We start from the raw sequence: 70,202 nt of genomic DNA, 5'->3' as shown, positions 1-70,202 counted from the left end.
AGTATACATTGAATACATGGAGAAGCAAGAAGGAAGACAGTCTCACCTGTCCTTTTTACACCACTCCACTGATACACTGAAGTGTAGAAGTCTGGTACTATATTATAAGGGGAACATATCCTAACAGGCTCATTTTCAGGGCTTGGTCCTAAGCTATGGACAGCAGTTTTCATGCAGTGGCAGCTTAGGAGGTAAGGAACTGGAAAAAAGAGACCACTGGGGATACGTATAGCTTATGAAGTTATAACTGGTCCCTGGTCCCTACCAGCTCCTTCCTGCTTCCTGTCTGCCACTAAGTGAAGAACCTCCACACCACAGGATCCTTCCACCATAATATTCTGCCCAAGCACCTGGGACCAACCACCAGGATCCAAACACTCCAAAACTATGAGCCAAAATAAATCTTTGTTAAGTTGTGGCAAGTCCTTTCATCACCGTGGTCAAAAAGTAACTAAGTCACCTAGAAACCTACAAGGAAGCTGTGCTCTTGTTCCCTTTGCCGACATGGCCACCTGGCCCCTTAACAGGGACTATGGGTCCCAGAATGCATCTTTCCTGAGAGAATCCATGAACAAAGTGAGAAATGGGTCAAAACTCTTTTCTTTCACCACTCAAAAAAAGACTGTAAGGAATGTGGTGACCTGAGATGGTCCCAGCCTTGTCACCTGTGGTAAGTAGAGGATGTGCAGCTTCTGATAGGGCCATGAGAAGCACATTTTTCACAGATGCCCACAGATGTGCCTGCAGGGGGGGGGGGGGCTCTCTGGCCATTCCATCAGGCACTTGTGAACAGGGCAAAAAGACCCTCTAGGAAGGACTAGTCACATTATTTGGGTATGATAGTACAGAAGTCAGAGAAGAGGATATTTGGCTGAGAACCGTCAAGAAGACGATGGCCATCTTTGTTTTGCTCGACAGATGGTAGGCAGTTCACGCTCTGATATTTGAGAAGCTTATTGTCATTTGCTTTCAGATGTGGTTCTTCCATTCCCTGTCATTAACCCACCATCACTTAGCACCGGGACTTTAAACTGTAAGGGGCCACACTCTGAAATATTTGCATGGTCACTAAAGTCATCAAACACTTATTTCCAGTGTTAGTGAAACTAAGGCAGAGAACACAGGTCAGTGACAGAGAAGTGTTGAACAACAGGCCTAAAGAAGGCAAATGCTGCAGAAATCCTGCCCGAAGCCCTCCACCTTCCTCTCTCACCAGTTTTACTGCCTGAGAAAACAACTTCTGGAACTATCTGAGTCCAACAATTTTAACAGAACAAGATCAAGTCTATCCTTAAACACTTTGTGTGGGTCAGAAAGCTAGCTCACCCTCTGCCTGTCTCACTGAGTTAGAACTCAGTAGGTTTGCTGAGCCCAGTATACTGTACAAGATGGAGCTAGGGAAACTCAAACCCTGGTTTTTGTAAACCATTCTTGACTTAATCTTTAAGTCAACCCTTCCTCTGTAGAGAAAGAAGCCCATCAGATGGACAGGCAGGCAGGTAGGTGAGGCTGTCACCACCATAAGACAACATGGCTTCAGGGGCAGACGTTGATCTGCAACATTATGTCAGAAATGTAACTGTGGAGACATATTTCATTTCTAGAGAAGAAGTTTGCTTTAGAGAAACATCCTTAGCATGTCCTGGATGTGTGGCTGGCTTGTTGAGAGGGTTTGCACTGGTTCTGTCTGATCCCATCTTGCCCAGGAACAGTTCCATGAAAGCTGGGTAAAACCTTTCATCCTGCTGCCTTCGGGTGACCAGATTTGTGAGAAAGGGAGTCAGGGAGGAGAGCTTTCTGCACAGTGCAGAGGGGCGGAGGATGGGACAGAGGGTAAAGAGCAAGTCACTGTCTTTTGGTCTAGTTCATCATCACATCACAGTGTCTGCAGCCCACAAACAATGCTCACCCAGGCAGACTTTGTTATGTACCCAGCACTTGCCTCATCTGTCTGTCAAACTTACTTCTTTTAGACTCTTTAAGAGTCCCCTAAAACAGTAGACAAGTCATCTCTAGTTTTATGAACTAGGAGGAAGATCCACGGGATGAAGTAAAGACCATCAGAGACCATCAGTCTTCAAGGGCAGTGAGAGATGGGGAAGATGGGAGCTAGGAATTAGGTCTTTCAAATGTCCTGGCCCACAGAAAGTCCTGAAGCTGTGAAATGGCCGCTTCCTGCTCACATGGTATCTCGGTTCCTTTTTTACTGCTGTAATAAGACACCAGAGCAACTTATAGAAGGAAGGGTTTATAAGGACTTAAAGTTTCAGAGAGTGAGCAGTGGCCATCATGACAGAGAACATGGGAGCAGAGGCAGGCGTGGCACTGCATCAGAAAATGAGAGCTTATATATTGAAAGACAAGCACAAGGCAGAGAGAGCAAACTGGGAATGGTGTGAGCTTTTAAAGCCTCAAAGCCAGCACCCAGTAACACACCTCATCCAACAAGGCCACACCTTCTAATCCTTCCTGAACAGTTCCACCACCTATAGATCAAGTATTCAAGCACGTGAACCTATGGGGGCCATTCTCAATCAACCACCATGTGATTCCTTATAAGACTAGAAGACAGGTGTGGGCTGTTACATGTAAAAGGAGATGAGAAAAGTAGTTGAATTTGGCTTAGTCCTATGCAATTGAGCACAAACTATGACATTCCTCCTGCTGAGCTGACCAAGGGACCCCAATCTTGTGATATGAATTCCACTGGATAACTCTGAAGCATCTTCTATACCCCCACTGTTCAACGGATGTATAATGGGAGTCTTTTATGTCATTTCACTTTTAGCAGCCACACTTAAAATAATAAATGAACTAGCTGAAGTTGAATTCTCCAAGGTATTTAACATTACATATCTAAAATATAATGAGGTTTGTAGTCATTATAAAAGCTAACAGTGAGGTGTTTTGTTCAGTTTCTTTATGATACTGTGCTAGGAATCCAATATATATTTGACTTTTGGAATACAACTCAGTTCTGAATAACTACATTCCAAATATGTGCTAACCAGATGTGGTTAATGGTTAGTTACCACAGTAGACAAAGAAGTTCGATTCTATTCCTGAAATCTTCCCCATGAAGGCTCCATGCGTAAAGTATTTGTGAGGCTAGCATGAGAACCGGAATTCTATCCCAGAACTTATGTGAGAAGGCAGATTTGGTGATATGAGCGCATAAGACGGAAAGGGCAGGAGGGTCTCTAGGGCTCACTGAGCAGCCAGCTCGATCCAATGGATGAGCTCAAAGCCAGTGAGAGAGCCTATCTCAGAACAAACTGGATGATATATACAAAGAACTCAAGAAGTTAGACCCCAGGGAACCAAATAACCCTATTAAAAAATGGGCTACAGATCTAAACAAAGAATTTTCACCTGAAGAAATTAGGATGGCCAAGAGGCACCTTAAGAAGTGCTCAACATCATTAGTCATTAGGGAAATGCAGATCAAAACAACCCTGAGATTTCACCTTACACCAGTCAGAATGGCTAAGGTCAAAAACTCAGGAGACAGCAGGTGTTGGCAAGGATGTGGAGAAAGAGGAACACTCCTCCACTGCTGGTGGGGCTGTAAGATGGTACAACCACTTTGGAAATCAGTCTGGAGGTTCCTCAGAAAACTGGACATGACACTTCCAGAGGACCCTGCCATACCTCTCCTGGGCATATACCCAGAGGATTCCCCAGAATGCAATAAAGACACATGCTCCATTATGTTCATAGCAGCCTTATTTATAATAGCCAGAAGCTGGAAAGAACCCAGATGCCCCTCAAAGGAGGAATGGATACAGAAAATGTGGTATATTTACACAATGGAATACTACTCAGCAATTAGAAACAATGAATTCACAAAATTTTTAGGCAAATGGTTGGATCTGGAAAATATCATCCTAAGTGAGGTAACCCAATCACAAAAGAATACACATGGAATGCAATCTCTGATAAGTGGATATTAATTAACCCAGAAGCCCTGACTACCCAAGGCACAAATCGCATAACAAATGACTCCCATGAAGAAGTATGGAGAGGGTCCTGATCCTGGAAAGGATTGATCTAGCATTGGAGGGGAATATAAGGACAGAGAAAAAGGAGGGAGGTGATGGGAGAAGGGATGGAAAGAGGAAGGTTTATGGGACATATGGGGAGGGGGGATCCGGGAAAGGGGAAATCATTTGGAATGCAAACAAAGAATATAGAAAATAAAATAATAAAAAAAAAAAACTGGATGGTTACTGAGTAACAGCACCCAAGATTTTCCTCTGGCATCCACACAGACACACTTACACACACACTTACACACACACACACACACACACATGCACGCACGCACGCACACACACACATGCACACACACATGCACACACACACACTTACACACACACATGCATGCACGCACACACACACATGTACACACACATGTGTGCGCATATGCATAGGTACATGTGCACACACACATGCACACACACACTTACACACACACACACACACACATGCACACACATGCACACACACACATGCACATGCGCATGCACACATACACACATGTACACACACACACACATGCACACACACACACTCCATGAGACTGAGCCCTAATTGGCTATGGCGGTATTCTTCCCCTGGATGTCCTTTACCTAGCCTGTGCTTTCCACCATTCCTGGGACTGCGTGACCAATAAGCCACTTGCTCCCAGGTCGGTCTCCCTCAGTCTAACCCATGAAGACTCCAAGCCCATGAGCTGTAAAGAGTCCCACATCCTCTAATCGTTGCTGAATTATTCCCAGCTTCACTCTTCCTTCTTTTATTCTCACGTGGAATGGATTCTTGCTGAATGTTGCAGTAAGTTGAGCTCTGTGCCGTAGCAACCCAGGGAAGCACCTGGCTGGCTGCTGTGGAGCCCACACAGTGAAGGAGAGGGGCTCCTGCCCTGAAGCCGTGAGGGGCCAATGACAGCAGTGGAGTGTGGAAGAGGGCCAAGCGGAAAGTCAGCAGCTGAAGCTCCTCTCACTCACTAGACGACCCAGAAGTCACTTAGTCAGTCTGCTGACCCTTCCCATCACCAAACCTAGGGTGAGGGAGTGCCAGCTGTCACAACTTTATATTTAAATGCAAATATAAATATCTACATGTGTGGGTAGAAAGGTGAGGACACCTGAGTCATGTGGGACTTAAGGCCTCATCTTCCTGTCACACAGAATGACCTCAGGGAACACGCTCCCTCTGTCACCCTGAGAACAGTAAAAGCAATGACCAGTTGAGATGCAGTGTCACTAGCACTGTTCAAAAGATCTAGAATGATCTCACTAAAGAGCACAAGCACACAGGAGCTGGAGAGGTGGCTCAGTGGATAAGAACACTGACTGACCTTCCAAAGGTCCTGAGTTCAAATCCCAGCAACCACATGGTGGATCACAACCATGGGTAATGAGATTTGACGCCCTCTTCTGGGGTGTCTGAAGACAGCTACCCTGTACTTACATATAATAATAAATAAATCATATTTTAAAAAAAAAGAATACAAGCTTGGTTTACGTTGCTGGCAAACGCACAACAAACCAATTCTACGGACGTGTGTGGCAAAGCCAAGAGATTTCACTCCCGTCAGTGAGCACTAAAATGTCCCCCAGAAAAAGCCTGACCCAAAAGTGTCTGCACAGGTGGACAAATCTCACACCATGCATTCGCCTAATGAAGAGTTGGAGTCTCCTTTCTTCTGTACACTCTCCCATTCTGAGATAGTGCCAGACACATTTCCCCTGAAGCCTTTATTTCACCCAGTAAAGGTTAATATATGTCATGGACCAGACAAGAGAACAAAATACCCTAAGACAAGGCTACCATTAACTCCCCAAGCCCATGCTGTGCCAACAACGAATCTCAACTATCAGCAGTAACATTTCATGTTGGTTTCCACCGTGCAAGCTACTGAAGTTACTTTGTCTGAGGTCAAGACTGTTTTGAAAGCAGAGGTTTGGGTCTCTTCCTAGTGGAGTTTTTTACACATCAAACAAATTTTATTTTGTTAGGTCTACTTCAATAAGTATGTGTGTAAAAGGTATTTGCAAGCTAAGCCCTGTTACTAACATCTTAAATATGTCCCAAAAAAAATGAAGCAAAGGCCTCTTCCCCTCATGGTGCTTACACTCTGAAGTGGACCACATTGTTAGTTGTAAACCCAGGTAAGTGGTGGTGTCTTGTATAAGATGGAGACCAAATTGCCCTTTGCAGGGCTGACAGGAAGGACTTGACCATTGGAGGCAGAAGAGCATGAGTAAGAAGCCAGAAGATGGTGACACAAGATTCCATCTTAAGTATCACGCGTGCACGCACACGCACACACGCGCACGCACACACGCGCATGCACACACACACACACACACACACACACGCGCACATGCACATGCGTGCACGCACAAGCGTGCACACACACATGCACAAGCACTCTGCACAACAAAATGGTAAGTGTGAATAGATCTTCTGGTTTTTTCAACATAACGGAGTTGAAATTATGCTTCACAGAAAATTCTGGAACTTTTCTTCCCTCAGTCCTCACCTTCTTCTCTCAGCTGTACCCATGCACAATTCACAGTTCCACTGCTCTGACTGACTGATCCCCCCAGCCTTCAGGCTCCATCTCACAAGAAGTGGGAGGAGCAAGGCGGGTGAGAGGGTGTGACTCTATTTCATTGTGCTCATGTATGAAATTTTCAAAGAATAAATTTCAAAAGCTAAAATGTCTTCTAAAATAAGAACCCCAAATCAGCACTGTGCTTTCTTAATTCTTTTTTATGATTTATTTATTTTTATATGTAAGTACACTGTAGCTGTCTTCAGACACCCCAGAAGAAGGCATCAGATCTCATTATGGATGGTTGTGAGCCATCATGTGGTTGCTGGAATTTGAACTTACAACCTTTGAAAGAGCAGTTGGCTGTCTTAACCACTGAGCCATCTCTCCAGCCTGCTTTCTTAATTCTTAAAATCATTTTTGTTGGGGGCTGAGGAGAAGGTTCAGTGGTTAAGAGAACTTGTGGCTCTTCCAGAGGGCTGGAGTTTGATTCCACATGACTGCTCATTACCTCTATAACCGCAGTCCCAGGAGATCCATTGCCCACTTCTGGCTTATGCGGGTGTGGTATACATGTGTTACACCAGCCCACATGCAGGCAGGATACTTAAAATATAAATAAATATTAAATTTCAGAAAACTTAGTTTTCTGTATAGTGTGTGTGTGTGTGTGTGTGTGTGTGTGTGTGCACTCTCAAGTGTCTGCTTATCTGCATGTGTACCCCACACATCTACTGCTAACAGTGACCAGAAGAAGGTAGAAAATCCTGGGACTGGAATTATAGGTGGTTGGTGGCCCACCTGATCTGGGCACTAGGAATTGAACCAGGGTCCTCTATAAAGCAGTAACTGCTCTTAACCACTGAGCTATCTCTCCCATGTCCAGCAGTATGCTTTCTAGAGGTACCTTGATAATGTACACATTGAGAAACGCTGGCCCATCTGTTGGTAGGCTCCTACTTAGAAAGAACACGTGCAATCATTATTTCTTATGAAACAAAATCAAAATGCTAGCCCTATTAAAAAGCAAGTTGATCTGGGCAGTGGTTAGTTTCAGCATCTGGGCGTCAGAAGCAGGAAGATCTCTGTGTTTGGGGCCAGCCTGGTTTACAGGATTAGTTCCAGGACAGCCAGAGAAGTTACACAGGGAAGCCCTAACTCAAAAAACAAACAAACAAAAATGAACCAAAAAGCAAGTTGATGCACTTCTTCTAGGAACTTAAAACAAACAGCAGATTCTTTGAGGCTGGCAGTGGTTGATAGAGTGAAACTAATATTGATAGCAATAAGATTGACTTGGGACCTTTAGAGTTAGTACCCAGCAGTTTAAGTCATGTAAAGCCAATTCTCTGCAAATACACCCTCACATTCATCAGCTTGACATGGCCAAAAGCAAACCAGGGACCCAACCGCTTGATCAGAAGGGAAGGATGGGACACCAATGCCATAGCAACGGCGTGCCACAGACCACCCCAGTCGGGTATGGGGGTCCCTAGGATGAGGGGTTTGTTTCCTGCTCTGAAGGCCAGCCAGTGGTATGATTGCTGAGCAGAAGGAACCGGCGCAAACAGAGAGGGTAGGATGGAGGTATGGCTTGCTGGGGGCAGCATAGTAGAGAGTAAAAATGACAGGAGGGCGAAACCAAGGTCATCACCAGAATGGGACTGAGAAACACAAGATCTGAAAGCTGTGTTAATAGAGATGTCAAGTCTCAAAAAGTAATGAGACAGCAGCAATGGCTGACATCTGCTTGCAGGGTTCATGCAAGAAACTAGCTCCCAAATGTCTTTAACCTCTATCAACCTCGGAGACAAGGTTACAATGTTTATTTCTGTTTAAAGGCTACTGTTTCCCAGTGTTCGGAGGCATTTAGAGTGTTGTTTGCTGGGAGGATGAGATACCTGGGCACAGGGTGGTTATGTAACTTGCCCGATCTTGATACAGTAAGTGGTAAAGGAATGAGTCAAGACAGAAGAAAGCAAAGGTGGAAACCAGAAAAATGAGGTTTGAGTCAGAAACCACAGAGAGGGAGGCAAGGGATGGGTTGGTACAAGTGTGTTAGAAGTAAGACCAGAAGGGCTTCAGAACGCTCTTCCTGGAGTCTCACAGAAGTGATAACGGCAGCCAAGAAGAGTCATGCGAGTGAACCAAAAGGCAGAACAGGAAAGCAGGCTGACATGAAGGGAGCCTTTCTCAGGTGAGCCTCCTAAAATAGCCCCGTATCCTGGCTGCCCAAGAAGCTGAAGTGAGTGGATCGATTCCAGACCAAGGCCAGTCTGGTTGCAGAGTGAGTTTTAGAGCAGCCTAGGTTACTATTTATAGAGACCTTGTATCAAAATAGAAAACCATGAAAAGGTCTGGAGATAAGGCTCAGAGGTATTGTGTTTAGCTATCATGCAAAAGGTCCTAAGTTCCATCCCCTGGACCATCCAAAATAAATCAATATAGACTCTTAAAATAAAAAAAAAAAAGAATGGTTTTCTACTTACTCACTCTGCATTTATTTATTTATTTATTGACATGACAGGCACTGTTTCAGGAGCACTGTTGAGAAGGTAGGTAAGGTGCTAGCCTTGCTGAAGGTAAACAAAATGTTAGGCAAATGGCTGGTTATCTCTTACAGCCTTCTCTCATGATGGTACCAGGCTAGGAAACTTCAAGGGAGGATAATGAGAAAAATGGCAGCTTTCAACCCTGGAGGTGAGGCCTGTGCTCCTGCCCAGGGTTCTCTGGGTGCGTGTGACTCTGACAGGAAGAGCAGAGAGGCATGGAGGTGGAGCATTGTCAAAACCACTAAACCAAACCCCTCACCTTCCAGCCCACTGCCTTTTGGCTTACTGCCTTTCAGTTCCACCCCTCTCTGTCTCTCTCTCTCTCTCTCTCTCTCTGTCTCTCTCTGTCTCTCTCTGTCTCTCTGTTTCTCTGTCTCTCTCTCTCTCTCAAACACACACACACACACACACATACACACACACACACACACACACACACACACTACAAGGGTAGAAGAGAGAGCACACAAATTTTCTAAGCTGTGTGTGAGGGCCTGCCATGAAGAAAACATTGTTTCTTAATGTAACCCACTGCAGACAACTACAGTTCTTAAACTGCATTTCATTTGCTTTTTTGCTGGTTCTATTACAACTCATCTCAGCCCTGAGTCTGTCATTTAAATTACTTTATATTCTCAGAGTTGCACTATCCACAAATTAGAGAAAATACCCTGTAGGCTTAACAATTTTCAAAGCCAATTTTAGTAAGGGTTATTAAATGTTTTAACTTTCCTTCCAGCCCACCACCCACCAGAGGTAGTAGAAAGGAAAGGGTAATAGGGCAAAGGGGAATGTGGACCTGTTTCAAAATAGTTCTTTGGGGGCAATTCCAATCTTCGTTTTCAGAGTATCAGCAGTTCAGTTCACATGAATCAACAGTAGTAGCTCAATCCACTTGCAAACACCTTCACGAATCAGCAATGGCAGTTCAATCCAGAAGGAATCACAAGGCTCTGCCAATAGGCCTGAGTCCACAGAAGCTGCAAAAAGCCACTGCCAAAACATCATGAGATGTTCTTTGGTGTGTTTCTTTCTATGAAGCCACAACAGACAATGGTCAGCAAGAAGAAGGCAAGGCAAACCAATGCCTCAGCACTGTCATCAAAAACCAGCATCAGCAAAGCCCAATGAAGAGTGGTAAAGAGTTACAAGGTGAACCAACGCCACACTGTCTTCCATGTTTGTGGGGTTATATTTATATCCTTTCCAAACATCACGTACACACTCTCTCAAACATCTGCTCTAACAAAACTTTGCCTGCTCTTTTTCCAGGCAACTTCCAGAAAAAAACACCACATGTCTGTTCTCCGCAAAACATTCTTTCATAAGGCAGTTTCCAGAAATGGATCACATGATACAACTGAGTCTCCAAAGAATCCAGAAATTTCCACTTCAATACCCTCTTGCATAAGTAGTTACAAGCAATGCTTTGTAAGGTTCTAGATGTTCTGAGGTTGCTCAGAGGCAGAGAGGAAGTCAAGAAAGAAAGCTTCTACAGGCCCAGGCCTGCTGAGCCCAGCCTCTCTCGGTGACATATGGATCATTTTCTCTTTTCTGTTTTATCTTTTTTTTTTTGGGGAGGGGGGGAGTTCAAGACAAGGTTTTGAGAGACCCCAACTTGAGATTTTCAGACCCCTAGCAACTAGCCTAGACATAGAGCAATTTGGTTTTTTTGTTTGTTTGTTTGGTTGGTTGGTTGGTTTTTTTTTGTTTTTGTTCTCAGCCTGGAAAAAAAAACTGTCAACCTTAAGATAGCGCTCCCTCCTGCTCCAAGGACTAGTGCTCCCTCCCTGCTCAAAGTAACTGTGTTTGCCCAAGATAACCTGTAACCTTCTGCTGAGCCATGAATTGCCGCTTGATCTCTCCATTCCTTATGACATAACTCACAGCCTAAGCCTCCCCTCCCCTTTTTCTTTATAATCTTCTTCTTTTAAAACCCCCAACTGCAGCTGCACGAGATCAAACTCCCCTGCCCCTGCGCGGAGCTCGGCCCCAGTGCACTGGAGAAAAAAACCTCACCTCGAGTGTTTGCATCAAAAAAACGGTCTCTCGTGAATTTTGGGGGGCGTCGTCCTATCCCAAGACTTGCGTGAGGATTTCCCGGGAATCAGGAGTCTTTCAGTTTCCCTGTGTAGCCCTGGCTGTCCTGGAACTCACTCTGTAGACCAGGATGGCCTCGAACTCAGAAATCCACCTGCCTCTGCCTCCCAAGTGCTGGGACCAAAGGCATGTGCCACCACTGCCCGGCTTTTTCTGTTTTTATCTTGAAGCTTCCATGAGAACTTTAATGGAAGAAGGGGTTCTACAATTAGGGGGAAAGACTGAAGATTTGGGGGGGGGTTAGTAGTTCAGTAATAAAGAACTTGCCAGAAAGCTTAAGGACCTGAGTTTAATTCCCAGTGCCAGTGTAAAAAGCCAGTGTGGCAATCCCAGGGCTGAGGATGTAAAGATAGGTAAATTCCTCGGGGGTCTGCTCACCAACTAGCCTGGCCTGATCTGTGAACACAAGACCCTTCTGTGTTTCTGTGCTACAAGGCCTCAACAAAAGCAAGTTAAATAAAGAGTTTGTTTAACTCATAGGTCCAGTATGGAGAAACCCTGCAATTAAGGTACAAGTCTACCACTGTCTGGATAGCCTTCTGAACTCAGTGCAAAATGGCAGACTCTCTTTATCAGCAGGGCTTCTTCTCTAAACTTGTCCAGGGAGCTCAAAACCCCCCCATGCAGAATGTCCTGGAGCCTTGGTTAGATGACAGGTTCAGCTTTCTAGCACCTGAGATTCCTAGAGTGCCTCTCCATGCTAATGAGGCATCTCAGTACCTTAGTCTCACCTCCTCCTGCACTACAGCCTGCCTGGATGCTGCCATGTTCCTGCCTTGATGATGATGGACTGAACCTCTGAACCTGTAAGTCACCCCCAATTAAATATTGTTCTTTATAAGGGTTGTCTTGGTCATGGTGTCTGTTCACAGCAATGAAAACTCTAAGACACCGCCTCCTGCATTCCTTAAAAAACAAACAAACAAACAAAAACCTCCCTTTCTTGATTGTTACTAATTGTTCCAAGATCATACAGTCAATGATATATTAAGTTGGACAGACAGCATCTTCCCAAAAATTGACAACACTATACTAGGTGACTAGAGAATATAAACCTTCCAGCTCTTTCTCTGATTCCTGCCCTTTCTTCTGCTCTCTGTTTTCTTCTTTTATGTTGTTGTTTTTGTTTTGTTTTGTTTTCCGAGACAGGGTTTCTCTGTTAGCCCTGGCTGTCCTGGAACTCACTCTGTAGACCAGGCTGGCCTCGAACTCAGAAATCCACCTGCCTCTACCTCCCAAATGCTGGGATTAAAGGCATGCACCACCAATGCCCAGCTCTCTGCTTGCTTGCTTGCTTGCTTGCTTAGCAAGCGCACCTGGGACCTTTCAAAATAAAGTCAAACCGCCCTGGCTCCTCTCATCCAGATGCTCCCCCCTCTCCCACTGCTCCCAGTCCAGCCCCGCCTCCACCTCCTGGGGTCTAGATTAGAGCGGTAGCTGGCCAGCTTGCAGAACAGTGAAAGCCAGCTTCAAAGCATGTATTGTATCTGTCCCTCTGCTGCTCTGAAGCCTCCGGTGGCTTTCCTTCTGACTCAGAGTAAACCTATATGACTCAGAGTGAAGTCAGATTCAACTCTGCCTGGTAGCACATAGAGTTCACCTCCCCAGTCACTCGGCCTCTTTATTGCAGGGCTCTCAGCACTGAGAGCGCTTTCTCCCTCTGTCCAAGGGCTCCTCCCTCACTTCCTGCAGGTGGGAAATGTATCCTTACTCTCAGTGTGTCTCCGTCTCCACCCTTTCCATATCCTGGCTTTATGTTTCCTCTTAGAATTCACGAGATTCTAGCTTATTAAATACCTTACACACAAAACTTCTCAAATGTCTACCTTTTCCACCCCAAAACAAACACGTTATAAATTTCATGAGGAAACATGTTATTTTCGTTTTTTTGTTTGTTGGAGACAGGGTCCTAGTATGCAGCACAGGTTGGCCCAGTAATTTACTAAATAGCCCAGAATAACCTTGAACTTGGACAAATCCTACCCTGGCCTCCCAAGTGTTTACAACTGTGTCCAGTGTTTTTATTTTGAGACAGAATATTCTTATCTACAAGATTCAAACACAAAACCTACATATCCAAGATGTGAAAAAAAACGCAAGAAGAAGAAGAAGAAGAAGAAGAAGAAGAAGAAGAAGAAGAAGAAGAAGAAGAAGAAGAAGAAAGAAAAGAAAAGAAAAGAAAAGAAAAGAAAAGAAAAGAAAAGAAAAGAAAAGAAAAGAAAAGAAAAGAAAAGAAAAGAAAAGAAACCCTCCTAATGTTTTAAGTAAATTACGATTTAGTCCTGCTTATAGCTGGGCCAGATGCAGGCAGTTGGTTGGAAGAGACATCTAGCTACTTTGTGCCACCACACCCTAGCTTGAGGAAAAGGGTGTTTGATTTGTGTTATTCACAAAAACCTAAAAGAAGATCTGGGTGCAGTTCAGTAGTTGGCATTCAACAGATGGTTGCTACAGGAAAGAGCAAATGATTAAGCAAATTGGGTTTTAACAAGACACTGGATGACTAAGGACACAGGAAAACACTAGTATACTAGACATCAGTGTAAAAAGGGACCTGTCATAATGTAAACACCAAGGTTCCAGGACTCTGATCAAAACTACGTACATGTAGCTCTAAGCCGCTGCTGGTTCTTTTGTTTTAGATAAAGATTCCGGTTGCCTTTGGTCCTCTTGTCATTTCTACACTAGCAGATCTACCATATTGACCACATAATCATTTTCTATCTAGGACTCTATGTGGGGCTTCCCATCTACTAGCTCTTCTTTTGCACATGCTACGAGTTAAAATATCGTTCCAAAAATAGCCATTTGGCCTCCAATAAAATAACTTCCCCATCACAACAAACCTAGAATTTACTTACTGAACAGTGATAAAGGATAACAATAAGAGAGTGTATCTATGCACGGAGAAGCTTCAGAACCTTACATATACTCGAGAGGCCCTGGAAGCTTTCTAAATTTATCTCTAATGCTTAGATCAAAAAGGAGAAATGTTCCTAATGAATAGAGATTTAAAAGTACCTAAACACAACCTTGCTGCTAAATTGATGGGATTTCAGGTAATTTTTAAATTTTAACACTTTTTTTCCGGGTTTTTTTTTTTTTTTTTCACCTTTGTGTTTTGTTTTGTTTTCTGCTCTCAAGATCTTGTTCCTGTCTCCCTAGTTCGAGGTGGGCCCCGGACCGGACCATGCCCTCAAACACTTCAATACTGAAGTTATGTGTGCGTGTATACATTTGTGTATGATCAAGCAACTGTAAAACCTGACCCAGCACAACAGGAAAAGAGAAGCAAACTAAAATGCCCAGGCCGACTCAACCCACACTCCACCCAAATGAGAAATCCGCGAGGGCGGGGAGATCCCGCTAAACTGAGAAGCCAATGCCCCGCCCACGGAAACAAATCCTTCTCAGGGGACCAATCCGCAACCCTATGTAAATAAAGGGGGCGTGGTTGGAGGGGGCCGCTGTGGGCGGAACCACTCCGGAAACAGGGACGAAACCGAGGGCTAGTATTGATTGGCTGGCACGATGGTGGGTGGGTCCTGCAGATAGACACGCCTCACCGAAGGGTGGTGCCTGAGTTAGGAAGGACAGTGAGTGCGGCACCGCAGGCCTCAGGGGCGGAGCCGGAAGTGGGGCATTGAGATCTCCATCTCCACCTCCGCGCCCGTGAGCCGGCTGTTCCCCCGCTTCTGTTCCTAGTCCCCCAATTCTGATCCCCGGAGGCCGGAGCCCTTAGCCTGGGCGGGGTGGCGCGGACCGGAAGGACGCCATCCCGGCCTCGGCCATGGAGGCTCCCGCGCCGTTCCTCACGGAGGAGGACTTGACTGAAGTGAAGAAGGACGTGAGTAGCTCCGCCGGGCTGGGCTCAGTGGGGCGGGCGGAGGCGGAGGAAAGCGGAAACCCGGAGCCGAGCGACTAGGAACTTGTGGTCGGAAGAGCGCGGGGTCCCGGCACTGCACCACCTGCCTGCTTCCCGGGAGCTGGCTGGAAGTGATCCACCAGCGACCCGCGAGCCCACGGTTAAACCCGCCGTCGGCGCCAGTTTGGATGCTTCTTGGCCATCCGCTTCTCGCTGGTGGCTTCCCATCCTGCTGATCCCCCACCCCAGCCACCAACCCCCGCGGGAGCTGCCAGGCCAGGGAGCGGTCGGAGTCTGTCTGCAGCGGGCTCTGGAACAGGTATCCCCAGGCATAGGGCACATAGGTGGAACTGGCCTGTGCAGGGGGCTGCGGAGAGCTCGCCAGCTGAAAGCACGCCCTGGAATTCCCCCAATAACCCGACGCCCACATATTTAAATGAAGGGGGTGTGCGTACTTCTCACTGAGACTTAACTTCCCAGGTAAACTTTGAAAATACTCAAGGCTAGATTGGACTCTTCTGCTTATACCGTGTAGAACGTCACATACACATTAATATTTGAGGAAATGGCTTTAAGCACCACGTGCTTCGTTCTTCATTCCTTCTAGTTACTTTTTTTTTGGGGGGGGGGGGAATCAAAGGAGCACCACTTATATAATATAAGGTCGTGAGTTCAAATCCCAGCAACCACATGATGGCCCACAACCATCCGTAATGAGATCCATAGTAGCTATGCTCAGTTGTTTCACCCAGTTTTGAATTTTCTCACAATCATTAAAGAAACCTGTAAGGAAGAGAATTGCTTTTCATTTTATAGCAAAACAAGACAAGACCTGTCTGTAGCAGAGAGGCGTGCTGCAGACCTTTGCTTCTGCTCTAGGGAGTTCATTGATGGTATCCATTCTGACAGTTTCAGGTTAGACCTGTATCAGATGTCCATAACCTTAGAGAAACTACAGATAAGTTTCGGGGTGTCTATAACAATAGTTTTTCTTGGATATTGCCCTATTACTTTTGAAACAGCTTATAACAGGCTTAAACATTCACTTGGATCACTTGGATTTCCGTTTTTCTCAACTCCAGGCCTTTCTTTCCAAGTGTCTCCCAGAAATCAAGCTATAATATCATCCTTTTGGTTGTTTATTGTTTCTCTGTGTAGCCCTGGCTGTCCTGGAACTCCCTCTGTAGACCAGGCTGGCCTGAGTTAGAGAGCTCCCTGCCTCTGCCTCCCACATGTGCAGATTAAGGCGTGAGCCCCCACTGCCTGCTAGGGTCGCACATTTTCAAAACTTGAACTTTTCATTATCCTTCTCCCAAAACTGCTTGCTGTTCCTTCTGTATCACCTGTCTTGATAGTGGAGGGAAGCTGTTTACATGAGGCTTATGGTGGAAGGCTTGGTTTGGGGTTGGTACAATGAGGTTTTGCACATCCATTGAGAGTCTTGGTCCATGTCCTCCTATTCCAGGTCCCCTGGGACGTTCATCTTCAGTGCTCCTCCCTGTCTCCTCTGTTTATTTAACATGCCCTTATTTTGGTACAATGTTTCATTTTAACAAATAGAGATAACTTCATACTCTGAAGTTGATAATGTAATACTAACAGTTAAATTAAGAATAAGGGACTAGCCAGGCAGTGGTGGCACGTGCCTGTAATCCCAGCACTTGGGAGGCAGAGGCAGGCAGATTTCTGAGTTCGAGACCAGCCTGGTCTACAGAGTGAGTTCCAGGACAACCAGAGCTATACAGAGAAACCCTGTCTCAAAACAAAAACAATAAAACAAAAAGGAAGAAGAAGGGAGGGAGGGAGGAGGAGGAGGACGATGAGGAGGAGAAGAAGAAGAACAACAACTACTAAGGGACTAAAGAGATGGCTCAGCAGTCAAGAGTACTGTCTGTTCTTCCAGAGGTCCTGAGTTCTATTCCCAGCAGCCATCTGTAATGGGATCCAATGCCCTCTTCTGGTATGTCTGAAGAGAGAGTAACAGTGTACTCATATACACAATATAAATAAATAAAAATCTTAAAATTAAGACAAATTTCTATTTTTTAAAATAGCTCAATTTTTTGATTGAAGGAAAATAACCATGAAATAGTAACTTTAAACATCATAATAAAACTGTCAAGGCCTTGTTCAGAATCTGGAGGACAGCAGATGGTGACAAGATGGTGACAAGGTGAACTGGGAAGGCGGGCTAAGCAAACTCTTGAAGGACTTAACTCTTTTTCTCTTAGAAGAGTCATGCTAACAAATTAATGGGGTTTTGTTTGTTTGACTTTTAAAGATCCTTCTGCCTTTTCTGTAGACCAGGGAGCTGAGGGGAAGTAGAAAAGGCCATGACAGGACTTGAGTGTACTGAAAGGCACTGGTGATGTGGGTCACAGTGAAGGCTGTGGACATGGATGAAACACAAGTTCCGGGTGCATGCTAAGAACGTGGAAAGGATGGGATTTAGAGGAAGAGGACGAGTGAAGATCAGAGAGAGCTCTGAACTAGAGCTACAAGCATTCTGTTGAAAAGATGAGACCCATCTCCAAGTTCTCAAGCTGCAGTCCCCATCATTTGAGAGGGAGTGAGAGGGGCAGAGAGATGTTTCATAGAAATTAAAAAAAAAAATCAGGACAGTGTCATATTTGTTCAGCAAGGAAAATGTGTGTAGAGAAAGTGATCAACTATGTCCCTGCTGTGAGAAGCCAGATATGATGGAGGTGGGAAGGGCCCATCAGTAGGCAGGTCATTGGTGACTTGGCGGAGATCGTTGGGACACAGTGGAAACGTCTGGGGATGGATTGGGAAATGAGATGAACAATGGAGGAAGACGTGGAGGCGTGTCCAGCTCATCCTGGGTGTTACAGTGAGGCTTTCCAGAGAGGACCAGGAGCCTCAAGCTTAGAAGAAGAAGGGGAGCTCAGGGTACGAGAAGAAAAAATCCACACATAGAAGCATGGAACAGTGCTAGTCCTCAATTGTACGTGGAGCAAGAGCCTGGGGTAGGGTGCTGCTGAGTCAGGCTGAGAGGGGGCCAGAGCCCTGTGAAGAGTCACCAGCCAGTGACCCTCTACTGTGTGGAAGGGACTGGGTGAGCGGCACACACGCCACCCCAGTTAGTCTAGATGGGCTTAAGTCTTTATCCTTATTTTGTAAGGAAGATCCTGAAGTAGTTAAGTAATTTGTACCAATTCTCATAGTTTGTTACAGATTCAGGATTAGCAAAAGTCCATCTCATTGCAGAGCCATGTTCTTAATTATTTTTTAGATTTAAAAAAAAAAAAATACTGGTATTTTGACTGCATAAATACACACACACACACACGCGCGCGCACATACATACATACATACATACATACACACACAGACATATACCATGTGTGTTCCTGGTGTCTACAAAGGTCAGAAGACGTTGTCAGATCCTCTGGAACTAGAGTTGTGAAGTACTGTGTGCCAACATGTGGGTACTTGGAAGCAAACTCATATCCTCTGCAAAAACAAGTGCTTATAGGCACTGAGCTGTCTCTCTAGCCCACTGCTCTCAACCATTGTTGAGCCTATTGTCAGGACTATCCAATAAATCATGAGCAGAACATGGTGTTGGTATAATTTATATAATGGTTCAAATTTCTATTGTCTCTTGAAAATTATAAAATCTAATAGATATATGAAAGAGAGATTTGAGAAAGGAGGGAATTAGAAAATGTTATTTTTCTGTTAGCAGGCCATGCAGGATTTAAGGACCTGAGTACAGACCGTGCTCAGAGTGGTGCTGGAGTCGTGGTGATTGGTCTTACAGTGACTGGTGGTGTGTGCTGTCTGTTGCCCAGCTAAACTAGGAGCCTTCTGTATGCAGTATTAAAATATTGTTCATCTTTTCATATTCACACTAGAAACTTATACATACGAAGTTTACTGTGTAGATAAGTAAATGTGTGTGAACAAAACCAGGAGACAAAACCCTGTCAGACGCCCTTACTGGGACAACTTTCCAGCCTTTTGTTTGGTTTTGGTTTTTGTTTTTGTTTTTCAAGACAGGGTTTCTCTGTGTAGCCCTGGCTGTCCTGGAACTCACTCTGTGGACCAGGCTGGCCTCGAACTCAGAAATCCGCCTGCTTCTGCCTCCCGAGTGCTGGGATTACAGGCGTGCGCCACCACTACCTGGCTTCCAGCCATTATTTACTAACTTGGCTCTACTGAAATCTTCCACTGCCTTTAACTCGTCATTATAAATGTGAGTCAATTAATCACCATCATCATTGCCCCAACAAGACTGATTACCGTGTATCATGCAATTTCTAAACACTCTGCATATATTAATTTACTCCTCTGAACTGCCACATGAGGAAACAGATACAGGAGTTAATTTGCCCAAAATCCCAGGTCTGATAAATAGAGGCACGAATATGAAATGACTGGCATCAGATCACCGCCATTTATTAAGATAATCGTGGACCTGATTTAAACATTACACAATGCATGCCTGAGAATTAGTTACATGGTATTCACTAATGTGTACACCTTTCTTTTATGTTTCAATTAAAACTAATGAGGTTAAATACATAAAGACTAACCTAAGCTAGCCTGAGCTAGCTTTCTTTACTCCAGCCTTTCCTCTGGCCTCACCTTAGTTTGTTTTTTTTTTTTTTTAAGAACTCTCTGGTTCTCTGTGTTCCTCTCTGTACCTCCCTTCCTTCCCAGAGGGACTGTCTCAGTGAGGACCTCCCTCCTTCCCTTCCTCCCTCTCTCCTTCCCTCCCTCCCTCCTTCCCTCCCTCCCTCCCTTCTTCCTTCCCTCCCTCCTTCCCTTCCTTCCCTCCCTCCCTCCTTCCCTTCCTTCCCTCCCTCCCTCCCTCCTCAAGGACTGTCTCAGTGAGTTGTATCATTTTTCTAACTGGCCTCAAAGCAAAGACATATAGCCCTTGGGAGGATTTGGGTTTTGTGTGTGTTTAATGGTTTCACTCTGAGGTGATTTACTGATCATAATAACCATGAAACAGTTGTAAATTGTGAGACTCCACACAAAGTTGTCGTGTTCCTAATTCTGAAATTCTTTACTTGATAGTTACTATGTATAGAAATTTGCTTCCCCTCTGTACTTGAGCTAGGTGACCCTCTGCAGACTTGTCTCTGCAGACTCCTCCCCACAGCAGCTGGGCGTCAGTGTTCAGGTGTGAAGGGGAGGCCGGGCCAGGGCACTGTGAGGACGGCACTGCGAGGGCACTGCGAGGGCGGCACTGCAGGCCGCCGGGACTCCTGGACCTCATCCCACTTAGCACATGCCTTAAAGGATCCAGGCCCCAGACCTCAGAGACCTGCCTCATAGCAGTTAAGATTTGTAACTAATAATGAGTCACTGCAATTTTCCTGCATGTTACAGAGTAACATTGAAACCTATCTGTCTTTTGTCTCTTAGGCTTTAGAGAATTTACGTGTTTACCTGTGTGAGAAAATCATAGCTGAAAGACATTTTGATCATCTACGTGCAAAAAAAATACTAAGTAGAGAAGACACGGAAGAAATTTCTTGCCGAACTTCAAGTAGAAAACGGGCTGGGAAGTTGTTAGACTACTTACAGGAAAACCCCAAGGGCCTGGACACCCTTGTGGAGTCCATCCGCAGGGAGAAAACGCAGAACTTCCTCATTCAGAAGATAACGGACGAGGTGCTGAAGCTTCGGAATATAAAACTGGAGCACCTCAAAGGTAAGCATGGCTGGTGAGCAGAGAGGAGGAGAGTGGAGAGGAGGAGAGTGGAGAGGAGGAGAGAAGAGAGGAGGAGAGCGGAGAGGAGGAGAGCGGAGAGGAGGAGAGAAGAGAGGAGGAGAGCGGAGAGGAGGAGAGTGGAGAGGAGGAGAGCGGAGAGGAGGAGAGAAGAGAGGAGGAGAGCGGAGAGGAGGAGAGAAGAGAGGAGGAGAGCGGAGAGGAGGAGAGTGGAGAGGAGGAGAGCGGAGAGGAGAGGAGGAGAGAGCGGAGAGGAGGAGAGCGGAGAGGAGGAGAGAGGAGAGGAGGAGAGTGGAGAGGAGGAGAGTGGAGAGGAGAGGAGGAGAGCGGAGAGGAGGAGAGAGGAGAGGAGGAGAGCGGAGAGGAGGAGAGCAGAGGAGGAGAGCGGAGAGGAGGAGAGCGGAGAGGAGGAGAGCGGAGAGGAGGAGAGAGGAGAGGAGGAGAGTGGAGAGGAGGAGAGGGGAGAGGAGGAGAGCGGAGAGGAGGAGAGAGCGGAGAGGAGAGGAGGAGAGTGGAGAGGAGGAGAGCGGAGAGGAGGAGAGGAGAGGAGGAGAGTGGAGAGGAGGAGAGTGGAGAGGAGAGGAGGAGAGTGGAGAGGAGGAGAGCGGAGAGGAGAGGAGGAGAGAGGAGAGGAGGAGAGAGGAGAGGAGGAGAGCGGAGAGGAGGAGAGTGGAGAGGAGAGGAGGAGAGAGGAGAGGAGGAGAGAGGAGAGGAGGAGAGCGGAGAGGAGGAGAGCGGAGAGGAGGAGAGCGGAGAGGAGGAGAGCGGAGAGGAGGAGAGTGGAGAGGAGGAGAGCGGAGAGGAGGAGAGCGGAGAGGAGGAGAGAGGAGAGGAGGAGAGTGGAGAGGAGGAGAGCGGAGAGGAGGAGAGCGGCAGAGGAGGAGAGTGGAGAGGAGGAGAGTGGAGAGGAGGAGAGTGGAGAGGAGAGCAGAAGAGGAGAGGAGGAGAGCGGAGAGGAGGAGAGAGGAGAGGAGGGGAGAGGAGAGGAGGAGAGTGGAGAGGAGGAGAGCGGAGAGGAGAGGAGGAGAGAGGAGAGGAGGAGAGTGGAGAGGAGGAGAGCGGAGAGGAGGAGAGCGGAGAGGAGGAGAGCGGAGAGGAGAGGAGGAGAGAGGAGAGGAGGAGAGTGGAGAGGAGGAGAGTGGAGAGGAGAGGAGGAGAGCGGAGAGGAGAGGAGAGGAGGAGAGGAGGAGAGAGGAGAGGAGGAGAGAGGAGAGGAGGAGAGGAGAGGAGGAGAGTGGAGAGGAGGAGAGAGGAGAGGAGGAGAGAGGAGAGGAGGAGAGAGGAGAGGAGGAAAGCGGAGAGGAGGAGAGAGGAGAGGAGGAGAGAGGAGAGGAGGAGAGAGGAGAGGAGGAGAGCGGAGAGGAGGAGAGCGGAGAGGAGGAGAGCGGAGAGGAGGAGAGTGGAGAGGAGAGGAGGAGAGCGGAGAGGAGGAGAGCGGAGAGGAGGAGAGCGGAGAGGAGAGGAGGAGAGAGGAGGAGAGAGGAGAGGAGGAGAGTGGAGAGGAGGAGAGCGGAGAGGAGGAGAGAGGAGAGTGGAGAGGAGGAGAGAGGAGAGGAGGAGAGCGGAGAGGAGGAGAGCGGAGAGGAGAGGAGGAGAGCGGAGAGGAGGAGAGAGCGGAGAGGAGAGGAGGAGAGCGGAGAGGAGGAGAGAGGAGAGGAGGAGAGGAGAGGAGGAGAGTGGAGAGGAGGAGAGAGGAGAGGAGGAGAGAGGAGAGGAGGAGAGCGGAGAGGAGGAGAGGGGAGAGGAGAGGAGGAGAGCGGAGAGGAGGAGAGTAGAGAGGAGGAGAGCGGAGAGGAGAGGAGGAGAGAGGAGAGGAGGAGAGCGGAGAGGAGAGGAGGAGAGCGGAGAGGAGGAGAGCGGAGAGGAGAGGAGGAGAGAGAGGAGAGGAGGAGAGCGGAGAGGAGGAGAGAGGAGAGGAGGAGAGCAGAGAGGAGAGCAGAAGAGGAGAGGAGGAGAGCGGAGAGGAGGAGAGAGGAGAGGAGGAGAGCGAAGAGGTGGAGAGGAGGAGAGAGGAGAGGAGGAGAGCGGAGAGGAGAGGAGGAGAGAGCGGAGAGGAGAGGAGGAGAGCGGAGAGGAGAGGAGGAGAGCGGAGAGGAGGAGAGAGGAGAGGAGGAGCGAGGAGAGGAGGAGAGCGGAGAGGAGGAGAGAGGAGAGGAGAGCAGAAGAGGAGAGGAGGAGAGCGGAGAGGAGGAGAGAGGAGAGGAGGAGAGTGGAGAGAGGAGGAGAGCGGAGAGGAGGAGAGTGGAGAGGAGGAGAGGAGGAGAGCGGAGAGGAGGAGAGCGGAGAGGAGGAGAGCGGAGAGGAGGAGAGTGGAGAGGAGAGGAGGAGAGCGGAGAGGAGGAGAGCGGAGAGGAGAGGAGGAGAGCGGAGAGGAGGAGAGAAGAGAGGAGGAGAGCGGAGAGGAGGAGAGAAGAGAGGAGGAGAGCGGAGAGGAGGAGAGTGGAGAGGAGGAGAGCGGAGAGGAGAGGAGGAGAGAGCGGAGAGGAGGAGAGCGGAGAGGAGGAGAGGAGGAGAGTGGAGAGGAGGAGAGTGGAGAGGAGAGGAGGAGAGCGGAGAGGAGGAGAGAGGAGAGGAGGAGAGCGGAGAGGAGGAGAGCAGAGGAGGAGAGCGGAGAGGAGGAGAGCGGAGAGGAGGAGAGCGGAGAGGAGGAGAGAGGAGAGGAGGAGAGTGGAGAGGAGGAGAGGGAGAGGAGGAGAGCGGAGAGGAGGAGAGAGCGGAGAGGAGAGGAGGAGAGAGGAGAGGAGGAGAGTGGAGAGGAGGAGAGTGGAGAGGAGGAGAGCGGAGAGGAGGAGAGGAGAGGAGGAGAGTGGAGAGGAGGAGAGTGGAGAGGAGAGGAGGAGAGTGGAGAGGAGGAGAGCGGAGAGGAGAGGAGGAGAGAGGAGAGGAGGAGAGAGGAGAGGAGGAGAGCGGAGAGGAGGAGAGCGGAGAGGAGGAGAGTGGAGAGGAGAGGAGGAGAGAGGAGAGGAGGAGAGGAGAGGAGGAGAGCGGAGAGGAGGAGAGCGGAGAGGAGGAGAGCGGAGAGGAGGAGAGCGGAGAGGAGGAGAGTGGAGAGGAGGAGAGCGGAGAGGAGGAGAGCGGAGAGGAGGAGAGAGGAGAGGAGGAGAGTGGAGAGGAGGAGAGAGGAGAGGAGGAGAGCGGAGAGGTGGAGAGCGGAGAGGAGGAGAGCGGAGAGGAGGAGAGTGGAGAGGAGGAGAGTGGAGAGGAGAGCAGAAGAGGAGAGGAGGAGAGCGGAGGAGAGAGGAGAGGAGGGGAGAGGAGAGGAGGAGAGTGGAGAGGAGGAGAGCGGAGAGGAGAGGAGGAGAGAGGAGAGGAGGAGAGTGGAGAGGAGGAGAGCGGAGAGGAGGAGAGCGGAGAGGAGGAGAGCGGAGAGGAGAGGAGGAGAGAGGAGAGGAGGAGAGAGGAGAGGAGGAGAGAGGAGAGGAGGAGAGCGGAGAGGAGGAGAGAGGAGAGGAGGAGAGAGGAGAGGAGGAGAGAGGAGAGGAGGAGAGCGGAGAGGAGGAGAGCGGAGAGAAGGAGAGCGGAGAGGAGGAGAGCGGAGAGCGGAGAGGAGGAGAGCGGAGAGGAGGAGAGCGGAGAGGAGAGGAGGAGAGAGGAGAGGAGGAGAGTGGAGAGGAGGAGAGCGGAGAGGAGGAGAGAGGAGAGTTGAGAGGAGGAGAGAGGAGAGGAGGAGAGCGGAGAGGAGGAGAGCGGAGAGAGAGGAGGAGAGCGGAGAGGAGGAGAGAGCGGAGAGGAGAGGAGGAGAGCGGAGAGGAGGAGAGAGGAGAGGAGGAGAGGAGAGGAGGAGAGTGGAGAGGAGGAGAGAGGAGAGGAGGAGAGAGGAGAGGAGGAGAGCGGAGAGGAGGAGAGGGAGAGGAGAGGAGGAGAGCGGAGAGGAGGAGAGTAGAGAGGAGGAGAGCGGAGAGGAGAGGAGGAGAGCGGAGAGGAGAGGAGGAGAGCGGAGAGGAGGAGAGCGGAGAGGAGAGGAGGAGAGAGAGGAGAGGAGGAGAGCGGAGAGGAGGAGAGAGGAGAGGAGGAGAGCAGAGAGGAGAGCAGAAGAGGAGAGGAGGAGAGCGGAGAGGAGGAGAGAGGAGAGGAGGAGAGCGAAGAGGTGGAGAGGAGGAGAGAGGAGAGGAGGAGAGCGGAGAGGAGAGGAGGAGAGAGCGGAGAGGAGAGGAGGAGAGCGGAGAGGAGAGGAGGAGAGCGGAGAGGAGGAGAGAGGAGAGGAGGAGAGAGGAGAGGAGGAGCGAGGAGAGGAGGAGAGCGGAGAGGAGGAGAGAGGAGAGGAGAGCAGAAGAGGAGAGGAGGAGAGCGGAGAGGAGGAGAGAGGAGAGGAGGAGAGTGGAGAGGAGGAGAGCGGAGAGGAGGAGAGTGGAGAGGAGGAGAGCGGAGAGGAGGAGAGGAGGAGAGCGGAGAGGAGGAGAGCGGAGAGGAGGAGAGGAGGAGAGCGGAGAGGAGGAGAGCGGAGAGGAGAGGAGGAGAGCGGAGAGGAGGAGAGAGCGGAGAGGAGGAGAGAGGAGAGGAGAGGAGGAGAGCGGAGAGGAGGAGAGCAGAGAGGAGGAGAGCAGAGAGGAGGAGGAGAGAGGAGAGGAGGAGAGGGGAGAGGAGGAGAGCGGAGAGGAGGAGAGAGCGGAGAGGAGAGGAGGAGAGAGGAGAGGAGGAGAGTGGAGAGGAGGAGAGTGGAGAGGAGGAGAGCGGAGAGGAGGAGAGGAGAGGAGGAGAGTGGAGAGGAGGAGAGTGGAGAGGAGAGGAGGAGAGTGGAGAGGAGGAGAGCGGAGAGGAGAGGAGGAGAGAGGAGAGGAGGAGAGAGGAGAGGAGGAGAGCGGAGAGGAGGAGAGCGGAGAGGAGGAGAGTGGAGAGGAGAGGAGGAGAGAGGAGAGGAGGAGAGAGGAGAGGAGGAGAGCGGAGAGGAGGAGAGCGGAGAGGAGGAGAGCGGAGAGGAGGAGAGCGGAGAGGAGGAGAGCGGAGAGGAGGAGAGAGGAGAGGAGGAGAGTGGAGAGGGAGGAGAGAGGAGAGGAGGAGAGCGGAGAGGAGGAGAGCGGAGAGGAGGAGAGCGGAGAGGAGGAGAGTGGAGAGGAGGAGAGTGGAGAGGAGGAGAGCGGAGAGGAGGAGAGAGGAGAGGAGGAGAGTGGAGAGGAGGAGAGAGGAGAGGAGGAGAGCGGAGAGGAGAGCAGAAGAGGAGAGGAGGAGAGCGGAGAGGAGGGGAGAGGAGAGGAGGGGAGAGGAGAGGAGGAGAGTGGAGAGGAGGAGAGCGGAGAGGAGAGGAGGAGAGAGGAGAGGAGGAGAGTGGAGAGGAGGAGAGCGGAGAGGAGGAGAGCGGAGAGGAGGAGAGCGGAGAGGAGGAGAGCGGAGAGGAGAGGAGGAGAGAGGAGAGGAGGAGAGTGGAGAGGAGGAGAGTGGAGAGGAGAGGAGGAGAGCGGAGAGGAGGAGAGCGGAGAGGAGAGGAGGAGAGAGGAGAGGAGGAGAGAGGAGAGGAGGAGAGAGGAGAGGAGGAGAGGAGAGGAGGAGAGTGGAGAGGAGGAGAGAGGAGGAGAGAGGAGAGGAGGAGAGAGGAGAGGAGGAGAGCGGAGAGGAGGAGAGAGGAGAGGAGGAGAGAGGAGAGGAGGAGAGCGGAGAGGAGGAGAGCGGAGAGGAGGAGAGCGGAGAGGAGAGGAGGAGAGCGGAGAGGAGGAGAGCGGAGAGGAGGAGAGCGGAGAGGAGGAGAGCGGAGAGGAGAGGAGGAGAGAGGAGGAGAGAGGAGAGGAGGAGAGTGGAGAGGAGGAGAGCGGAGAGGAGGAGAGAGGAGAGTGGAGAGGAGGAGAGAGGAGAGGAGGAGAGCGGAGAGGAGGAGAGCGGAGAGGAGAGGAGGAGAGCGGAGAGGAGGAGAGAGCGGAGAGGAGAGGAGGAGAGCGGAGAGGAGGAGAGAGGAGAGGAGGAGAGGAGAGGAGGAGAGTGGAGAGGAGGAGAGAGGAGAGGAGGAGAGAGAAGAGGAGGAGAGCGGAGAGGAGGAGAGGGGAGAGGAGAGGAGGAGAGCGGAGAGGAGGAGAGTAGAGAGGAGGAGAGAGGAGAGGAGGAGAGAGGAGAGGAGGAGAGCGGAGAGGAGAGGAGGAGAGCGGAGAGGAGGAGAGGAGGAGAGCAGAGAGGAGAGCAGAAGAGGAGAGGAGGAGAGCGGAGAGGAGGAGAGAGGAGAGGAGGAGAGCGAAGAGGTGGAGAGGAGGAGAGAGGAGAGGAGGAGAGCGGAGAGGAGAGGAGGAGAGAGCGGAGAGGAGAGGAGGAGAGCGGAGAGGAGAGGAGGAGAGCGGAGAGGAGAGGAGGAGAGCGGAGAGGAGGAGAGAGGAGAGGAGGAGCGAGGAGAGGAGGAGAGCGGAGAGGAGGAGAGAGAGAGGAGAGCAGAAGAGGAGAGGAGGAGAGCGGAGAGGAGGAGAGAGGAGAGGAGGAGAGTGGAGAGGAGGAGAGCGGAGAGGAGGAGAGTGGAGAGGAGGAGAGGAGGAGAGCGGAGAGGAGGAGAGGAGGAGAGCGGAGAGGAGGAGAGCGGAGAGGAGAGCGGAGAGGAGGAGAGTGGAGAGGAGAGGAGGAGAGCGGAGAGGAGGAGAGCGGAGAGGAGAGGAGGAGAGCGGAGAGGAGGAGAGAGCGGAGAGGAGAGGAGGAGAGAGGAGAGGAGGAGAGAGGAGAGGAGGAGAGTGGAGAGGAGGAGAGAGGAGAGGAGGAGAGAGGAGAGGAGGAGAGCGGAGAGGAGGAGAGGGGAGAGGAGAGGAGGAGAGCGGAGAGGACGAGAGCAGAGAGGAGGAGGAGAGAGGAGAGGAGGAGAGCGGAGAGGAGGAGAGGGGAGAGGAGGAGAGCCAGGGCAGTGGGGGCAGTGGGGGCAGGGAGAGCCGAGAGCGCTCTTCAAAACCACAGCCAATTGGCTTAAGGGTCAGAATTCTAACAATTTACATTTTCACCAGATATGTCATCATGACACAAAAGTTATGTAAACTCACTTTTTAGGCTCTATTTGTATTTACCTTACACTGGTGTTTGTAAAAGTTAATTCTAAAATACTGCCATTAACTTAATCTACTCAAAAATAGCTCAGGAAAATACCATTGATTACATTTTAAGAAGAGGAACCATGTGACTTATGTCTGTATTTCTAGATGCAGGAAGCTGAGGCAGGAGGATTGCCACAAGTTCAAGGCCAACCTGGGTTACATTGTGAGTCCTGGGTCAACCTGGTCTGTGGAGGGAGACCCTGTCTGTGCCAACAGCTGGAGAACAGTCCGTAGGACAGGGATGTAAAGTTCAGCCCTGCTCCCCCATGTACAGTCATAGGCAGTGACGGACGGGTGTGCAAGAGTCCTCTATAAAGCGTCCATGAGTAAACCCGGAAGCAGTCAGTTTGTGCGAGGCTGAGAACTGAGACGGTAACTGAGGAACTTAGTCTCTTCCTGTTTCCCCCTCAGCCCAGCACTGATGGGATGCTGTGCAGAGCTGTCTGCTCAGCTTAACTCCCCAGCCGACCCCTCCCACCCTTCCCCATTCTCCAGCACTGGGTCTAACTGCAGCCACTCTGGCCGGCAGAAATAGAGAACAGTGGAAGGCTCAACCCATAAGAAATTGGTACCTGGGTGTTTCCTCTCTGTGAGCTTCATGTAGAATACACAACTATAATTGTAGCCATAGAAACTGGTACCTGGATGTTCCCTCTCTGTGAGCTTCATGTAGAATACACAACTATAATTGTAGCATCTGGCAGCTCAAGCAGCAGGATTGTGAGTTTTTGAGGCAAACCTGGGCTGTGCTGTGAGACCTTCTCTCAAAAACAAGTGAGAGAAAAAGGATGTGCAAATTTACTTTTAGACTTAACTGGTTTTACTTATAATTTTAAGCCGGGGTTCCTGGGCCAGGACATAGACCCAAGGAGTGTTTACTGAGCAGAACGGATAGTTCCGGTGCTCATCACCCTGTCCTGGGCCAGCTGTCCGTTAGACCCTCAGGACGTGAGAGAGTTCTGCGGTAGGAGTAAGCACGGGTGTCGATGGTTCGATGGAGAGCCAGACAGTCTGGGTGGCTTGGCCTCCACTCTGCACACAGTCCTGGAGCGCTAGCCTGGCCCGCCTGTTCAGTGCATGCTCCATCCCTCACAGTAACAGTGTCTCGGTGACTGCTAACTCCCCTGAAGTTCTAACACCCTGACGCTCAAGGGTCAGAAATTGCCATTGATTAGCTTGTGAGATTTAAGGATGTACCTGCTTCCATTTCAGTTTTATCAAGCTTATTTATTTATTTATTGCCAGAATGCTAAAGAATTTCTTAGATAAGAATAATAGTTGTAGTCCTAGCACTCGGAAAGCTGAAGCAGAAATAATCAGTGTTTCTAGGTCATCCCAGGTTGCTTAGCAAGTGCAGAACTAACCTAGGCTAGAAGGTGAGACCCCTCTCTCCAGGTAAAAACATCAGCTGTAAGAGTTAGTTTATGAAAAATTGTAGGACCTGCTTTTTTTTCCCCCTTTTTGTTTTTCTGTGTCTAAGTGGTTTGCCTTCATGTGTGCCTGTAAAGGCCAGAAGAGAGCACTGGAGTTATATGTGTTTGTGAGCCCTGTGTGGATGCTGAGAACTGAACTAGGGTCACTGTGACAGACTAACCAGTGCCCTTAACCATGGGCCACCTTTCGGCCTCCTGCTAAGATCTCTCAGCCATTAACTATGGAAGTTTACATTAAATGTGAATAATGTGGCATTTATTTATTGGGGTTTTTTTGGGGTTGAGACAGGGTTTTTCTGTGTAGCCCTGGCTGTCCTGGAACTCACTCTGTAGACCAGGCTGGCCTCGAACTCAGAAATCCACCTGCCTCTGCCTCCCAAGTGCTGGGATTACAGATGTAATCCCACCACCGCCCGACATAATGTGGCATTTAATTAGTTTTCTTGAGACAAGTGTCCTTAGCATGTAAACAGTAGTAGTAGTCTTAATAGAAAAGCAAGTGAGTTCCAGGACAGCCAGGACTATACAGAGAAACCCTGTCTCGAAAAAAAAAAAAAAAAAAGAAAGGCAAGTGAAATTTGAAGTAGGTTGTGATGACAGCATTTATAAATTGCTGTGGTGGTGACAGGAGCCAGCCTTCGCTACATAGTAGGTTCAAGGCCAGTCTGGAATACATGAGACCCTTCCTTAAACGACAAGTCTTATACCTAGCTCAGAATCCCCGAGAGTTACAAGGAGGGAGCGGCGGCCATGTTTGGCTCCTCCCTCAGTTGCAGGTTCTGTTGTAGGCCTCCAGTGCAGCAGCTGCGAGCCCTTCGCAGCGGGAGCCACCACCAACCTCTCCAGGTCCAATTCAGACGAGAGCACTCTCTCCGAGAAGCAGCGGGCATCCAGCGTCATGTACCACCCGGAAGGAGAGTCCAGCACGGCGCCCTTCTTCTCCACTGAGTCTTCCCTGAATTTGCCAGTCCTGGAGGTCGGCAGAACTGAAAACAGCAGCTTCTCTTCAGCCACTCTTCCTCGGCCCGGGGACCCTGGGGCCCCCCCTTTGCCCCCAGACCTTCGGTTGGAAGACGGGGGAAGCTGTGGAAACTCGAGTGAGATGTTTCTCCCCTTACGGTCACGGGCTCTGTCACGCCAGTGACACACCACAGCCCAGGTGTTTTAATAGGGATGCAAAGTGGAATGAAGGATGTCGTCTGTGTATAGAAACCGTGGTGACAGGTCACTCACTTTTGAATCACAGTGTACACATTCTCTGTAAATAGGATTGTTAGTAAAGAAGCACACTCAGGCGGCGCGGTATTAATCATGGTGGTTGAGTACTTTCCCATAATGTCCTTTCTTTTTTATTATTTTTAGGTATTTTAGTATTTTGAACTTTTGATAAGACTAATTTTATCGGAATATTTCTCAATTTGAGAAAATAACTTGCGGATTGAGAATAATGTTTCTTAGCACATTTATGCTACACATTTTCAGTCCGATTGTTTTTCCCAGTGATCTGGCAGTACATTTTAGCAGTAAACGGTTCTGACTTCCAGGAAAGCTGCCGACACACTCAGGAGAATGTCCCGCTCCCTGGTTCTGAGAAGCCCTCGGGTTCTGAGGAAACACCTGATGGCATCGAGCCTTGTCACCTCCATTGGCCAAAACTTGTTTTATACTAAAATCTTACCTTGCCAGTGTGAGTGTCTTCCCTTTACAGGCCTTGTGTCCCAGTCTGACCCTAAAGAATGTCTTCCGGGCGGGGCCTCACTGTGGTCGGTTAACATGCTTGCTCTGAGCCTCCGCGCTCTCTCTCGCTGAGCACTGCCTTGGAGTTTGGGTAAAGTCAGCAGAGTGTGCGTCAGGATTTGCATCACGCGGCCACCAGCTCCATCTGTGTTTTTACTGTATTACAAAGTTTGACTAACATTGATTACATTTTTAAAAAGTGCTGATTCTTTTCATTTAAATTATAATTTTACCTATTTCCTGACATCTAACTCCTATATATTTCTATTATTTAAAAATTAAGAAATGAAAAATTGCTATTAACAATAAAAGTTTTTTTAATGTAGCGATGTGTCCGAGTCAGAAATTCAAAATGTCTGATTTTCAAATGCGTAACGCCTTTTAATATACCAGTTTTTAAATAGAAAATATTTCAGAGGTAAATGTGGTTGTGCATGCTTATGATTCTGCACTTAGGGATTGGCCTGCTAGGCAAGCTCGACCCCCTGAGCAACGTTGATTTGGCTCGTGTTTCCATGAAGCTGTGGATGAGGAATCATCTGGGCCGCTCCTTGTCCCTGCTCCCACGGTCGGTCTTACCCTGTATTTGCTGTACTACACGATAGCTGTGGATGCGGTTACTCGGCCCTCAGCGGGTTCTATAATTCTGTCACATTATCAGGCTGGAGGATGGGTGAGGGGACCCTGAATTTGCTAATGGTGTCAGAACTGAGGATGATTTGGGTAACCCCAGAACTTTGTACTGTGGGAACAGTTGTATCTCTGTCAGTCATGGATGGAAGGAAACTTTTTTCTAGACATACTCAGACATATTATCTCAGAAATTATAATCCAGCGATATTCATTGATGTACACCGGGAGCGGCCACCAAAATACTAGGAATATAAACCTGAACAAGGCAGTCTACCCCCTTCCATTACCAAACTCACAGTATTTTCCTGTAGAATTTAGGAGATAGGAATCAGACCAAATGACAAGTTATTAGTGACTGTATCACCTCTGACCAGGCATTCTTAGCTGAGATCTAAATATTTACAGTGATACCAACTAACGGGAGAGGGGGACCTGGAAAATTACAGCATTGGCCCCTAGTTTGTGGTAATCCTCCTGTCGCATCCTCTCAAGTGCTGGGGTTAGAAGTATGTGCCCCACCCCCGTTGTTCTTACTGTTTTGTAGACAATGTCGCCTGCTGTATGGCCTTCCATGCACCTCGCTGGCCCTCAAGTTTACAGTGGTCCACCCTCCTCAACCTAGGACTATAGGTATGCATGTTTGGCTTTTCTCTGCTTTAAATTACAAGCCCAGAGTGTGACTGCGGCCACCGGTTTTCCCTCCGGGTATCCTAATGCCTCCCACTGCTTTTTCCCAGGGATCCCTAGGAAAAAGTAAGTACCTTGTTTGAGGATTGTGGAATCCCCGCCTCCAGCCTCTTTCCAAACTCCGCCCAAGGGTAGGAGCGCGGCTCCGCCGCTAGGGGACGCAAACGGATCACTTGCAAGTCTCGGGGGCGGGACCCGTCGTGGCTTCCTGCTTCCGGCTTCCGGCTTCCGGCTGAGAGGGTGGGAACCGGCGGCCGTCATGGCAGCTGACGAGAAGGACCCGTTGAGCTATTTCGCGGCTTACGGGAGCAGCAGCTCCGACTCGTCGGACGAGGAGAACAGCGAGCCGGAAGACGTGGGTCGCAAGGAGGCGGCCCCGGCTCCGACGACGGGCGGCCGCGGGAAGCAGGCGGAGAAGCGGCTGCCGGGCCCCGACGAGCTGTTCCGCAGCGTGACCCGCCCGGCCTTCCTCTACAATCCGCTCAACAAGCAGATCGACTGGGAGCGGCATGTGGTGAAGGCGCCCGAGGAGGTGAGGTCCCCGGCCCCGCGGCCGCCCCGGGGCCCGACGCCCGACGCCCGCCCCACACACGCACTCAGCCCGCGGCTCGCCGCGTCCCCACGGCCCCGGGAGCCCGGGGGGTGTGAGCCCGGGCCCGCCCCTCCGCGCTCGGGGCCCCCAGCCGGGGCGACGACTAACGGTGGTGACTCCCCGCCCCCCGCTGCAGCTTCTCCCCGAGACCCCTTCCCTTTGACGCCGAAGTGCCTGCGCTGCTGCCTCCAAGACAGTGTCTCTGCCGCAGCCTCCTGAAGGGGTCAGCCTGGCCGTAGTATCTGAGACTGGATTCTTCTTTGGTAACTAAAAGTTATTAGCTTTATTTATACAGGGAGCCCTTTTTGACTTTTCACCTAACAGTGTTGTGATGTTGATGGAAAAAAAAAAGTGTCTTTTAAGCCTAAAGGATTTAAAAAAAAAAAAAAGTCAGCCAGAAAGATGAGCAATCGGCAGGGAGGTGCATGCGCTTGCATCCGCGGGAACCTCGGTTCGTCACAGGGCTCCTTAATGTGCTTACTTAACAGCCTCCAAAGGAATTCAAAGTCTGGAAGTCCAACTGCGTGCCACCCCCGGAGACCTACACGACTGAGAAGAAGCCGCCGCCGCCAGAGCTGGACATGGCGATCAAGTGGTCGAATATCTACGAAGACAATGGAGATGATGCCCCACAGAATGCCAAGAAAGCCAGGCTTCTGCCGGAAGGGGAGGAGACCGTGGAATCGGGTAAGAGGAGTGCCGGTTAAGATTTCAGCACTTGGTGCTTCTCAGAAAGAAGAAAGCACTCCGCGACAAACTTTAGAGCCTAGTGAATTGGAAGACTTGTCCAGAGTGGTCTTAGGATACTAGTGGTTTTTCGATCATTCTAGTTTTTTGTTTTATCATGTGAGAGACAAGGCTATGTAATCTGGATGTTCCGGAGTTCATTATGTGGACCAGTCTCTTGAGTGAGGCCAGCCTGTCTCAGCCTTAGTACCTCAGTGCTAGGACTGAAGGCTTGTGCCAGCACCCCAAGTTTCTGCTCCATTTGTAAGTATTCTGCCTGAAAGTAGTCTCAGAGCTCTCTGTGTATGTGGCGTTATGATGGCTTATTAGAGCATCGGATGTTAGTGCACAGGTTCTTGTACCTGCATTTGTCACACCACACTGACGGCGTCCCTTCTGTTCAGGTGTCAGAGCTAAAATCAGGGTTTAGAATGAAATCAACTGTGCGTAGGAGCGGGCCTGGAGCAGTGTTTTGATTTCCTTGCCTGTTGGTAATCTAGTTTCTCTCTTGCTCACACTACTGCAGTAATCTCTGTCTGCAAATCTATGTCCCCAGCTGTAGCTAGCAGTGAGCTTCTACAGTTCTTATCTGACTGTGTAACTGGCTTGCCACGCCCCCCCGCCCCGCCCCAATAAACTGAAGAGAGCTGGAGCATCACGTGACCTGCTCAGTCCCTCTCACCACCATCATTTTGAAGGGCTCCATCCCAACATTTATATCTTGAAATCAGACCTGAGTGGACCACGCTGTGATGGGTCCCTGCTTTTAGTGGGTATTGCACCTTAGGCTGGACTGAGTGCCTTAAACTCTTGGCAGGTAAAGCCATTCATCTTACAGAAACCATAGTAGAAAAGTTTCTGGTATTTACTCTCCTTTACCTGGGATGTGCTAGTGCTGCTGACTGAGTTGTGTGGGGCTCTTTTTCACAAGGCTTTCTGAAATCAAGTTTATCAAGCAGCAAGCTATGATCTGGTCCTGTGTGTGGCATAAGTTTCTAGTACATTGTGAGCCCTCACTCAGAGGTGACTCTAAGATTGAGCTCAGCGTTCTGGACTATCATTCTCAAAGCCAGTTGCTTTTTTGTTAAACAGATTTCTGCTCTTCCAATACCTTATTTACAGAGAGATGTTTAAGAGAAGGGGTGTCCACTGGCAGGTGTCCACACACACACACTTTGATCTGTTACATAGCTGAAGATGGCCTTGAACCCCTGTTCCTCCTGCGTTTACCTCCTTAGCACTGGGATTATAGGCATATACTATGACCAGGTTTTTGGTTGTTTTGTTTTTTAAGATCTTAAATGAAGTGTGAATTTTAATACATTGTTAAATGGTACTTTGATTAAAAGATATTTTGAATAAAATAATCCTTATAGAGCCCTACAAAACTAGAATGGTAAATGTAAAAATTCGAGCTTAAGACGTGTCCAAGGTCACAGTGAATTCTTTTTATATTCTTAGAAAACTGACAAGTAGTGACTCATAGTTGATTATCACTGTCTTGCAGATTAGAAAACAGCCTGACATGAATGAATTTGCCTAAGTTCACACCATTGGGAACTGACAAAAAAACTTCAAGTTCAACCTTGAAATTGTATTTGGGTCTTGTTAAGATGAGGTTTGCTGCCTTTCTGTTTTCACCAGTTAAGAAATGATCATTCTTCTCAGGGCCTAGAGTCGATATCGAGGCTGCTGTAGTCTAGTGCTCTTATATCTCTGTCCCTTGAGGATAAACACCAAGTAAACAAGAATCCTGTTTTTAATTTTGGGGTTCAGTTATCAGAAATTCAAATAAATGGCAGAAAGCACCCATATTACCATAGCCAATTCTATCCTTTCGATTGGAGAATGAATGTCAGTAGTAGAAAGAGACAAAAAGACCAAGGTGTTTTTCTGGTTTAAAGCTACTCAAAAGTTGTGCTGAGTGTGGGCACAGTCCTAACGTGCTTTCCTCACAAGCATGAGACCACATTTGATCCCAAACTACCTACAAACGGTTGATGTAGTGATACTCACCTACAGTCCTGATCCCGGGAGGCAGAGGCAGAAGAATCTCTGGGGCCTGAAGGCCAGCCTGCCTAACAATTGGTAAGCTCCAGACAGAAGAGAAACCTTGTCTCAGGAAGTGGATGGGGTTTCAGGGTGGCACACACTTTAAAGTAGATAAATAAATTGTTAGTTTGGACTTGTGGGTTGGTTACAAAATATAACTCTTGTAATAGCCCCCCACACACACCTTTTTTTTTTTTTTTAAATTGGGTCTGATACTATGTAACCAGATGACTGAACTTCTGATCCTCTTGCCTGTGCTTCTCAAATGAGATCACCAGTCTCTACCACCCTAGGCATTATGCTGGCCTAGATGTTGAGCCTCGGGCGCCCTGTGTTCTAGGTGAGCGCTCCACCAGCCCAGCCCCGTCCCCAGCCAGGGCTCCATTCGAGGAATGTTTGCAGCTGCAGCCACTGGAAGTGTTAATTTGCCTGATGTTTTCTCTGCATATGTGAGTGTGGAGACCAGACACACCCTGGGTGTCAGTCTTGTCTTCTACCTTGTCTGAGACTTGTCTCTGTTATTCATGTATGTATGCCGTGCCCCGCTGTCCTTAGAGCTGGGGATCTGTCTCTGCCTCCCACGGTGCCCTGGGAGCACTGCGATTACAGCCTTTTGCAAAGGCTCTGGGACTTCAAATTCTGGTCAGGAGCCATCTCCCCAGACCCTGACATTTTAAACCCATAGTTTATAACTAATTATTAAGCTGTCTTGCTTTTATTCTGCCTTCCCATATTCTTCTTCCACTGGCCTTTTTTGCTCCCTATGTTCAGAACTTAGAGGAGTGAAAAGGTTAACCCAGGCCTTGCCCCTCACTGCTCAGCAGCTGAAATGCTGATAAATAAAACACAGATGGTCACAGCTTTATTAGTGGACACCTGCCCGCCCTCCCTGCCCTGGGGGTTAAGGCAGTTAGTTCCTTTCTGGGCGCTAGAGGGGCGGGAACCCTTGTGCTTCACTCATAGGAACTCGTGTTTGCAATTGTAGTGTGTGCTTCCAGTGTTTTAGCTGTAGATTTACCTGTAGTGTCAGAATAAAAGCAGAAATGCCCCTTATTAGTGTGTGTTAATGTGTTTCAATCTTTCATATTACTATTTCTGAAAATAATTTCAAGGTTAACTTGATAATTAAGCTCTAGCTGAGATTGTTTTGTTTTGTTTTAATGGGTGTGGTGGCTTTACACCAATATCCCTAACTTAGGGAGTGGAAGCGGGGTGTCATATCCAGCCTAGGTTACAGATTTTCTTAAATAATTTGTGCTTTAACCTTAGCAATTAGGTTAACCTTAGCATTTTTAAATATGAAGGCATCTTAAAATATCAAAATCGTTTATGTCACCATATTATACCTGTTGGGCTTTTATCATGTTAATCAAAAAAATAAACTTAAGCCAGGCATGGAGGCTTGTGTCTGTAATCTTAGCACCTAGAAGGCTTGAGGCAGGAAGGTGATGACATCAGGTAAGTAAGTCTAGGTGATAGGAAGCAAGGGGATGGGGAATAAAGTCAAAGTTAAGAGCGTTTAGTGTAGAATAGCTGTCTGAAAGGCCTCGGCGACGGTGGATTTAGTCCCTGCTCAGTGGAAGTAGGGAAGTCAGAAGCTATGTTTAGAGTTCTGATGGGATGGTGTGATGGTGGTGTTATAGAGCCCAGGCTGGCCAATACTCAGTGTAGCCTAGACTGGCTCCAAACTTACAGAGGTCCTCCTCTTTCATCCTCCTAAGTGCTAGAATTTGAGACATACCACCAGCCAGCCTTGGCTGGGGTTCTTTACATCACACAGACTTTGGGGAGATAGGAATTAGCAACTAATCTGTGCTGCCTTGGTTGGTTGGTTGTTTTAATAGAATGAGCTGGTCTGCTTGTTCAGGATTGACATTTTTATTAGTGGAAAGTGTCTGTGGCTACAGACAATAACTGTGGGGTAGTGGGTACTGTTTACTATCTTGTTCTGTAGTCCTCCTTCATCTAGCTTTTCCTTAATGAAGGGACCCTGCTTATTCTGTAGCCATTAACATGTTCTGACCTCCTGGGAGGGCTGGTCCAGAATTAGAGCAGACGCCTGTGAGGTGTCAGAACTTTCACGTGTGGTTAATAACAAGACTGGGAGATGAAGTCTGAGAGGACAGGTCAGCTGGCGGTCACGTTCACAGCTAGGAGGTGTGTGCTTTGTAGAAGGAAACCGTGCTCTATCCTCTGAAGTGTGTTGTGTATCTAAATGCACACAGTGTTGTGCTGGAGCCTTTGGAGAGTGGCTGTTTCAGAAAAAGCTGATTGTCACTGAAATATCTTATGCCACTTTATTAACTTCCCCTAAAAGGTCAATTTGCAAATATTTTATTGCTGCAATTTTAAAAAATGTTTTATATGTAATTTAATATCAGGGTTCTAAAAGTTAGTATTTAGTTTTTACTGGTATGCTTTTAAGCATCCAATGAGTAACTGTTTGGGCGTAAAGCTGAATGTGTTTTTTGTGTTGATTTTTAAAGACTTAACTAACAAAGCTCTCTTCTTTCCCTCTTCAAGATGATGACAAAGATGAACGTGCATCTAAGATTCGCAGAGTGGAGCCGGGAGAAGCAGCCAAGAGGAAGAAGTAGAGAGCGGCGCCTAAGCTGTGTCGCTGGGCGGGTGTTTGCCTTTGAGCACTGCTGTGACAGACATCTCCACGAACGTATTTGTGTTAACGAACTAAGAGTGTCAGCCTCAAGACTTTCCACTGTATAATTCACTTTTTTATTTAAAACCTGTACGTATTTACAACTCTAATGGTGACCTGTGATTGTGAACTGACAGTACTTGGAGACATTCTGGCTATCACAAAATTGGTGACAGGCTTTGAGAGTTTGTCACATGGACATGCCAATGTTCTATGAACCTTTTATAAAGGATTATATTTTTAAAGTAAATATATTGTACTGTGAACTTGTGGGTGCTTTTCATTAGTATCTGTACAGTGTAAATAGATGATCATGGAAATAAAATTACTTAATTCAATATTGTTATTACTGAATGCCACTAACAAGTATTTGTGACAAGCAGCCTCTTGCCCTGTGACATTTTGATTCACAGTGGGGTTAGCATGTAGGGAGATCCTCCCATGTTCAGGTGCCTTGTGCATACTTCTCTCCAACAGTCCTGTAAATGAGGTGGACATGAGAGTCCTCTACATAGTGATGAGAGCGTGAGGAACTGGGCAGAAGGATGGACACAGCAGTGAGTGAGGACAAGCAGTCACTCAGGATGGACTCCAGACTCCGACCAAACCACCGTCCTCTCATCAGACCTCAAGTCACTTCTCAAGAACGCCATCTTCCATGCGCACTTCTGTTAGGGAGGTCTCATACCCTGGTTATGCGGCTGCACCTATATATGCCTTAGAGTGTGAGTACTCATTTCTTCATTACATATACTGAAGGTGAGACTCTTCTGGGATAGATGGCCAGAGTCAGTAAAGAGCATAAGGTATATGTGATATAAGAGACACATTAAAAACCATCTGAAATTCCAGTTTAACTGAACGTCTTGTTTGTTTGGGGGTCTGGGGGTAAAGCCTAAAACTCTGTTAATGCTAGGTGAAACACTGTGGACTCCAGGTACTATGCCACTCCTGTCCTCTGGCACCTGGCCTTTCCTTTATCCAGTCCCTTTATTAACGCTTTGAATACAGCAAGCAAAGCACAATGAACCTGCTTTTACTCTGGGCCCTCTTTCTGGCCTCTTCTCCCGCTCTCCTGAGGCCGGCACAGACTACACTCTTACTCTTCCCACCAGTCCATGGCAGATTCAGACAAGCTGGGTCGGAGAGTGCTTTCTGGGTTCCCACACTGTAAGGTTTGCCTCAGGCTTGTATATCCTGTCCTCCATCTTTACTTGTCTCAAAGGCCCCGCAAAGTGTGTCAAAGCCACACCATCTCCCTTCTCTCATCTCTGCCCCAGCTGTACCCTCTCGTAGGCCTGGTGAAAACACCCTGCCTTTTCCTACACAGTTCTCATCCAACTATTACTCTAGCTATAAGAGGTGGTTTACAGTCTCAGGTGTGCTTTAAGGTGCGTCATTCTGCCTTGTGCCCTTTGCTTGGCCCTGCTCTTCTGAGTGACCTAGTCCACTCTCCAACAGCCAGCTCAGGTCTACCTCCTTCACACTGAAGACTGATTTCTCTCTATTTGCCACTACATCTGTCTTAATACTAAGTGATGAGCCAACCAGGCCCACACAGCCAACCAGGTCCACATACTGTAGGCCATCCAGGTTTTGTGCTGTGCTCTTTACAAGATAGACAAATATGTTTTATTTGATAAGAGGGTTGCTTAACCCTTTCAAGAAAATGAAGTACAAAGAGGAATTTACTCAAGGACGGAGGAGATAGGCCGGTGGGTTTGGTAAGTTGGTAAACTGAAAACCTGAATCTGGTCCTCAGCACACAGAGAACCAACTTGTACAGGTTGTCCTTCAACCTACTACATACACAAGCACACACACACACCCATACATCACACAAAGAAATGGTTTGGGGTTTTTTGGGGGTTTTGGTTTTTTGGATCCCCCCCCCCCCCCCCCCCCCCCCCCGCCAGACAGGGTTTCTCTGTGTAGCCCTGGCTATCCTGGAACTCACTCTGTAGACTAGGCTGGCCTTGAACTCAGAAATCCGCCTGCCTCCGCCTGCGTGCACCACCACCTCCAGGCAGAAATGGGGTTTTTAATGTTTAAAAAATAGGAAGTCACCTATCAACATATTAAAATTTGGTTTTGTTTTTCAAGATAGGGTTCTTTGTGTAACAGAGCCCTGGCAATCCTGGACTCTATTTGTAGACCAGGCTGGCCTCAAACTCAGAGATCCACCTGCCTCTGCCTCCCAAGTGCTGGGACTAAAGGCATGTGCCTCCACACTTGGGAACATTTAAAATTTTTAAAGATTTAAAAATAAAAGGTAAAAATAAATATACTCAAGGGAAACTCAGGCATTGTTGCTCCAGGGACAGAAAAAATACTTAAGGAATGAATGCCAGAATTAGTTTATTCATGTGTATTTGGTTGAAAGAATGTCTTACCCTTGGGTATTCAGAATGTATACATCTAGAGAACATCCAAAACTGACTTCAAAAGTACCAGAAACGTCATGCAGATGGACCAGATGGACAAATGTTTTAGAGAAATTAATATATATTTCAATCTTAGACTTACCATTTTAAAGATCTCTAAAGGCACCCAAGTGATAGTGACATGTGTGTACCTTTATTTGTTTATTTATTTATTTTGGTTTTTCAAGACAGGGTTTCTCTGTGTAGGCCTGACTGTCCTAGAATTCACTCTGTAGACCAGGCTGGCCTCGAACTCAGAAATCTACCTGCCTCTGCCTCTGCTTCTGCTTCTGCTACTTCTGCTTCCCAAGTGTTGGAATTAAAGGCATGCACCACCACTGCCCAGCCGGGCTAAAATTTATTCATTTTTATGAGTGCACTGTAGCTGTCTTCAGACACACACCAGAAGAGGGCATCAGATCCCATTACAGATGGTTGTGAGCCACCATGTGGTTGCTGGGAATTGAACTCGGGGATCTCTGCAAAAGTAGTCAGTGCTCTTAACCACTGAGCCATCTCTCCAGCCCATGTGTGTACCTTTAATCCCAGAAGCAGGCTGATCTCTGAGTTTGAGGCCAGCCTTGTCTACAAAGCAAGTTCCAGGACAGCCAGGACAATACAGAGGAACCCTATCTTTGAAATGAGAGATCTTTAGAGCCTTACAGTAAAGTAGCAAGTATGAGACTAGATCCTCTATCCAAAAATAGTTCTCAAGGGCTAGGGGCATGGCTCAGTGGGGCTTGTTTGCTGTGTACAAGGTCTACAGGGCCCTGGGTTCCACCCCTACCACAGACAGATAATATAAGCATGTAGTGTATGTATGTATGTATGTACGTGTCTGTGTGTGTGTGTGTATGTGTGAATCCAGCATTTCACTTGTTTGTTGGAGGCAGTGCTGGGTATCAGACACTGGGCTGACACAGTTATGTGCACTGAGCTATGTCACCCAGCTCTCTTTTTGTCTCGAAAAGTCTTCAGATAGCCACACCCTTTCCTTGAAAGTTCTTCCGTTCTCCTCTTTCATTTCTAATTATGGTGTTTAAAATCACAGCACCTAGACACCAGCACCCAAAGGACTTACGAGAGCAGTCTTCCCACAACTGGTGCTGTCTTTGGTGTGAGCACTGTCTTGCTTTTTTAGGCCCATAAAATGACAGGCTTGGAAGCCAGACTTGAAATGTCGCTTCCTGCGGATCTGTAGTATTCTGCTCCACTGGGTCTGGAGCTCCCTCTTTCCTGTTTTCCTGGAAAAGGAAAAGAAACAGAGGACTTGATGCATGCGTACCATTGAAGAAAGAGCTATTTTCCGGACCTAATTACCTGCCTCTACTTCTAAAGGAGACTCCGATCCTTGCAACCCTGTCTGGCATGCCTTGCAGTTTGGATTCACATTTTAAATGTAGAACTCCACGCCACGGGAGAGTGCCATGGGATGACTGAACAATCACTTCCAACTGAGGGAGTGACTCTGGCAGCGGAGGGCAAGCGAGCTGACGTGGAATTACTCTCGGGATGTCAGTACCTGGGAAATTTTAAGCCCCTGTTGCTTTTTTTCCCCTATTTTTCACTCTCGGGACACACACACACACACACACCTGTGGCTTTCTTACTGCCAGGAGGAAGTTCCCACTCCTCTCCGAGTTCAGCCTTGAGACCTAAGCAGGATAGAAGGGGTCCAAGAAGCTGCCGTAGAATTTCTTGCGTACATCTGAGCCTGCATGTCAAATTTGTAAGACAGCTTATGCTGTCCTCTCCTTCCTCCTCCTTATTGCTTCCTTTCATCCCTCCTCCCCTTCTCCTCCAGCTCCTCCTCTCCTCAGATTTCTCTCTTCCTCCTCCCCCCTCCTCCTCCTCCCTCTTCCTCCCTTTTCCTCCTTCAATTCATCCTTAATTACTCGAGTTTCCCAAAGCTCCCTGCCCTGCTGTCCCTCCGTACCAAACTAATTAGTGCAATTATCTGTGCCGTCTGTGGCTACAGATCAGCTAAAGCCTGTTATTGAGGTTAACAAATGAGAGGGTTAATTTTTCCTGAATGCTCCACAGTTGGGAAAGAAAATAATAAGTCCTTGTGTTCATGCTTTTGCGTTTTCAAGCTTCCTTCCCGTGCCTGGCTGCCAACCAGGAGAGGGGCTTACTGTGGGTTTCCAGGCTGACTGAAACCCAAAGCTAAGTGGCTGACTTCTGAGCTAAAGCTTGGAATTCACCGTTACACACCAAGGAGCTCCCAGCCTTGCTGCTTCAGGATGGGAAAAGATTTTGGTGCATCTGAAAATAGATTTCCAGGTCCTCTGGAGTCAACCAGAGATGCTAACTTAAATCATTGCATAGTAAATGGCTTTTTCTAGACAAACTGTATTTTATGTATTTTTAACTGTCGTAGAGGGCGCTGAATTTGTTCTGAGCCACCTGGCTTTTCTGCTCTTTTGCCACTTCTGTTTTCACTCTAACCCCAGAAAGGTAATCCCGTGTCACCCTGGCTAGGCCGCTAAGCCCAGGCTTGTGACTTCGGCTGCTTGCCCTGGGAATTTATTTCAGAGCACAGGAGCTGGCACTGAAAAGAGAGGTTGATGGAGCATTTGGATTTTCTTGTTATTTTCATGATTCCAACTCATGTTTCCAATAGGAATTGTGGGAATTTGGTAAGTAGTGAGAGCGAATGTGTATTGGTGGTCTCACAGAAATGCCTCAAGCTAGGGAAACAACCTGTGTGCCACAGAAGCATGCACACGAAGCCCTACCTGTTTTTGTGTTTGGGTTTTGCTGTTATTGTTTCACTGCAAACATATTTAGTCTTTTCAAAAGCCAGAACATTTACACCAAAAATATACTTTATTTTTCCTAAGTCCAGTTGCTTTGATTAATTCTCATTTTATCAATGTTAGATATAAATTCCTTGTAACGTAGACAAAAGTTTTTCTGATAATGAAAAACTTTTATATTTCATGTTTTGTAGATGTTCTAAAAATAGAAACAGGAAGACACTATAGGCAGATAAATCTACTATACAATATTCTAATTTTCTACATACATCATGTACATATATGCTAGACAAGATAAATATCCTTTTACTTAACATTTAGTCTTTTCAGTCCTGCAAGAATTTTTCAAAAATCTTGTGTGTGTGTGTGTGTGTGTGTGTGTGTGTGCTGGAGAGATGACTCAGCAGTTAGGAGCACTTGATGCTCTTGCAGAAGACCCCCAGGTTCAGGTCCCACCACTAATATTGAATGGCTCACAACCACCTATCTGTTCCAGGGACTCTAGCCTTCTTCTGGCCTTTGACGGCACCTGCATGACCTTGGTGCACATATATAGATTAGGGCACATGTGTATGCATGCGCACACGTGCACACACACTCACTCACACACACACACACACACACACACAATGACTTTAAAACTATTTTACAATTATTCCACTTCATTGTATCATAATTTATCATTCAGTTATCAGACAATAAAATTTCCCCCCAAAATTACCACAATAAATAACACTATGGTAGGCATTTTAAGTCTTCCGTAACAGTGTTGATCATGGAATTGTCTTTTTAAGTTTTCAACGTGAAATCAGAAACACTCAGAGTTCCTTGATTTGCTTGAATTTATGCTCCTAACTTCTTCTCCTGCTGGGGGTTGGAAGCACCTCGAGCCTAGTGTCATGGAGCTCAGGCAGTCTTCTATGTACCTCGTGGAGGATGACCTTAAACTCCTGATCCCCCTGCCTCCACCTCTTCCACGCTGGGCTTATAAATATGTACCATGACGGCCAGCTTCCGCTGACTGCTTGAGGTTGCATTTGAATAACCACTTTCACTGTTTTGGTACACCTTGAAATTCTAAATGTTAAGCTTCTTACCACAAACTACCTCTTTGTACTAAGAACGTGGCGTTTCTTCTCGGTCCTCTTTTAGTTCTTCTCCAAAGCCAAGCTCCTGTTTTTAGACCGCTTCACAAGTGGTACTTGCCTGGTCTTCCATTGGGAACCTGGTCATTTTGCTTTCAGCAATAGAAATCGATGACTGAAATGGACAAAAGACAAATTGGGGGTGAAAAGAAAATCCAGAAAAAAAAATTAATAAAAACAAGCAAACCACCACTCCTGCCACTTTTATTTTACTAAGACAGTGTGGCAATTAGCAGAGACAAACCTTAGGTGGAGCCAGAGGCTGCTGAAAACCTGGCAACTGCCCGGCAGAGCCCTAAAGCGTTCTTTAGATCGGGGCTTCCTTACTGCAGGAGGCAGCCTGAGCTACCGCAAGAGCAGAGTACCGGGGCAGGCGCTTCTCCGACTCCTACGGAAGGAAGCCGCCTGCTCACTCGTAGGACTAGGGAAACCTCTCAGCCCCAGCTCCTGATAAAGTAAGTCTGAGAGTTAAAAAGCAGTGCCCAAGAGAGGCTCCAGTATCTCACCTAGTCAGGGAATCGATCACATTGCAGTCGCCTTCAAAACGGCCCTCTGTCACACCTTCCTAGTTGGCTTAGGGGCTTCTGCAGAGCGCAGGAGAGCCTTGCTTTTCAGAGGAGAGGCTGGAGGCCACTGTGAGTTTAAAGCCAGCTTGAGCTAGACTGCAAGATCCAGGCCAGCTTGAGCAACAGAGTGAGGCTGTCTCTAGAAAACGCAAAAATCCTACAACACTCTTGAAGGCAGGAAACGGTAAGAGCCACCATCATGTCAGAGATAAAAACCAGCTTGAGTCTTCCTTCTGACCCTTCCCCAACCCCCATGATGCTTTCTTCTTCACCTGCGCCTTGCCTTGTCATCTGAAACATTTCCTTATGAATGAAATTCTCCCAGTTACTGACGTCAAGATAAAAGCCCTTCCTTAATGGCCCATGACAGGAATGAAAACAGCAGTGTGACACTTCCCTGCCATTACTGTGTTCTCATTTTGGGTTTTGACTTACAGGATAGCAACATATACTTAAAAGTCACATTTATTACGATACAAAAATAGGTAAAGGTAAAATAGGTTTGAATTTGCTCTTTTATTAATACAGGGTCTCAATATGTAGCTCATCATGTCCTCAAACTTCCTTTGTAGCACAGATTGACCTCAAACTAGCAATTCTCCTGTCTCACCCTTTCAATGCGTCTTAAGCATCCTATCTCAGTGCTGGGATTACAAACCACTGCATGTGGCTTAGGAAAATATTTTCCTGACTGGCTAGATAGAAAATCTAACCTACTTGACACCCTCAGACTCAGCTGCCCACGCCCTCCCCTTCCCAGCCCTCCCTCAGCCCTGAGGGAGCCCCCAGCCTCATCATCTTGTTTAACTCTTTCAGGCCAGGAACGGGCCCACTTTTCAGCACTTTTAGCCACACCTCCACATAATTATCAGGTGCTCCTTCACTGACAAGCCCTCTGGGTTTTTCTTCTCCTAAGTACACTTCAGAGAAAAGAAGCTGCAGAGAGAGGAGACAGCAGTCTGTCCTCTGACTGTATGCTAAATGTCCCCAAAGGCTCACATATTGAAAGGCTCAGTCATCGGCCCGGGGCATTACCAGGTGGTGGTGGTGCCTTTAGGAGGAAGGACCTTGTAGAAGGAAATGACAGTCACTGGCATGCGTCTTGAAGGGAACTCCGGGCCCAGAGCCTCCCGGACGCCATGAGTTAATGACTTTGCTCTACCATGCACTTAGTACGTGAAGTTATACTTCACCACAGGCCCAGAGGACAGGGCTCAGGAGCCACCAGCTGAAACGCTGGTCCATGAGCTAAAATACACTTTTCTTCTCCAAGTCGGTTGCCTCAAGTCTTCTGTCACAGTGATGAAGTAATCTTTTAGTCTTTGACTGATTAAATTCCCTACTCTCAACTCAATTCTCCTACCACAAAGCGATGTACTTTCTCTTTCTGGTTTAGTTTTTGTTTGTTTGTTTGTTTTGTTTGTTTTGTTTTTTCCTTCTTCCTCGGGTTTTCGGTAACATTTCAAAGCCAGAGCCTAGATGTTGCAGGATTTTCTCTGTCCAATCACATTAATGGGAGGCCTCTGATTGGACAGGGGAAAGAGAGGCGGAGCTAAGAGTCGAAGAGAGAGGAGTGTCTCAGGGTAGGAGGAGAAAGGAGATGTCTGAGGATGTGTGTAGTGTGGCCATTTCCAGCCACAAATAGCTATGATTTCACAAGGTTAGAAATATTGGGATAAAGCCTTCATCAGTATCAGTTGGCTCTGAAATTACTGTATTGGCATCTTGTAAATTGTGATTTTATTGATATATAAATCTAATTGGCTGCTGGGCAGTGGTGGTGCACACCTTTAATCCCAGCACTTGGGAGGCAGAGGCAGGTGGATTTCTGAGTTTGAGGCCAGCCTGGTCTACAGAGGTCAGCCAGGGCTATACAGAGAGGCTCTGTCTCAAAAAACAAACAAACAAACAAAACAAAACAAAATTTTAATTAAGCTTTAAGAGTCTTGATTCTACCGGGCAATTAGGTGTTGAGATAGTTGACCATGGGGTTCGTGTGGCATTGCGTGGTAGCAAGATTAACTGGGGGGGGGGGTGCTGCCAGAGAGATGGCTAGGACAGGGACCGCCACGGGAGATGGGCCAGGCGGGAGCCCTGGGCCCTTTGATTGCCCGCTCTAGTGTGGACCGTGCCAGTTCATTTTTTGTATTATTATTTCCCACAACACCTAGATCCACTCACTTCACAGTGTCTTCCCCCTACTTGCTGACTAGAAGGTAACTGTGCTAACCTCATTTTGGTGAGCCCCGGAAAAGTGATTCAGAAACACGCTGAGAGAAAGCTGAGTCCCTGAGTAACTACGAAAAGAAAATCAGCCCTGGAAACACGGACATTCATTCACATTAACGGATTTCTGAGTTCGAGGCCAGCCTGGTCTACAGAGTGAGTTCCAGGACAGTCAGGGCTACACAGAGAAACTCTGTCTCGAAAAAACCAAATTCCAAAAACCAAATTCAAAAAAAAAAAAAAAAAAAAAATTAAATTAAATTAAATTAAAAAAAAAAAAACAACTGAAAAAAAAGATGAGGGGTATGGAAGGGGAAAAAAACCTTCTCAGTTCCCTACGGCTTCACTATATCTCAACACATGTAGCTCCTTTCAAGACGGTGGGATTTAGGCAAACCCTAAGAAGTCCTTGGTATGGGTGAATAGAGCATCATTTTTCCATTATAAAGAGCTATAGAGACTTTGGATCCTAACTTGTTTACTGTATAAAGTGAGGACATGACCTCTCCAAGGTGTGGTTAAGAAAAAAGTTTTTATTGTAGGTATGAGGGGCGGTACAGCCAGAGGCATCCGGAAGAGTCCAGATCGGGGAGAGAATGTAGAACACTGAGTAAGCCCCGCAGACTGGATGGACCACGAGAGGGGGAGGGGAGTGAGAGCGAGACACGAGAGAAGAGAAGCAGGGCACGAGGCTATTTGGGAATGAGCAGCCGGGGAGGGAAGCCCGGGAGCTGCAGAAGGTCAGCCGGGCCTAAGAGCTGAGAAGAGACGCAGCTGCTCCTCTACTGAGAGTCTGGAGGCCAGCACAAGCTTTGACCCCACAGAGAGCCACTTGTCACTCCCCACAGTGATACGAAAATGACTCCTTTGATAGAAGGGAACAGGGCAGGACCCCAGAATTAGGGACAGCAGATTCTCCTTTGACCTTGACATTTAGAGAGCACGAAGTTTCTCGGTGCTAGCACTCTTGGGGTCTATCCTGCCACTGGCTAACCTTGACTTCCCGCTAATGTTTGAGCTCTCCAAGGCCACCTTTTCTTATCTCTAAATGTTAGACAACCCCAGGAACTATTTTACAACTGGAGATTGCTCGGGCAAAAGTCCCTTTGTTCCCGTTCTTTCTTTGTCTTCTTTTCGGGTTTAAAATACTTAACTGATAAAGAGACCCAGTCGACAGATTATTTATCAGTTTTATCAGTGTTGGTGTTGTGGTCTGACCTTTGTCATGAGTATAAACCTCAACTGTAAAACTGTTTAAATGGATAACATTGGTGGAGATTTTATTATATGCCTTAAACCATCAATAAATTAATGAACACAAGCCAGGTGTACTCTTGCATGCCTCTAATCCCAGTGCACGTGAGAGGGGGCTCAGCCAATGGGGACTCCAAGGCTGTCTTTCTTAAACTAGCTTGTCCAGCTCAAAGCCAGTCTCTGATTCAAAAATCAAACAAACAAAAATCTAAAAACTAATGGATAATATGCCTCACCACAAACTAGAAGTGCCGAGATGTGTAAGCGGAGTGGATATGGCAGATTCTGAGATTCTTTGCCCATGTCTGGTACGCCTCTCTGCTTCAAAGACAGGCAACTCCCAGCCCCTTTGAAAGCAATCCGGGCCTCATGACTGGTCTCCTCAAGGGCAGTCACTCAAAAGCCATCTGACAGCCGGATGAGAAGTCTCCCTGGACTCTTCCCCTAAAGCTGGTGCTAGACTGTGTTCCGGAGAGGCTCTGTGGAATACACTGGCCATATGGAGTGAGAAATAAACCTTTGTTATGTTAGTACTGGTTATACAAGTACAGTCCCTGTCTTTCTCCAACACAGGATGTCAAAGAGTATGTAAGTCTTCAAGATACACTGACAGATCCAGTAGCAACCCATCTATCACAGTAGCTGTCTATCACAGTGGACTATCTATCACAGTGGGATGTCTGTCTATCACGGGGGGCTGTCTGTCTATTACAGTGGGCTGTCTATCACAGGGGGCTGTCTATCACAGTGGGCTGTCTATCACAGTGGGCTGTCTATCACAGTGGGCTGTCTGTCTATCACAGTGGGCTGTCTGTCTATCACAGGGGGCTGTCTGTCTATCACAGGGGGCTGTCTGTCTATCACAGGGGACTGTCTGTCTATCACAGTGGGCTGTCTGTCTATCACAGGGGGCTGTCTGTCTATCACAGTGGGCTGTCTGTCATCACAGGGGGCTGTCTGTCATCACAGGGGGCTGTCTCTCACAGTGGGCTATCTGTCTATCACAATGTGCTGTCTATCACAGTGGTCAGTCTATCACAGTGGTCAGTCTATCACAGTGGGTTGTCTATCACAGTGGGCTCTATCACAATGTGCTGTCTATCACAGTGGTCAGTCTATCACAATGAGTTCCTTCTAGGATTTTACATGACACTCTCACTTTTGTTTGTTCTTTCAGTTTGTGTTATTGGTTGGTTTTTTTGTTTGTTTGCTTTATGTTTGGTTTTTGGTCTTTTGGTTTTGGTTTGACTTAAGGTATTATTTCAAACTGGAAATCCCCCTGCCTTGGTCTACCAAGGGCTGGCATCATTATCACCCAGCACCATATTGAGCTCTGTGACTGAAGTCAGGCCACCATCGCTAACATTCCTTTGAGATTTAGAACATATCAAATGCTTCCTAAGAGTGTCCCGTGTGTGCATGCATCTAGTCTTCTGTTTAAAATTGTTTTAATTGGAAGGCCAGTGGACAGAGATGACTTCCAGACCTGTATTGCCTCTTACACAAAGCAAAACCCAATAGAAATAGCAAAAATAAATGTAACCGGCAGCTACAACAGCTAAGTGCAACTTCTGACTTCAGCTGACCAAGTGTTTCTCTTACTTCCTTCAACACCTTAAGAAACTGCTCGCCCACACTGTCCTGCAGGGAGCGGCTTGTGACTCATGGTGTCTGACTGGATCATCACTGAATGCTCAAATAGTCTTTCAGAGTGGAATGTGCCATCTAAGTATGTGTTTCATGTTTTTTGTTTTGTGTGTTTGTTTTTGGATTTGGTTTTTCGAGACAGGGTTTCTCTGTGTAGCCCTGGCTGTCCTGGAACTCACTCTGTAGACCAGGCTGGCCTCGAACTCAGAAATCCGCCTGCTTCTGCCTCTCAGAGTGCTGGGATTACAGGCGTGCGCCACCATCGCCCGGCTAAATCTGTGTTTCAATCACTACCTTTTATCAGCCCATGAGCAAGGACGCAGAGCCTCAGAGACACCAAGGCGCTCACTCGCAGAAAGTGGTAAGGCCAGGATGTGTCCTTAGGCTGCACCACTCAAGCTTCAGAGCTGCAGGGCTCTCAGCCCTATACAGGAAAATGCGATTTGATTTCATTTCAGCACACCCTGTAGAAAAGTACAATGTCTTCTTTCTACTTTGAAAATAGCTATGAAAAACAGAAAAGGGAAAAACATCTATTCTCATTAGCAATTATTGCTATCCAGCCTAACAACCTTAGTTCAGTCACCAGAGCTTACATGAGAGGACAGAACCAACTGTGATCTCTATGTGCATGCTATAGCATGTGCGCGCGTGCGCGCGCGCGCGCGTGTGCACACACACACACACACACACACACACACAAAGTAAATAGTTTTGAAAATGTGAATACCTAAAATATGTCTAGAAATTATGCTTTTTTTAATGATAAGATTGTTCTAAAGGGAAGAACATAACATGTTTTAGGCAGGAGAACTTAATATTATAAAAGTTAATAACCCAGTCTTAGGGCCTATTAATACAGCCAGTGGTTTAAGCAACTGTCTTAGTCACTGTTGCTTTGAGGAGGCACCGTGTCCAAGGCAACTTACAAAAGGAAGCATTTAGCTGGGGAGTTGTCTACAGCTTCAGCGGGTTTATCCATGGCCATCAAGACGGGGGCATGCAAGCAGCAGCTGAGGCAGTAGCTGAGAGCTTAAAGCCTCCTCTGAAGACAGCAGGCAAAGACAGAAAGATTGGTGTGGACTTTTAGAACCTCAAAGCCCATCCCCAGTAACACACCTCTTCCAACAAACCCACATCTCCTAATTCTTCCCAAATAGTTCCACTGCCTAGGGACTAAACATTTAAATGTATGAGCCTTTGGGGGGCACAATTCTTGTCCAACCCCTCCCCTCAACCTAGAAGTTCACTTTTCCTTTTGTAAGCCTGGGCCATTCCAAACTGGTAAGGGGTTCAGCCACACCCAAAGCTCAGGCTGCTCCTTCCTCCCTGAATGCTTGGCCAAGTGTGCACCCAAGCCCTTTCCTTCTAGAACTTTAAGGTCTGAGGTTGCCTAGTTACCTAGGAACTGATAACATAAAGACTGACAGCAGAAGTTTTCCTGGGAATGATGTTAGGATCAATATCCAGAGAAGAAGATGGATACAGTCACAGCAGCGACCTTAGCTAGTACTCCAAGAGGCTCTTCGGCTGTCGTGAGCCTATGGAGTTCACCTTAAAATAACAGACTGGGTCTGGAGCAGCGCCTCACTTGGTACAGTGTGGGCAGGCAAGCGTAAGGATAGGAGTTCAATCCCCAGGACTCATTTACAAATCCAACAACTGTTGTTTTTTTAAAAAAATCTCAGTCATTCAATTTCACCAATGAATTGAATGGAGTCAGATGCTGGGGTGAGAGCCCAGCTGACCTTCCTCCTCAGCTGACATCCCGAAAGGAAAAGGAAGCTCTCTTTCTCTACATTATCTCAAACATCCTTCAAACTCAATGTCCCTCCCTTCTACTTCCTGTATATCTCTCTGGTTTTCTCCTGTGTTCACTCCCTGTCAGCTGGTTGCTTGGTCCACCTATGGTTGACGTATGTCATTTAATTCTGTTTCTAATAAACAGGCAGCTCCTGGATTAAAGGTGTCTTCTAGGGCTGAGCCACAGCATAACTAGAAACAGTTTGTTTTTCTTTTTCCAGTAAGTAACACAGTCTCAGGGGTCACTGTGAGATCATATATCTTGCAACAAATAGCAGCCCCACCACCTCCATAACCGCAGTGGCAGGGAGGAAGAGGCAGGAGAATCCATGGGACTTGTTGGCCAACCAAAGTGAATGACAGGTCTAGACACACTGCCTTCAGAAAACCTGGTTAGCGCCAGGCAGTGGTGGCGCACACCTGTAAACCCAGCACTCTGGGAGGCAGGGGCAGGTGGATTTCTGAGTTCGAAGCCAGCCTGGTTTACAGAGTGAGTTCCAGGACAGCCAGGGCTATACAGAGGAAACCCTGTCTCAAAAAAACTAAATCCAAAAAACCAAAAAATAAAAATAAAAAATAAAAAAATGAAAAATCCAAATCCAAAAAACCAAAAGAGAGAGAGAGAAGAGAAGAGAAGAGAAGAGAGAAAGGAAAAGAAAAGAAAAGAAAAGAAAAGAAAAGAAAAGAAAAGAAAAGAAAAGAAAAGAAAAGAAATGAAAAGATGGTTGGCAGCAATTGAGGAAGATACTTGATGTCACCCTCCAGCTTCCGCAAAAATGTACACAGAAGCCGGGCAGTGGTGGCACACTCCTTTAGTCCCAGCACTTGAGAGGCAAAGGCAGGCAGATTTCTGAGTTCGAGGCCAGCCTGGTCTACAGAGTGAGTCCAGGACAGCCAGGGCTATACAGAGAAATCTAGTCTCAAAAAAACAAAAACAAAACAAAACAAAAGAATGTACACAGATACATACAACTCTCTCCATACACACAGATACATGCAAACACCCCCCCCACATACACAGATACATGCAACCCACCCCCCAACACACACATCCCACATCAAGTCAAAACAAACCCAGAAACAACAATACAAAGAAACTGGGCCAGGCAGTCATTGGCTGTGATCATCTTCCAGAAGGGTGAGGTGGCTCTCAGCTGCTGAAGCAACCCTCCTACTGAGAGCTACGAGCTGAGGGCAGGAGAGCTGCAGCTCTGAGAAGGACTCGTCAGAGAGCGCCCTGTGGCTTTCCTTCAGCCAGGACCCAGAAGTTGCACTACCATTTCTAGAATTTATTTGAGGAGCTATATACCTGGTTGGAACTATTATTATGAGGGAAAAATGGGAAGCTATATAGTAAAAGAGAAATTGTTTTTGGAACATCATTCAAAACTCATAACTTTATTGTCTATACAAAAGCAACATAACATTTTAGAGCTACATAGACAGAACTTAAAAGTTCAAGTGTAAGACTAAATGTGTGAGAAAAGAAACACACATATATACACACATACACACACATACACACAAAGACAAATAGTTTCAGATACTAAAATACTCCACAGGCCTGTGAATTAGAACAATACAATCTTGGCATGGTAATAGACAAATAAGTTACTGAAACAGAATAGAAAAGCCAGAGATAGCTTCGAGGCAGGACTGCCATCCTCGCAGCCTGCACAACAGCCCTGTATCAGTGGTTGACAGACAGCATCTGCTCTGCCTGGGCTCAGCCCAGACGTTTTAACTGCATAGTTTGCAAATGCCCCAGATGCTAAGGCACACAGTAAGTTCATATATGTAAAATGCTATACTTTAATTTGTCTCTTAAGGAGGGCCTATTCAGCCGGGCAGTGGTGGCACACACCTGTAATCCCAGCACTCTGGAAGGCAGAGGCAGGCAGATTTCTGAGTTTGAGGCCAGCCTGGTCTACAGAGCAAGTTCCAGGGCAGCCAGGGCTACACAGAGAAACCCTGTCTCGAAGAAAAAAAAAAAAAAGAGGGCCTATTCCCCATGTGCCACCAAATAACTCACTCTACGCATGATAAAGGGAGATGCTCCCTTCCACTGTGCATGACAGATAATCTTCATTGTAAACTTGACTGGATTTAGAAACACCTCAGAGACACCTCTGCATGGTCTTTTATGGCATTTCCAGAGAGGTTTAACTGAGCAGTGAAGACTGATCCCAAGAGCAAAGTGTCCAGAATTCCAGAATGAATGGACCTACCAGGTAGTGGTGGCGCATGCCTTTAATCCCAGCGCTTGGGAGGCAGAGGCAGGCGGATTTCTGAGTTCAAGGCCAGCCTGGTCTACAGAGTGAGTTCCAGGACAGCCAGGGCTGCACAGAGAAACCCTGTCTCAAAAAAAAAAAGAAAAGAAAAGAAAAAAAGAAAAAGAAAAAGAAAAAGAAAAAAAAACCCAGAATGAATGTACCTAGAACAAAGAAAGCCCAGTGAGCATCAACATTGCCCCTTGTCTTCAGTCTGGTCCATTATATATGAGTCCCAAGGCCACCCCTGCAGCCCTGAACTCCCCTCCCCCTCCCCCAAAGCACTGTGTATTCTCAAACTCCGAGCCAAAGCAAATCTCTCCTCTTCAGTTGCTTCTTTTCAGGTACCAGACTACAGCCATGAGCAAAGCAACTAGTGAACCAATATTAACCACTGCCAGATGAATTTGAGATAAATGCAAAAAAAAAAAAAGTAGCAATACAAATTATACAAATTTAGCTCATAAAATTTCAGGTCGGTAGGAAGAATGAATTTGAGAGAACTATTGTATAGAAGGTGAAAAATCACTGAGAATAGAATTTAGGTGTTTATACCACAAAAATGTCTTTGTGTTCTATGCCTCAGTGTACAAACATTTGAAAACATCACACTATACAAGATAAATATATGGAGCTGGGGAGAGGGCTTAGCATTAAGAACACTCACTGTTCTTGCAGAGGATCTGAGTTGGTTTTCCAGCACCTACACAGCAGCTCATATGTGATGCACACACATACAGGCAGGCAACCACAAATGCACATAAAATTTTAAAAAGTTTTTAAAAAGATAAATATGTATAATTTGTCCATTAGTAAACAGGAAAGAAATGTAAGCATAGACAGAAAGACTTCAGAAAACAAACCCCAAAACAATAAAAGGAAAGATAGATAACTACTCAGATATAAAAATGATTGCAGTGTGAGAAAGATACAGCAGCTAATTCAATAGATACATGATAGACTGGGATAAATGTTTACAACATATATACAAACTATGCAACAAGGTAAGAACAAGATGACCTAGAAGCTTCCAGGCAGTGAGGCGCATGCCTTTAATCCGAGCACTTGGGAGGCAGAGGCAGATGGATTTCTGAGTTTGAGGCCAGCCTGGTCTACAGAGTGAGTTCCAGGACAGCCAGGGTTATATAGAGAAACCCTATCTCGAAAAAACAAAACAAAACAGAAAAAGAATATAGAAGCTGACATGGTGGAATAGGAGGCAGAGGCAGGTGAGTCTCTGAGAGGTCACAGATCCCTTTGAGATCACTGCTAGTCTCGTTTACATAATGAGTACCAGGCTATGTAGTGAGAACCGGTCTCCAAACAAACAAACAAGCAAGCAAACAAACAAACAAATAAATAACATCATAAAGTAATAACATAATTAATCAAATTATTATCTCAACTCAAATCTAATCTCAACTGGGGTTGAGAGCTGTTTCATATTGGACCATGCTTAACAGGGGTGTGGTTCTGGGTTTGATGCCAAGCACACAGCCAAATCAGGATGATTATGTAAATGAGCATATCCAAGATGGCCACAAAAACAGAGAAAAGTTGCTAATGACTAATTTCATGAGGATTATTGGGTTTATTTTATTTTATTTATTTATTTTTTGGTTTTTCGAGACAGGGTTTCTTTGTGTAGTCTTGGCTGTCCTGGAACTCACTCTAGACCAGGCTGGCCTTGAACTCAGAAATCTGCCTGCCTCTGCCTCCCAAGTGCTGGGATTACAGGCGTGTGCCACCATGTCCGGCTGCTGGGTTTATTTTTTAAAGATTTGTTTGTTTGTCTGTTTGTTTGTTTGTTATATATAAGTACACTGTAGCTGTCTTCAGACACTCCAGAAGAGAGCATCAGATCTCCTTGCGAGATGATTGTGAGCCACCACGTGGTTGCTGGAATTTTAACTCAGGAGCTGCAGAAGAGCAGTCAGTACTCTTAACCACTGAGCCATCTCTCCAGCCCCCAAAGGGATTGCTGTTAATGTGATGAGCAGTGGGTGTCGAGAAGACTCAGTGTGTTCTCTCACCCAACTATGTAAGCCTGGGGACTGAGTCTGATCCCAGGAACCCACAATTAAAGTGGAAGGAGAGAATCCACTCCTCATATTGTCCTCTGGCCTCTAGGCACAGACGGTGTCTATGCCCTCCTTCCAAAATAATAACAAATACAAAATAAATATACAAAGTAACAAGCCAGATATCCCTTTTAGAGACCAGATTGGCAAAAGTAAAAAAGAGATACATAGAAAGCTAACTCTTTGAGGGATTTGTGAACACCAAGAGGCCCCATCTACTGCTGAGAGAAACACCAATTGTTACAGTACTTTGGTAAGCAAAATTACAATTAAAAACATGTATGATTTTTAGTATTGTTTGTTGGAGTTCTCCCATTGGTATAAAAGAACATGCATGTTAGAGATGTTTACTGCATCCATTTGTCCTTGGGAAAAGATAAATTAGACTTTATGTGGGAAATTGATTAAATTGTGGTTCATTCAATCTGTCAAACAATGGGAAAATCATAGAGCCATTATGAAGACTGAGAATTGTCCTGTGTTCCCAGAAGGCGCTCCAGGACATACTTCATGTTAGATAGGCAAGAAGTACAGAAGTACCTATCACAGGCACTCATGCATGTACACATGAACACATGAACACTCTTACACACGTAGCATGCATGAGTGCATGCACACTCTCCCACACACAGCACATATGTATCTGATCACATAAGCATGAGAGAAAGTGGACAAGTTAATACCATATGAATACATTTCCTGTATTCATATGGTAATATTCATTTCCTGAGATTAAGAACCAACCAACCAATCAATGTTTTAGGAAAAGGAAGTACTCTATATAGTAAAAGCAGCAGGAATGTTACTCTGAGCACATGAATTTGAACACGGATGTGTAAGATTCACGAGAGGATGCAGTGGTGGTTCTGTCAACTCTCTGCTTGGCACAACATACAATTCTGAGAGGAGTCTCGGTGGGGCTGTGTCTAGATCTGCTGGTCCGTTCTGTGCCTGTAGGGGATTGTCTCGACTGCTTTAACTGCTGTGAGTGCTTTAACTGCAGGCTGAAAGTGGGCAGCACCTTTACCTTTGGCGACCGACTGAGGGTAAAGTACGCTAGCGCACATGCGTGCATTCTCTTCTCTCTGCTCTTGACTGTGGCTGGGATGTGGTGAGCTGCTGCAAGTTCCTGTTCCTGGGACTCCAGCACCGGGTGAGCTAAAATACGGCCGCTCCTCAGTGTGTCTTGGAACTCACTCTGTAGACCAGGCTGCCCTGTCTTTCTTTTTGGTGGGGGTTGGGGGACAGGTAAGACAGAGTTTCAATGTTTCTCTGAGTAGCCCTGGCTGTTTTGTTGTTGTTGTTGTTGATGTTGTTTTAATGTGTGCAGTTGGGGGCTGGAGAGATGGCTCAGTGCTTAAGAGCACTAACTACTCTTCCTGAGTTCAAATCCCAGCAACCACATGATGGATCACAACCATCTTAAATTGGGTCAGTTGCCCTCTTCTGGTGTGTCTGAAGACAGCAACAGTGTACTCACATTTATAAAATACATAAATCTTTTAAAGTGTGTAATTTATATATTCAGGCAATTTTCATCATGAGTAAAAAAAAATGAAAAATTTCAATTAACTTCTGATAAGATATTTCTTCACCACTGTCGAAAATTCAAAACAGATTATGTTATATTATAAAGTCAGGTTTGTTGGGAAGCTGCTCTCTGGCCAGTTCATTGGCCCCAAGGACCAAAGCCAGGGGGACGCCATGGGGGAGGGGCAGAGAAAGAGAGAAAGGGTGTGTACTCTGAGAGAGAATAGAGACCAAAATGTCTGGATTATAAAGTGAATAGCCTCTGGGGGAAGGGCAGCCCAGCCCCTGGGCTGGAAAATTCAAGGTTGGGGGCAGGGAGTGCCTTGTTGGACTGAGGGATTCTGGGAGAACCTGGAGGCCAGGTCTGCTTTGGTATGTAAACTATGGGCCTCAGTCCCTTGACCCCCATCTGAAACCAAACAAATTTCTACTCAAATTCGCTATTGATTTAAGAAGAACTTGAAGTATCAGTAAAATACTTAGATAATGTTGAATAACTTTCTAATGTATTTAAATATGATTTAAAGCAATAAAAATAAATGTCTAAGTGTTTTTTTTTTTGGGTTTTTTTGGTTTTTTTTTTTTTTTTTTTTATTGCAGTTTTAGGGCTGGAGAGATGGCTCAGCAGTTAAGAGCACTGACTACTCTTCCAGAGGTCCTGAGTTCAATTCCCAGCAACCACATGGTGGCTCACAACCGTCTGTATTGGGAATCTGATGCCTTCTTCTGGTGTGTCCGAAGACAGTGACAGTGTGCTCACATACATGAAATAAATAAGTCTTTTTTTAAAAGTTGCAGTTTTCCATCCTAAAAATAAATCAATAAATAACAATAACCTCGGGGCTGGGAGGTTAAGAGCCCTTGCTGTTCTTACGGAGACCTATGTTCAGTTTCTGGAACCCGCATGGTGACTCGCAACCATTTGTTGACACAGACGCACACGGTGCCCAAACATATATTCAAGTCATACAAATAAAATTAAACAAATCATTAAAAAAATTAAAAACAAGTAAAAACTTTTGCCTGGGGGGGGGGGGGGGAAGTGTGGACACAGAGGCCAGAAGGATACAACTAGCTTTGTTTTGCTCTGTCACTAGCTGCCTTCTTACCTGAGACCCGGTCTCCCACCGAATAGGAAGCCTGCCTTTTCTGCAAGGCTGTCTGACGGACGAGAGAGTTCTCAAGATTTGTGTCTCTACGCTTCAATGCAGGGGCTACTGACAAGCACATCACTGTTTCCTGCTTGTTTGGTTTGGTTTGGTTTTGGTTTTTCAGTACATGGGTGCTTAGGATTCAAAGCCAGAAAGCCAGGTCCTCACGCTTGCAGAACAGGCATTCTAACCCACTGTTGGCTTTTCGTCTAGGCTCCGCCCACAGTTACTTGGCAACAGCCAGGTGTGCCTGACTCACATAAAGGGGAGCTGCTCGCCCGTCCTCACTCTGTTGCTCTCTTGCTTCCTTACTCTCTTCTCCCATCTCTCCCCATTCCCTTCCCCCTCCTCTTTCTCCTCCTCCTCTTCTTCTTCCTTCTTCTTCTTCTTCTTCTTCTTCTTCTTCTTCTTCTTCTTCTTCTTCTTCTTCTTCTTCTTCTTCTTCTTCTTCTTCTTCTTCTTCCCTCCTCCTCCTTCTCTCTGTCTCTCTCTCTCTCTCAACTTTCTCTGTCCCTACTAGCCCTTCAACTCCCCATGCCCTAAATAAACTATTCTCTACCTTACCTCCCTGTGGCTGGTCCCTCAGAGGAAAGGATATGGGATGCCTCAGCACCGCCCGCTGAGGCACCCCTCCCCCACACCGTACCGAGCCTCGACCAAACACACCCCTTCCTCTTATCCTTTTATAAATCACAACATCTTCACACCTGTGAATTTCGTTATTCATGAATTTGTTTCAGGTTTTGCCTTTTTAGGACAAAGTTTCACTCAGTAGCCCAGACTGGCTTGGAAGTTGCTTCCAATTTTCAGCAATCCTCCTGCCTCAGCCTCTAAAGTGAAGGACTGCAGGTCTGAGCCCTCAGAGCATTGTTTGTTGAGGCCTCGGTCTCCTATCCCAGGCCTTCCTCTGACTCACCGTGCAGCCAAGGATGAACTGGAACGCGTTGCCTTCTTCCTGTAGACCTCCAAGTGCTGGAATTACAGGCACGCACCTCAGGGGCTGAAACCCACGCTTTCTAAACGCTCCATCCTCCATCTCCATCGCCACTGAGCTGTGTCCTCCGCGCTGGTGATTTTCCTCTTGAGTTCATTCGCTTCTTTCACGCTTTACGCTGAAGCGGGGCCATCAGCAAAGGACAGTCCCAGCTGTAAGCAGAACTGTTATAAACCCAGGCAGACTGGAAACAGACACAGGCCCCTGTTCTCCACAGAGCAGCCCGCGGCGCCCACCAGGATTCCTCTTCCTTACCCCGCTGGGCTCCCTCACTCCAGCCCTGCCAACACTGTCTACCCACGCAGTCTTTCCCTTCTTTCTGCAACATCTTTGCTCTCTTTTTCTGGCCGAGGTCCTAAGGCACCCTTCTTTAGGTATTTAGTTTGCATCGATGTATCTCTTTCCCAGTGATGAGGAGTTTTGGAAAATCTAGACTTAGCAGCGCTTTGGGGGGCGCCTCTCTTGTCCCTGGGGGAGAGTGTATTAAGGAGCTGGATGGTCAGTCAGTCCCAACATCTGGGCTTTCTAAGCGCCAGGCGGCTCCCATTCTCCTAAACCAGTGGTTTTCGACCTCCCACAAGCTACGATCATTCAATACAGTTCCTCATGTTGTGGTGACCCCCAACCATAAAATGATTTCGTTGCTACTTCATAACTGTGCATTTACTACGGTTATGAAGTGTAATGTTAGCTTTGCGCAGTGGCAGTATCGTAGCCAATGAGGTTTATCCGAGGCGCGATTATTGCTAAATGAAGTGTAATGTTAATATCTGATATGCAGGCTATCTGATATTCGATCCCTATGAAAGCATCGTTGGGTCGCGACCCACAGGCCGAGAACCACAGCTCTAGCTGCTGGTCCCCTTTTCTCCTGGGCCGTGGGCTGTACAGTTATTTGCTCTCTGACCTACTCCAAATCAAGAGAAAAGAGCATCCACTGGGCTTCAAAACTGGGAACTGCAGTAACTCCCGAATTGTGAAACATTAGCCTGCTTTGCCACACTCTATAAAACTGTCTGCAGAGGGCTGCAGAGACCTTCAGTCTCTGGTGATGCAACCTGTGGCGAGCAAACAAGGGCAGCTCCCAGTCCAGATAAGAAGAGGGATTTGCATACTGTATGATTGACTGCTAGAAAGCAAAGGATTGCGGTCTATCTTTCCTTAATAAAAGTTATTTTCCACAGCTCTGTGTCATGATTGTTTATCTGCACATTTTCAAACCAGAGGTTTTTTTCGTTTTGTTTTGTTTTGTTTTTTCATTTCATGGCTTGGAAAATTCCAGTGGCCCTCTGCAGTTTCCTTATTGACAGGAGCTGTCAGGCTTCCCAGGAGGGTCTTATCTGCCAGCAACAGCCCTTACTGCGAAGCTGTCAGACAGGTTCAGTGGGGTTACACAACCGCGGGAGTGCTGCAGGCCTGGTGGGGTGAACTCCCGGCTTTCTCCTTTCAAGGCCTGCAGGCTTTGACCTGTAAGCGGGTGCCTAAACAGTCTAATCTGTCACCCAAATATGCCCGAGCAGCAATAGTAATGCCCTATATTACACGGCTTAGCGTTGATTCCAAGGCTCGTATTAAGAGTTGCTTGTATAAATCTCTGTACTGGAAGCTATGCCTGGTATTTCTATAAAACCCTTTCAAGACATGATATAATGATTCAATTTATTTATAGCAGCCAATAGGAACAAGGCCTTTCCTATAGTGCCAGCTTCTGAGAGCAGCCCTACAATAACAAGCCAACAAGAGCCCTTGGCAGAGGCCAGTGATCTTCTGTCTAGACTTGGGCACTCTGTGCTTGGGTTGTATTCCTTTCAGAGGACCCCTCCCCTCCCCCTCTGCCTATAGTGACTGGTGTTTTGAATTCTGGGGACAAAAAAAAAACAAAACAGATTTTAGATTTCAGTTTGTTATTGATACTGTAGAGAACTGTTTTCTTTTTTCTGTCTTTGGGGAAAAAAGATTTATTTATTTTATGTATGTGAGCAGACTGTCACTGTCTTCAGACACACCAGAAGAAGGCATCAGATCTCATTACAGATGGTTGTGAGACACAATGTGGTTGCTGGGAATTGAACTCGGGGACCTCTGGAAGAGCAGTCAGTGCTCTTAACCACTGAGCCATCTCTCCAGCGCTAGAGAATTGTTTTCAATCTGTGAAATGGAAAAGGAAAAAAAAAGCCATAAAGTCGCCACCATCTTTGACATTTTCCATTATAGAATGAATTTCTAGGCAAGCGTTACCTGTTTTATAGAGCTAAGGTCAAGGAAAATTGGCTAAAAAGTTGAAGGTTATATTTAAGTATAAATATAAACTTTCTTGTCACAGAGGGCATTTAGCAGGATGCTTGGGGTGAGGGGCATTAGAAAAAGGATTGGGACTTTTTTTTTTAATATCAAATCACATAGCTCTTTTAAATGTCACCCATACTTAGTACTTTCTGGTGACAAAGTACTTGTGGGTAGAGGGTTTGTCCCCTCCTGCAAGTGAGCAAGTGACAGCTGATTTTACCCAGCCCTAGCCACATTCAGGTTGTTATCCTGGATGATAAGGACGCTTAAAATACCCCGTTCCTTAGCTGCCGTTCAGTTCATGTGCTGTGTTAGCACTATATAAAGCCAAGCAGACCTTGACAATGACTGTTACTCCAAACATAGTTAGCATTTACAGTACATGGTGTCATATAAGTACTTCAGTAAAACTAGATCCATTATGTAATTGATAATTAAACAACTGTTTGGGTGGATGTTTTCTTTGAATTTGATTATTGCTTTTTTGAGACAGTATCTTACTCTATGACGTAGACTGTAACTAATACTGATCCTCCCATCTCAGGTTTCCGAGTGTGATGCATCTAGTTACATATGTGAATTAAAAAAAATGTTTGTTTTGGATTTTTTTGGGAGGTGGGGGACAGGAGCTCATATAACTAGGCTAGCTTTGAACTTGATATGTAGCAGAGGAAGGATATCCTGATCCTCTGCCTTCTGCATACTATGAAGTGAATGGTTTTTTAAGGATATTTAGTAGCACATAGTCAAGTTGAAAGAGCTGTATAATTATTTATTCTTTGGGGGGGCTTTTGTTGTTGTTTGGTTTTTCTTTATTTTTTATTTTTAAAGATTTATTTATTATTATATATAAATACACTGTAGTTGTATTTAGATACACCAGAAAAGGGCGTCATATCTCATTACGGATGGTTGTGAGCTACATGTGGTTGCTGGGATTTGAACTCAGGACCTTCAAGAAGAGCAATCAGTGCTCTTACCCACTAAGCCATCTCACCAGCCCTTTTCTTTCTTTTTTAAAAATTTTATATATATATATATATACATACACACACACACATATATGAGTACACTGTCGCTGTCCTCAGACACATCAGAAGAGGGCATCAGATCCCACTACAGATGACTGTGAGCCACCATGTGGTTGCTGGGAATTGAACTCAGGACCTCTGGAAGAGCAGTAAGTGCTCTTAACCGCTGAGCAGTCTCTCCAGCCTCCTGTTGTTTGGTTTTTCTGACCAGGGTTTCTCTGTGTCCTGGAACTCACCCTGTGGATCTGGCTGACCACACACTTAGAGATTCTTCCCCTGCCTCTGCCTCCCACATGGGCCATCTTTGCCCAGCTATAATGTTCCTATTATTAACTCTTAAGATGGACAGTGTTAACAGGTATTGTCTAGTTGTCAGATTGAGGGGAAAAACTTAGAATTTTAATAACAAATGAACAAATTTGGAACAAGTTGTTTATGACAACCAGAAGCAATTGATCCCCACTCATTCTACAGCAGTAAGCCTGAGGTTTAAAAACGGTTCCTATTACTGACAGCTTGGTTTTGTGGTTTCATAATTTTTTTTTTTTTTTGGATTTGGTTTTTTTGAGACAGAGTTTCTCTGTATAGCCCTGGCTGTCCTGGAACTCACTCTATGGAACAGGCTGGCCTCGAACTCAGAAATCCTCCTGCCTCTGCCTCCCAGAGTGCTGGGATTACAGGCGTGCGCCACCACCACCTGGCAGTTTCATAATTTTTTACCTCATGTCTTAGTCTTTGTATATTTGTTTCCAAACCAAGGCATTCTGTCTCCTTTTGTATTCATTCATTCATTCATTCTTTGGTTATTATTAACTATTTATCAGACCCTAAGAATAAAAAAGAACAATATTTGAACTGAGACTAGAAAACAAGCAAGGTACCTATATTTGTTCCCTATGTACTAAATGTTCACATATTAGTGGGATAGACAGTAAATCTATCAATAACAAAATAAAAGAACATTATAGTTTATTATACCTGCTGTGATCAGTCTTTGAGTCACCACTATGACAACAGAGACACATCCTGAAGGAGGAAGAAGAACTAGCCGGAAGTTCCTTCCAAGGCAATGAGCAGGAAATGCTCTGGCAGGTTCGAGATGGGAGAAAGATAACCGTGGCTGGAGGGTGTCTTGACTTCTTTCCCTGTCCCTGTGATAAAATACTCTGGGAAAAGGAACTTCGGGATAAAGGATTCACAGTCTCAGTTCAAGAGGTACAGCCATTCCGGCCAGGCAGTCGAGGCGGCAGGACTCTGAGGCAGAAGGCAGCCAGCATAAGCTGCGGCTCAGCTCCTTTTGCACTCAAGTGGTCCAGAGTCCCAGCCCGGAACTGGAGTGTCCTAGTGCAGCCCCTCCCCGCCCCCTCCGCGATCCTCCGTAGAAATCCAAGCCCTGGGAGTGTTGGTATCCGGAAGTGGGACTTTTGAATGGGATCCGAGTGCTTAGAAAAGAGGTCCAAAGGCTGGCTACGCAGCTTGGTGGGTAAAGGTGCTTGCTGCTAAGCCTGACAGCCCCGGAATCCACACGGTAGAAGAAAAGAATTGACTCCTCAGAGTTGGCCTTTCCTCAGTGGTATGTGCACGTACACACAAAATAAAAATGTAACTAGAAAGTAATTTAAAATGAAGGAAGCCCACGAGTGGCTTTTGACCCATCTCCCACGTGTGGACCCAGGAAGGAAGTATGAGTGTGAACCAGAAAGCAGTCTGTCTCCCGACCTCAGACCTACTGCTACCTTGATCTTTGACCCCCTAGCCTGGAGACCTGTTGCTTGTAAGCCACCAGGTAGGGTTTGGGTTTTTGTTTTTAATGGCAGCCAGAACAGATTGAAGCAGCAAGGAGGACAAGATGGTGGTAACAGTCACATCCTGCGGGCTCATAGGCTGAGCTCAGGAATTCAGGATGTTCTCTGTAAACAGTAAGACTCTAAAAGACCTGAGAGGGGGAGGGTCGGGTGAGTGTGGAGGGTGGAGATGTTCACCGTGGAGAACTGCTGCTTTTTTTTTTCTGCTTTAATAAAAAATAAATAAATTTTTAAATTTATTTTACATCAGGATCATATCTTTCCTTCCCTCCCTCCTCTCCTCCCAGTTCCTCCTTCCCATTTCCCCTCCCCATCCTCACATCCTCCCTTTCTCCTCAGAAAAGCAGAGGCCTCCCGTGGCTATCAACCCACCATGCCATGGCTTAAGTTGCAGTGCATTTCTCCTGTTGCCAATTCTTAAGACCAGGACAACTGCTTGCACACCTTTAATCCCAGCACTCAGGAGGCAGAGGCAGGCAGATCTCTGAGTTCGAAGACAACCTGGTCTACAGAGAGAGTTCCAGGATGGCCAGGGCCACACAGAGAACTCTGTCTTGAATCCCCCTCCCCTACCCCCCAAAAAGGCAAAAGACAGTCAACTGTGATAAATTTGTTGGCATTCAGGAGAGAGCCTCACCTTTAGACGCTTGCATTGAACCCCATAACCAAATCAATTAGCCTTTCAAGCCAAAAGTATGTCACTAGTCAAAAGTTAAACGACAGCCCCCACCATTCAAAGCTTTGGAACTCTGTGTGTGCCGGTGAGAATGAACAGACTGTGCGCCAAGGGTTGATTATGAGCACCGAGGAACCAAGAGAGCATCTTCAAGGACCACAAAGGATGCTGGTCCCTTTCTGTTCTCTCGATGTTAAGGCCTAGGTAACTGTTGGCTGTTTCACCAGTCATTCTGGGTTCTTACTAATGGTATAAGGAAACTTTCTCTTGTGCTGTTACTAGGAAACTCCCTCATGATCTAGTTGATGGCATATCCTGTTCTGTGCTTTGGTGTTTTGAAAACCCGATCACAGTAGAAGTGGATTAGAAATGCTTTGTATAGTCAGTCACAATGGACTGGGGCCTGATCCAATCACCAGGTAGCAGCACTTCCTGTACCTGTGTATGAGCTTTTATGATGTTTGCTTTTATAAACTGCTCCTGGGATGGACCCCAATATAAGAGAGACACCTGCACCTATTTAGAATAAGACTGGCATTTACTTTCCTAACACCTCCCTGGAAATTGACATCCTACTTGGCAGAAAAAAAAGACACATAAGTGGGTAACTGACATCCTGGTTGGCAAGTTGAAACATGAATGTTAGACAAGGCAAGGGCCACAGTTGAACACCCCAACCAATGGGAACAGGGTAAGTATACAGCAAAGACACGTTCCCTAAATCCTGATTGGTGGACTAATTTGGCATAGATGTTTTATGGATTTCAAGGCTTTAAAACCCTATATAATCTTGACTCAGGGTTGCAGCCAGCTCCTGAGTCTACTCTGGGGCCCTCATGGGTCAGTCCTGTGGTGAATGCTCAATAAACTATCCCCCGTCTAACTGAGATCATGTTTGTGGGATGCGTAAGGTGACGCCTGAAACCCAACAGTGGAAATGGAAAATCAAAAGCCACATGTGCCCATTGATTTTATTGATACAGAATCAGAAATGACTGCCTCTCTACAGAGTAATTATTCATGGTGGGAGCAGTCATCAGGTGCAAGCGTCCCTCCTGTGCATCCATATTAGACATAGACGAAACAATTTTGTTATGTCTAGGATTTTGAAGAAATTAGAGAAGACTGTATTCATTGTGTATTTCTTGAAGCCTTCTCTATTTAAGCAAGCTGAACTTCACTTGATCCTGACTTAATCACCTCACTGGTATATGGCTCAGTATCTGCCCCACATTTTCCAGAGGGGAGGTTCTGTCTGGGCTGCTTTAGTCAGCTCTCTGGCTAAGTCATCCTCTTAATTCCTCTTGTCTGTCTGTCTTGGCCTATAGTTGACCTTATTCACACGCGTTCTTGACTTCTCTGTTTCTCCAAGAGCAGCGCTGGAATGTTTGCGTGGAGAATTAGTTTATAGTTTGGCTCATTCTTTTGTTAACATAATACGAGGGAATGCAGTCCTTGCTTCTCTTCAGCCTTGACAGGTCTTGGCAGTAATTGCTCCTTACTTCATTGTGATTTCCATTGTGGGGAGAGCACTCACTCTGCTTGTCACCCACAGCCTTGTCACAGATATTCCTCTTCTCTGTCATCCTCTGACCCAGCAGTTGACTTCATGTTGTAGTTGAAGCAGATAGCTTGCTGTTCCTGAGCTATTCCTCGGTGCCTTTGTACATGCTGTTCTGATAGCATGGATTCCTCTCTCCTTCCCCTCCCCTCTCCCATCTCCTCTTTCTCCTCTCTTCCCCCTCCCCTTTCTCTTCTCCCCTCCCCCTTCCCTCTCTTCTCCCCTACCCCCTCCTTTTCCCTCCTCCCTATCCAGCCAACATTTTGCTGCAGCTTCCTATCCCAAGTCCCTTTCATCTGAATCTGACGTCTCAATGGTCATTTTCCCTAAGAAGATGAACTAAACTGTTCAGATCTCCCGAAGACAGCAGACAGAAGCCAAGATCCAGCAAAGGAGAAAGCTGGCTGGCATGGGGAGAAAAGGAGTCAGCTATTTGGAGAAGGAACAGGATAGAGAGAAACTGAAATCTCAGCCTAGAAACCAATTGTGGCTGGGTATAATGGGGCACACCCTTGGTCCCAGTGCTTGCAAGGCAGAGGTAGTTGGATATCTGAGTTCAAGGCTAGGCTAGTCTATAGAGTGAGTTCCAGGACAGCCAGGGCTGCACAGAGAAACTCTGTCTCAAAAAAGAAAAACAACAGCATACATACACACAAACAGAAAAACAAAATAAAAAAGGAAGGAAGGAAGGAAGGAAAGAAAGAAAGAAAGAAAGGAAGGAAGAAAGAAAGAAAGAAAGAAAAAAAGGAAGAAAGAAAACGAAAGAGGAGAAAATGAAAAAAAAAAAGAGAAACCAGTTGTAGTTTTTGCTATGAAATCTAAAAGTAACTTATCAATTTTGAGATCCTGGGTGAGTTCCCTCCCCTTCCTGCTCTGCAGGCTTCTCCTCTGTAAAGAGGGGAGAGTTTACCCTGTTCCTCAGAGCTTTTCCTCTGTAAAGAGGGGAGAGTTTACCCCGTTCCTCAGAGCTTTGAGAATAAGGAAGAGGACAAAGGATTTAGTGCTTGTTGCAGAGTTGATTTCCAAAGATGTTAGTTCTTCCTTCACAGTGTTGGAAGAGAACCAAGTGACTGGTCTACACTGCCTACTGGTACAGAGAAACTCTGGCGAGGTCCACGTGTTCAGTTGGAAACAAGTAGACCCTCAGGTAGGAGAGGGTGAGGACACTTCTGAGCTGCGGATCCTGGAGGGAAGTCCACTAGCCCCTGTCTAAAGGGCTGGACTTCTGGGCTAACAATTGTAAAGAGCTGGGTCTGAGGATCTTGTAGTCACAGCGTGGCCCCAAGGAACCAGGTGTGAATCCAAAACAAAGAACTAGAAAAAGTTGAGTGTGTTTGCTCAGCCAAGATCTATGGTTTCCTTAGTCCACTGGAATGTGGCCAGAAATAACATAAGCCTCACCAGGCATGCTGTAGGCAACCGCTTCACTGTCTGCCAGGGAGCAGACACTGCCTGACAGTGACCCTTCTGGATCTGGAGATCCACTTACAGAAAGAATTCCTTTTTGTTTGTTTGTTTTTGTTTTTGTGACAAAGTTTCTTTGTGTAGCCTTACTGTCTTGGAACTAGCTCTTTAGACCAGGCATGGCCTCTATCTCACAGAGATCTGACTGCTTCTGCCTCCCAAGTGCTGGGATTAAAGGTCTATGTGGTGTCCCCCCACCCAAATTCCTCTTTGAATCCCTCCAAGGTTCTGTAATTGTCATGTGATCTCTGTGCAGGTTAGAAGAGGCCATCAAATCCCCTAGAACCAGGGATCTAGAGTTACAGAATATTCTAAGCCACCATGTGGTTGCTGGGGACTGAATTCATATCCTTTGTAAGAAGAAGTGCTATTAATTGTCTCTCCACCTGTAAATAAGTTTGGTTTAAATAAGTTTGGCCCTGGGAGTGGCACTATTTGGAGGTGTGGCCTTGTTGGAGGTGTGGCCTTGGAGTGGGTGTGTCACTGTGGGTGTGGGCTTTAAGACCCTTGTCCTAGCTTCCTGGAAGTCAGTATTCTGCTAACAGCCTTCAGATGAAGATGTAGAACTCTCAGCTCTGCCTGCACCATGCCTTCCTGGATGCTGCCACGTTCCCACCTTGATGATAATAGACTGAACCTCTGAACCTGTAATCCAGCCCCAATTAAATGTTGTCCTTATAAGAGTTGCCTTGGTCATGGTATCTGTTCACAACAGTAAAACCCTAACTAAGATAGCACTCTTAGCAACTGACCTAGTTTTGTTATGTTCAAAAGTTTCAACCCATCAACTGCAGGCTGCGGTTCTAACAGTTGTTCAGTAATGTAAACCATTATTCCATCTGTCCTGTGTATGGGTGACCTGGTCTTCAGTGTGAGATATGCACGATAGACCATTTGCTGATTAGACTAAGAGCTAGTTGTGCATAGCCCAGCAGTGAACCCCAGCCTCTCCAGTACTCTTCAGGTCCCTACTTTCCCCCTGCTATCAAGAGAAGCCATTAATTACGGAGCTGTGCTGCACATGTCTGTAACTACTTGCATTCAGAACCAAGCAGCGAAAGAATGAGGAGAAATTAAACAGTGTGTGCTTATCCCATCCTCTCGATATTTCTTCCTGTTGGCTCCTGTGGTGGTTTCTGTCACTATCATCACTAGATGGTTTGGAAGGTGGAGATCAAAGTAACTGAGAGAAGCCCTGGGGATTTCTGTACTTTCTCTGAACCTGGCTCTGTAAGAGGG

General features: G+C 46.8%; 2 protein-coding genes and 1 pseudogene across 3 annotated transcripts; all 3 read left to right on the top strand.

The window, feature by feature from the left end:
* Positions 1-14,823: 14,823 nt before the first annotated feature.
* Positions 14,824-31,270, top strand: Bcl10 (BCL10 immune signaling adaptor). 2 transcript variants are annotated; one of them, XM_052179010.1, is made up of 3 exons: positions 14,824-15,064; positions 20,483-20,771; positions 29,979-31,270. In XM_052179010.1, exons 1-3 carry the CDS (start codon positions 15,008-15,010, stop codon positions 30,350-30,352), a joined length of 720 nt encoding a protein of 239 aa, XP_052034970.1. In that variant the 5' UTR covers positions 14,824-15,007; the 3' UTR covers positions 30,353-31,270. The 2 variants fall into 2 exon arrangements, with proteins under 2 accessions (XP_052034970.1, XP_052034971.1); XM_052179011.1 differs by having other exon boundaries at positions 14,825-15,064; positions 29,997-31,270.
* Positions 31,271-32,466: 1,196 nt separating this feature from the next.
* Positions 32,467-39,148, top strand: C4H1orf52 (chromosome 4 C1orf52 homolog). The gene is made up of 3 exons (XM_052179012.1): positions 32,467-32,797; positions 33,346-33,544; positions 38,159-39,148. The coding sequence occupies exons 1-3, from the start codon at positions 32,525-32,527 to the stop codon at positions 38,230-38,232; spliced, it is 546 nt and encodes a 181-aa protein (XP_052034972.1). The 5' UTR covers positions 32,467-32,524; the 3' UTR covers positions 38,233-39,148.
* Positions 39,149-60,829: 21,681 nt separating this feature from the next.
* On the top strand, positions 60,830-60,961 carry LOC127683995 (uncharacterized; annotated as a pseudogene).
* Positions 60,962-70,202: the final 9,241 nt, after the last annotated feature.

This window comes from Apodemus sylvaticus, chromosome 4 (genome assembly GCF_947179515.1).
Source record: "Apodemus sylvaticus chromosome 4, mApoSyl1.1, whole genome shotgun sequence".
Lineage (NCBI taxonomy): Eukaryota > Metazoa > Chordata > Mammalia > Rodentia > Muridae > Apodemus > Apodemus sylvaticus.
The sequence above is the reverse complement of the archived record's forward strand: the minus strand, read 5'-3'. Positions and strand labels throughout refer to the sequence as shown.

Bases quoted from the DNA above. Each gene is read 5' to 3' on its own strand.
- Bcl10 (XM_052179010.1), top strand. From the start codon at position 15,008: ATGGAGGCTCCCGCGCCGTTCCTCACGGAGGAGGACTTGACTGAAGTG. The intron at 15,065-20,482 runs GTGAGTAGCTCC...TTTGTCTCTTAG, and splicing joins TGACTGAAGTGAAGAAGGAC to GCTTTAGAGAATTTACGTGT. The intron at 20,772-29,978 runs GTAAGCATGGCT...CTCCTCCCTCAG, and splicing joins AAAACTGGAGCACCTCAAAG to TTGCAGGTTCTGTTGTAGGC.
- C4H1orf52 (XM_052179012.1), top strand. From the start codon at position 32,525: ATGGCAGCTGACGAGAAGGACCCGTTGAGCTATTTCGCGGCTTACGGG. The intron at 32,798-33,345 runs GTGAGGTCCCCG...CTTACTTAACAG, and splicing joins TGGTGAAGGCGCCCGAGGAG to CCTCCAAAGGAATTCAAAGT. The intron at 33,545-38,158 runs GTAAGAGGAGTG...TCCCTCTTCAAG, and splicing joins GGAGGAGACCGTGGAATCGG to ATGATGACAAAGATGAACGT.